The 72089-nt window shown below is 47.7% G+C and overlaps 1 pseudogene across 1 annotated transcript; it reads right to left on the bottom strand.

The window, feature by feature from the left end:
• Positions 1–47999: 47999 nt before the first annotated feature.
• LOC311428705 (E3 ubiquitin-protein ligase RNF114-like) lies at positions 48000–48935 on the bottom strand (annotated as a pseudogene). The gene is made up of 2 exons: positions 48306–48935; positions 48000–48091 (listed from the first exon to the last, which is right to left on the bottom strand). The product of its transcript is annotated as an E3 ubiquitin-protein ligase RNF114-like (transcript).
• Positions 48936–72089: the final 23154 nt, after the last annotated feature.

The raw sequence follows: 72089 nt of genomic DNA, 5'->3' as shown, positions 1-72089 counted from the left end.
ATACAGGCACTGCCCTGCAGACACACAAATGGTCTCATAAAAAGCATGTCAGACAAGCAAGTCTATATAAGGTTCTTTATTTTGTTTATATTCACAAAGATTCCTCCTGCAGTGTAACCTCTGGGCTACTCTAGAAAGGTACGTACTGAAATGGGAGTGGGATGGTAATGACATTTTTTTGGGCAACATTAGCAGCACTGAAAGAACATTTAAATTCAAACAAACACACAAACAATCCTAACCTAAGCAAAATGAAACAGAGGGAATACAACAACAAAAGAACCACAAAAGCAACAGAAGACTGGTAGTCCTGTAATAAACCAGGTTACAAGTCATATGCAGAAGAGGTTGAGCAGATTGTCGTTTTTGAAACACGTCATCATCAATTTCCTGAGAGCCTCTTTAAGCTCCTGGTTCCTCATGCTGTAGATGAGGGGGTTCAATGCTGGAGGCACCACCGCGTATAGAACTGCCACCACCAGGTCCAGGAATGGGGAGGAGATGGAGGGGGGCTTCAGGTGGGCAAACATGATTGTGCAGAGAAACAGGGAGATAACAGTCAAGTGAGGGAGGCACGTGGAAGAGGCTTTGTGCCGTCCCTGCAGCAAGGGGATCTTCAGCACGACCCTGAAGATCTGCACATAGGACAGAGCAATGAAAACAAAACATCCAGAAGATAAACAGCCAGTGAGAACAAGAAGACCTACTTCCCTTAGGTAGGCATATGAGCAGGGGAGCTTGAGGATCTGAGCAAGTTCACAGAAGAACTGGTCCAGGGCATTGCCCTGGCAGAGAGGCAGTGAAAATGTATTGGCAGTGTGCAGTACAGCGTTGAGAAAGCCACTGCCCCAGGCAGCTGCTGCCATGGTGGCACAAGCTCTGCTGCCTAGGAGGGTCCCGTAGCGCAGGGGCTGGCAGTGGCAACATAGCGGTCATAGGACATGACGGTGAAGAGATAAAACTCAGCTCCAATGAAGAAGAAAAAGAGAAAGACCTGAGCAGCACATCCTGCGTAGGAAATGGCCCTGGTGTCCCAGAGGAAATTGGCCATAGCTTTGGGGAGGGTAGCGGAGATGTCACCCAGGTCGAGGAGGGCGAGGTTGAGGAGGAAGAAGTACATGGGGGTGTGGAGGCGGTGGTCGCAGGCTACGGCTGTGATGATGAGGCCGTTGCCCAGGAGGGCAGCCAGGTAGATACCCAGGAAGAGTGCAAAGTGCAGGAGCTGCAGCTCCCGTGTGTCTGTGAATGCCAGCAGCAGGAACTCGGTGATGGAGCTGCTGTCATTGGACATTTGGTGCCATTGGGCACAGGGACCTGTTCAAGGACAAAAAGGCAATGAGTACTTCCAATAGATTTCTCTGGGAAAAAAAGAAGCCTACTCCATCTTGTATCTAGCCCCCCAAAATCCTTGCCCTCTTTATGGAAGGGTTTTGGCAGATCCCTTTTGTAAGCTTTGGTCAATGCTGGCTGAAGGGGACACTGGGAATATGGGACTGCTATGGGAATGGAAGGAGTCCGTCCTGCCCTACATCAACAAGCAAATATGAACGTGTGTTCAGTTTTGGGCCCCTCGCTACAAGAAGGACATCGAGGTGCTTGAGCGGGTGCAGAGAAGGGCGACGAAGCTGGTGAGGGGCCTGGAGAACAAGTCCTACGAGGAGCGGCTGAGGGAGCTGGGCTTGTTCAGCCTGGAGAAGAGGAGGCTCAGGGGCGACCTTATTGCTCTTTACAGATACCTTAAAGGAGGCTGTAGAGAGGTGGGGGTTGGCCTGTTCTCCCACGTGCCTGGTGACAGGACGAGGGGGAATGGGCTTAAGTTGAGCCAGGGGAGTTTTAGGTTAGATGTTAGGAAGAACTTTTTTACAGAAAGGGTTGTGAGGCATTGGAACAGGCTGCCCAGGGAAGTGGTGGAGTCACCATCCCTGGAAGTCTTCAAAAGACGCTTAGATGTAGAGCTTAGGGATATGGTTTAGTGGAGGGCTGTTAGCGTTAGGTTGGAGGTTGGACTCGATGACCTTGAGGTCTCTTCCAACCTAGAAAATTCTGTGATTCTGTGATTCTGTGATTCTGTGATCCCAGACAAAATCCACTCATGATACCGACAAGCTCTTTAGCATTGTCCATCCCAATTCACCCAATTACAGAGCAGGGCTATAGGAATTTTATATATTTTCTTTTGTGCTCTTTGCCCCACCACAACAGAGGAGTTTTTAAATGGCAGAAATCCTTGGTAGTTCTGCTAAACTCCAAAAGAAAGGTGCTGAGAGGCCAAGGGACTGTCCCTCAGAGCAGAGAGAGGACAGCCACATTGTCCATCACTCCTGGTCGTAGCTGCCCTGTGCTGGCACTACTTTGAGCAGGAGGACGATTGCTCTCAGGTGTTCCCCTGAGGTGAACCTGCACTGCTGAGAGCAGAGGAATCCAGTTTCAAAATGCAGATCGACAAACTCCTCACCCTGTCTCGTTTGACCTGAGGACAAACTCAGCTCTGCTTTCCTAGGCAAGGACACAGAGGGCTCACAGAAAATGCCCACATAGAGCCATATACATCTTTAGCACCAAGGTGTCTTCTCCACGGAACTTTAGATGGCATAGAGATACTATGGGAGAGCTCTGTCCTCCTGGAGGGAAGGCTGCAAGCCAGCAGGAACCCCAGGAAGCAGCTCAAATGCCCTAGACAATGGGTACTGTGAGGGAAGGGTCATCTCCCTGTCAGCCCCACACACTGCAGTGCCCAGAGCCCCAAAGTTTAGGAGGGGACATGGATGTTGTTCCTCCAGGGCATATCTGCATGACAGGACCTGGAGCACTGGCTGTTGAGCCGCAGGTGAATCCTCACCCGACCCCTCCACAGGGAGACCAGTGGCAAGGACAGGGAAAACAAGAACCAGAGGGGACATTGGCCAGGTAACGGGCAGGACAGGCAGACACAGCTGGGCACTCAAAGGTTTCTCCTGCTGGAGGGGATTTGGGGTGGAGGGCTCTGCTGTGAGGGAGGGGAGACTGAGGGATGTTCCAGGGAAGGCGCCCGCACTGCAGGGGCTGGCAGGGAGGTGCCAATTTCCCCCTCCCAGCCTTCGCTCTCAGCACTTTCCTCTCATCCCCTTCTCCTGTCTCTGCTGCCTGCAGCTGCCCCTGCTGGGAGCTGTTTCTCTGCCCCGACCTCTTCTCCCTGTCCATGCTCACACAGCCCATCCCACACGCCGTGTGCTCAGCTGTGCCCTGAAGACACCTCCTAGGATAGGGAAAGGTCTGGGGACATTGTTCTGTTTGTAGGTCCTAATGAGCAGCTTTGAAATGCCCTGAGGACAGCACAAAGCTGATGTTAGTGCCATTCTTAAGCAGAGATGAGTGAAGGGATTTTCAGAGGCTCCTCAACAACCTCTGTGTCAGTTTAATGCTCTATGAGCCTCAGTCTCCTAGACATGTCTCCCCACGCCATTACCACACAAAACTCTTCATCGCAGCTGGAAAATGAAGGCAGAGACTCCTCAAGGGCCTTCCCTTCAAGGCAGCCTGTGCCTTGACCTTCCTATAGAAAAGTCCCCTGTGCAGTGCCCTGGGAGGTGTGGGGCTGTGAGCAGCCTTCCCCAGGCGGCAGACTCTAGGCAGCAGCAGGACCCTGCCCTGCCATGCCGGGGGAGCTCCTTCCACCCGCAGCTTCTCCCCGCAGCCCCTGGGCAGCTCCCTGGCCAGGCTGAGTGCTGAGCCTGGCAGGCAGCAGAGGCCCTGCCCTGGCACACAGCCCCTGGGGCACAGCAGGGACCCTGCTCTGCACCACAGCCCTGGGCACCCCTGCCTGCACCCCTGGCTGCACAGCCTGCAGCCAGCCTCAAGAGAAGGGAGCCCTCGGGCCCTGCACGCTGACCCTGTGTAGTGGGCTTACGTGGCAAGGTTTTGGTAGCAGGGGGCCATAGGGGTGGTTTCTGTGAGAAAGATCTAGAAGCTGCCCCATGTTTGGGAACGGCCCCATTGTTTTCCAGAGCTGAGCCAATAAGCGATGTTGTTTTGCACCCCTGTTGAGAGCATATTTAAGACAGGGAAAAAAACACTGCGCCACACAGCAGCTGGGAGAGTGACGGGAGTGAGGAATGGCACCAAGGTCAGTGTAGAAGGAGGGGGAGAGGTGCTCCAGGCACCGGAGCAGAAGTCCCCTGCAGCCTGTGGTGAGGACCATGGTGAAGCAGGATGTCCCCCTGCAGCCCATGGAGTACCACGGTGGAGCAGGGTTCCTCGCTGCAGCCCGTGGAGGAGACCACGGTGGAGCAGGTGGACCTGCACTGACAGAGGCTGCCGCCTGTGGAAGACCCCTGCCGGAGCAGATTCCAGGCCGGACCTGTAGCTCGTGGAGAGGAGACCACGCAGGAGCTGCTGCCCATACGGGAGCCAGGTTGGAGCAGTTTTCTCCTGAGGGATGGACCCCGTGGTACGGACCCATATCTGGAGCAGTTCTGGAAGAGCTGCTGCCTGTGGGAAGCCCACGCCGGATCAGTTCATCAAGGACTGTATCCCGTGGGTGGGACCCCACAGCACAGGGGACGAGAGTGACCGAGAAGGAGCAGTAGAGAAGAAGTGCTGTAGACTGACCATAACCCCCATTCCCCCGTTCCCCTGCGCCGCTCGGGGGGAGGAGGTGGACGGGGGGGGAAAGTGCTTTTGGTTTCTTTCCTTTGTTTCTCACTTCTCTAGCTTGTTAGTAATGAGCAATAAATCTTATTATCTTCTTATGCTGAGTCTGTTTTGCCCGTTACAATAATTATTGCGTGATTTTCTTGTCCTTATCTCAATCCTTGAGCCCTTTTCACATATTTTCTCCCCCTTCCTCTTTGAGGAGGGGGAGTGAGAGAGCGGCTGTGGTGGAGCTCGGCTGCCCACTCGAGCAGAACCACGACACCCTGAAGCACACAAGCCCTGTCCTGGAGCACATCCTCCTCCTCTGCACCAACGAAGCTGTGACAGTCCTTCCTGCAGGTTCCACACACTGTGGCATGTGCTCCATTGAGGAGATCCCTCCAGGAAACACAGCTCTATTGCCCTACACACAGAGACTTACTTTGTCATGGTCTCTGAAGGTTTCTGCCTCTCTCTGATCTCCTTTGTGCACCTACTCCAGGCTGCCTTCTACTTCCCTCTGTTTCTCTCCCTCTGCAGTGCTGCCGGCTTGCTCCCTCCCTCCCAGGAGCCTGGCCCCACTCAGCACAATCCCAGCGCAAGGCATCACTTTCACCACCCTCCCCTCTCTACCCTGAATTCCCTTCAGACATTCCTGCAGCTTCCCAGAAACCGCCTGGGAAAGAGACAGAAGTCATCACTGACATTGTCTCTGCCCATTCAGCAGGGACATTTCTGTCCAGCACTGACATTTCTTCTCTCAGAAGCTGACCTAGGCATGGGAACCACCATTGTTTGTCCCATCATTAGGCAGGAGACCCAGACAGGGCCTAGGAGGGATCTCCTTTACCACTACGTAGGGAAAGGGTAAATCTGAGTCAATTGAGGCAATTCACCATCAAGGGTAGATTAACATACATCATCTATCTGGACTTCCATAAGGTCTTTGACGTGGTTCCACATAACATCCTGATCTGTAAAGTAGCTGCATGGCCTCAGCCTGAGAGTTGCTGTCACTGGCTGTATGACCAGGGTGGAGGCCTAGTGGCATCCCTCAGGAGTCCATTTTGGACCAACCCTTTGGACCAACCCTTAATATCCTTATAAATGAAAGACTCCGGGATCAAGTGCACCCTCAGCAGGTCTGCAGGTGACACTAAGCTGAGCGGTGCAGTTGATATGACAGAAGAAAGGGACCTGAACAAGCTTGTAAAGTGTCCCCGCAAGAACCTAATGATTTTTCAAGAAGTCCAAGTGCAAGTTGCTGCACCTAGGTCACGGCAACCCCTCTTGAGGACAGACTGAGTGAAGAACTCACTGAGAGCAGCCGTTTGGAGAAGAACCTGGAGGTTCTGGTGGACGTAACGCTCAATACGAGCCAGCAGTGTGCACCTGCAGCTCGGAAGGCCAAGTATGTCCTACAATGCATCAGCAGAGGAATGGCCTCTGGGTCGAGGGAGGTGATGGGTTGTTAGGCATTGGAATGGACTGCCCAGGGAAGTGGTGGAGTCACCATCCCTGGAGGTCTTTAAAAGACGTTTAGATGTAGAGCTTAGTGATATGGTTTAGTGGAGGACTAGTTAGTGTTAGGTCAGAGGTTAGACTCAATGATCTTGAGGTCTCTTCCAACCTAGAAATTCTGTGATTCTGTGATTCTGTGATTGTCCCCTATATGCTGCCCTTATGAGGCCCCACATGGAGTGCTGCATCCGGGTGTGGGGCCCCTATCACAAGAAGGATGTGGACCTGTTAGAGAGGGTCCAGGGGTGTGCCACGAGGATGTTGAGAGGGCTGGAGCACCTCTCTTATGAAGAAAGGATGAGAGAGCTGGGGATGTTCAGCCAGATGAGGAAAAGGCTTGGGGAAGACCTAATTACAGCTTTTCAGTACGTATAAAGAGTTCATATGAAAGATGGCAAGAGACTAATAGCATGGACAGATAGTGATAGGATAAGGGGGAATGACCTTAAGCTAGTGGAATGGAGATTTAGGTTAGATGTTCGGAGGAGATTCTTCATTCAGAGGGTGGTGAGGCTCTGGAACAGGTTGCCCAGAGAGGCTGTGGATGCCCCATCCCTGGAGGTGTTCAACACCAGGCTAGATGAGGCCCTGAGCAACCTGTTACAGTGGGTGGCATCCCTGCCTGTGGCGACTAAATGCATGGACTCTTGTTGGGATCGAGTAAGAGTCGTCATTGCAGTTTGGCTATGCTCCTTTTATACACTTTCCTTCCAGAGGTTTTCCTTCCAAAAAGCCCTCTGGTCCCCCTTTACAGTCCTTTGATCCTTGTATTTCTCAGGCTACTAGGCACCTTATCGCAAACTCCTTTCCCGTGCAAGGTTTTGGTCAACGCTTTGTTACTTTCCTCTTTCCTGGGATTTGTAACAGTCTTTGCACTTATCTTCTCTTGTTATTTATGTATGCCTTAGGTTCCACGGTGACTCTCATCCTCCACATTTCTCTTGTCTTCCAGAACTCCCTTCCTGGATACTCAAGAGTCATCCACATTTCTAATTAAACCTACTTTTTCTACATTTCCCACAATTTATCCTTGCTAATTAAGTCTATTAGCAATTATCATTTCTAATTAAGTCTACGTTTTCTATAAGATTACACATCCCACACCTGCATATGGCAGGGGCAATGGAACGACATAATCTTGAAGGTCTCTTCCAACCCAATCAATTCTATGATTCTGTGATTTCTTTTTGCAGGACTCCTGAAATGACTCCCAGTTTTCCCATGAGATTTCTGTCACCACCCTTGTACAGGTTCACTGCTATGTGTTGCAACCCTGCCTTTCTGGATCGCTGGTGACAGCCAGCTGGTGGCTGTTGGTGATAGATTCACTTAGGGCAGATTTTGCCTGACAAATCTGGTGGCCTTCTATGATGGCGTTACTGCTGGACAGTGGAAGAGCAACTCACCTCATATACCTTGTCTTGTGCAAAGCATTTGACAGTGTCCCACATCACATCCTTATCTCTCACTTGGAGAGACATGGATGTGATGGATGGACCACTTGGCTAGTAAAGATTTGGTTCGATGGTCACACTCGGAGAGCTGCGATCAGCAGCTCAGTGTCTCAGTGGAGATCATTAATGAGTAGTTAATTAATGGAGAAGGACCCAGGGTGTTGGTGGATGAGAAACTCAACCTGTGCTGGCAATTTGAGTTTGCAGCCCAGAAAGCCAGTATTCTGCATTGAAGGAAGTTTGTCTAGCAGGTTGAGGGAGGTGATTCTCCCCCCGAACTCTGCTCTTATGAGACCCCACCTGGAGTTCTGCATTCAGCTCTGGGGCCCCAAGCTCAAAAAGGACATAGAAGTATTAGAACAATTCTAGAAGACGCCAAAAGGATGATAGAAAGGCCATGGCACCTTTTCAATGAACACAGGCTGAGAAAGCTGGATCTTCTTTGGGTGGATGAGGGAAAGGCTGTGGATGGAAGGCTGGATCTTTTTTGGGTGGATGAGGGAAAGGCTGTGGATGTGGTCTACCTTGACTTCAGCAAGGCTTTTGACACCGTTTCCCACAGCATTCTCCTCAAGAAACTGGCTGCTCTTGGCTTGGACTGGCGCACGCTTCGTTGGGTTAGAAACTGGCTGGATAGCCGAGCCCAAAGAGTCGTGGTAAATGGAGTCAAGTCCAGTTGGAGGCCGGTCACTAGTGGTGTTCCCCATGGCTCGGTGCTGGGGCCGGTCCTCTTTAATATCTTCATTGATGATCTGGATGAGGGCATTGAGTGCACCCTCAGTAAGTTTGCAGATGACACCAAGTTAGGTGCGTGTGTCAATCTGCTCAAGGGTAGGAAAGCTCTGCAGGAGGATCTGGATAGGCTGCACCGATGGGCTGAGGTCAACTGCATGAAGTTTAACAAGGCCAAGTGCCGGGTCCTGCACCTGGGGCACAATAACCCCAAGCAGAGCTACAGGCTGGGAGATGAGTGGTTGGAGAGCTGCCTGGCAGAGAAGGACCTGGGAGTGATGGTGGATAGTCGGCTGAATATGAGCCAGCAGTTGCTCAGGTGGCCAAAAAAGGCCGACAGCATCCTGGCTTGCATAAGAAACAGTGTGGCCAGCAGGGCTAAGGAGGTGATCGTCCCCCTGGACTCGGCTCTGGTGACGCCGCACCTCGAGTACTGTGTTCAGTTTTGGGCCCCTCGCTACAAGAAGGACATCGAGGTGCTTGAGCGGGTGCAGAGAAGGGCGACGAAGCTGGTGAGGGGCCTGGAGAACAAGTCCTACAAGGAGCGGCTGAGGGAGCTGGGCTTGTTCAGCCTGGAGAAAAGGAGGCTCAGGGGCGACCTTATTGCTCTCTACAGATACCTTAAAGGAGGCTGTAGCGAGGTGGGGGTTGGCCTGTTCTCCCACGTGCCTGGTGACAGGACGAGGGGGAATGGGCTTAAGTTGTGCCAGGGAGTTTTAGGCTGGATCTTAGGAAGAACTTCTTTACCGAAAGGGTTGTGAGGCATTGGAACAGGCTGCCCAGGGAGGTGGTGGAGTCACCATCCCTGGAAGTCTTTAAAAGACGTTTAGATGTAGAGCTTAGGGATATGGTTTAGTGGGGACTGTTAGCGTTAGGTCAGAAGTTGGACTCGATGATCTTGAGGTCTCTTCCAACCTAGAAATTCTGTGATTCTGTGATTCTGTGATTTTCAGCCTGGAGAGACCCTATAGCAGACTTCCAGTACCCAAAGGGGACCTAAAGGTACTTCCAGTACCTCAAGGGGGTAATGTTTTAAAACTAAAGGAGGGTACTTTTAAATTAGTTATAAGGAAGAAATTCTTTCCTTTGAGGGTGGTGGTCACTAGAACAGTGTGCCCAGAGAAGTTGTGGCTGACCCATCCCTTGCCGCTTCGTGGCCAGAAACCTTCCGTGACAAACCATGATGCAGACCCCGGCTGCAAAGTTGCTGTTTAACCTCATCTTTTCTGCATGGGGCCTCCTCCATAGCACAGAGCCCAGTCTCAGCTCCCACTTTGCCACAAGCGTTCTGAATGGGCGCTACAGGGCCTAACTCTACCATGTCCTGCCCTGGCTCTGCCATCCCACTGGGCAGAGGAGAGGGTGGTGACACCAAAGGGATGCATTTGGGTGTGGAACGTGGGGCCCAGCAGAGACGAGGAGTTGAGGGAGAGGTCAGGGGCAAGGCAGCAAAGGTGGCACGAGTGGTGGTGTTGATGCAGGGGCCATGTTTGTGCCAGGAGCCTAAGTGGGCAGCAGCTGGCAGCAGGCGAGGGTGATACTGAAAAAGCCAGTCAAAGTAACTCTCCAAGACCCAATCTGGAGTTTTAGAAAGCATTCATTCTTTTACTGCTGTGCTGGACACACACTGAGGATCACCCTGCCTAGTGTGCATACAGAACTGTTCAAGTTATAGGGGTTATACACAATCAAAACATTGGTGTGGCCCTAACTGGAAGAGGGATTCTCAGTGTGGGACTGCTTTTCTGAAGAAACAAGGAGGAATGGAGAGGGTTCAGAGCAGGTGTGCCAAGACAGGGCTAGGGGTCATGTGTCTGGAGGCTAAGAGACCTGTGCTTCCTAGGCCTGGTGAAGCGCAGGCTCAGGGCACTCTTGTAGGAGCTCCTGAGAGCTGGAAATCTGCTTTCAGAGATGATGGCCCATTTTGGGTAGGGGGAAAGAACATGAGAAAGGAAAACCGCCACAGTCTTCTGTTTTGGAGGTCCAGCATGGTGATGAAGAGAAAGAAATGCCACTCCAAGGGCAGTGCTGTGGTGACTCAGAGGGAGTCTGGATCAGCCCATGGCTTGTGTTTCAAGTGAGAGGCAGTGAGCACAAGTATAGGTAGGGAGATGCTATGGTGGGGAAGCAGGTTGAAAGTCTCCAGGCTTCAGGGAAAATGGTTCTGGCATAGAACAACCTGTGGGGAGATGTCCAAGGGCACTGACAGGGCTGGAAGGCCCTGACAGAGCAGAGGTCTTTGTCTCCTTATCTATGGCTGTTGTCTCTGCTGCTGGGGCCTATGAGACGACACATTGTGCTCCTGGCACTGGAACCATGTGGCCTCCTTGCAGCCCTGTCCAGTGGTGTTGTACTGTTGTCCTTTAGTTGCCATCACGCACCCCATATCCCACTACCCTTTAAAGAGCAGTGTGAGGGACAGAAGCTCTCTTCGCAGAGGCTGGGTGTCAGGCCTTTGTGTTTTCTTTAATAAAACACATCAAGATTTCCTCAGCATCAGGGCCACCTTTACTCTGCCTTTGCCTGCCTTTTATCACTGCCTCCCATCTTCTTCACTAACAAGTCCACGGGGAAGTAGTGGTGGTAATGTCCCCCAGTGGGACAAATTAACACTCCCAGAAACTTCAGCGTTTCTTCTGGCCTTCCCTTCTTGAGCAGCTTGTGTAATCTCAGCATCAGAGGTCCATGGACTCAGCACCAAATACACCCTGGGGCTCAGTACAATGCAGAGAGCCCTCCTGTGCCCTCTTGCTGCCCAGCACTTCCCTTCAGGCTTCCCTTCAGGGCTTCAGGGCTTGTACATCTAATTGGGGAGATTTCCAGGGGGTAGTGAATGAGGCAGATTTTAATGAGCAGTTGATAATAAGTGAGTTTTCCCTTCAAGTTGCATTCTTTATTGATTTATTTCAATTCCCTGACCTCTCCCATTGCTATTGATCCAGAGGGTCTCCTAAGGAGGCCTGGTCAGCTTGGAAAAGCAGTCCCTTGAGGCCAGGCACTCTGTGGGCAACCTTGCTCCTCACCTCCCCAGCCCCACCATTTCTCTCAGGAGCCACCTGGAACTTGCAGCACTTCTCCTCCCATCAGACTTCTCCCGTCAGGGCTGCAGCTGCATGTTACAGCTCCTTTGCACCAGCTCCCAGCCCTTTTCCCCACAGAACTGCCTGCACACAGGCACTGAGAGTAATGGAGAGGGACAGGCTTCCCATGGAAAGCAATGGGGAGGGAGTCTTCAAAAAAGTACAAATAATAATAAAAAATTAAACATGGTCATTTAATCAGGAGAGATGGGAACACATGCAAGGCGGGGGTGACAGGACTCACATCAGAACAGACACAGGAGACAGTAGTGGTAGTGCAAGGAGAGGGGAAGATTGATATTTCTCCTATGATTCATGAACTTCTGTGTAATTTCCCATCTGGCGTAGTGAGAAAATACTGCCTTTTCTTAAACAGAGCTCAAGCGTTTCAAGTGATGAACATGTGATTTTTTTTTTTTATTTATTTTTATTTTTATTTATTTTCCTATGTTGGACAAATTTGTTTGCCTTTCCAGGCAGAACTTGGTCTGTCTGCAAACATCCAGTGCCACGTTCAGAGGCCTCAGTGTACTGCAGGTGTTTGCCTGGGGCTGAGAGCTGTCAAAAGCACCTGTGGGAGACTGGAGGCCCTCAGGAGCTGCAGGTAGAGGCTGGGCAGTGTCTCAAAGCATCAACACTGCTCATTATTAAGTATTAGAGTGAAAGAAAACAAAATCAGCAAAAATTGTAAAAGCTGAAATACGCAAGTACCAATGCTTTAGAACTTTGCCTTTCTTTCTTTTTTGTTTTGTTTTAATTTTTATTGACATTTTCTAAACATTTATAGTATTGTTAGGCCAACACTCTTAAATAAGATTATTTTGTGTCCTGTACAAAGCTATGTGGCCCCCCAAAACCCTATCTGCCCAGCAAGGTCCATGACAATTCACAGTGTTTGCAAAAAAGTAGATCACACTAAGATGTTGACCTCTCTGCACAGATGGAGGGAAGTATGGCTATGAACATCCATGCAATGTTCAGCTTTCCTGGCAAAGAGTGCAGGAGATTTGGACATGCGAGGGAAGTAGAAAAGGTGCTCAGCTGTCCTTTATGGCCAGGACAGAGTATGCATTTCCCTTCAGGTAGGAAAGAAGGTGAGAAATGACACCGTCTTGGAGAGGAGCAGAATGCAGAGGGAGAGAATTAACACCCCAGAAAAGCCCAGATCTCTTCTCACACCTCAGAGTACATCCAGGAGAAGACAGGACCTTGAGGTGTCATACAGAGATGGTTGAGGCAGTGCTTGCCAGGCTTCACTTAAAGCCAAGGGAGAAGAGAAGGAGTTCACCTGCCTGGCTTTAGATGGTCCCCTACAGCACAGGAGGATTCAGGCCCCACAGCATCTCCTCTGTCGTCACCAGAAATTGGGCCTGAGGTCAAAGGAGCATAAGGCATGTTGGCAGGGAGCTCAGGAGGCCTCCAGCCCAAGTTGTCACAAGCACAGGATCAGAACAGGCTGTTCAAGGCCTGATTCTGTTGCATTTTGCAAAACCAGCAAAAACGGGGACCACACAGCCTCTGGGTGATACCCAGCTGAGCTCATGGTGAAAAGGCCTTTTGCCTTCTCTCCAGCCTGAAGCTCTCCTCTTTCACTTTAACAGCTGTTGTCTTTTGTCCTCCCACCATGAACCCAGCTGAAGATCCTGGCTCTGCACCCTCCACAACCCCCTCAGAGATACAGCCTGGGGAGGTCCCCCTCATCCTGCCCTTCTCCAGGCTGGACAAGCCCAGCACCCTCAGCCTCTCCTCACAGGCAGAGTGCTGCAGAGCATCCTGGGGCCCAGTGCTAACCCCGCTGCAGCTTGCTGACATCCCTCCTGTCCTGGGGACCTGAAATCTCGATGCCGTCTTCTGGATCATCCCTTCCCTGCATTCCATGGCCATTCCTGGCTCACACAGCCCAGGACGCTGCTGGCTGTCCTTGCTGCCAGGGCACTTGGCTGCCTCCTGCCCAACTCCCTGCCCACCAAGACCTTTCCCATGGGGCTGCTTCCAACCAGAAATCCCCCAGCCTGTGCCATAGCTAGGGGTGGTCCCCTCAGGGCCACAAACTGGCACCTGCCCTCGTGGGATGTCCAGGTTTGGGCTGGGATAATTTTCTTTCTGGTGACTGGTATTGTGCTCTTTTTTGCACTGAAGAATTTCCAGTGTGAACCCATCACCTGCTGATGAGCTAAGACATTGCACAAAGGCATAGGAGCATTACTTTGAAGAACCCAGGCACCTGTACACAGAACCCAAGCACCATCTCGGAAGAACGAAACACCTACCTGGGGAGTAGTAGAATAAACTTACGGGTGCCCAATCATCTGCATAGGTCACCCAAGAATATCTATCAAGCAGCCAGGAATGTCCCTCTAACAATGAGGCACCTCTCTGGAGAAAGCATACATCACCCTGGGTCAAACAATCATCTCCCTGGGTACACAAGCATCTCCCTGGATAATGAAAGCACCTTCCTGGAAGACCCAAGGAGTTTCTCAGGGTATGTAAGCATTTTCCCATAGCACACAAGCACCTCCCGGGGCACACAAGCACCTCTCTGGGGACAACCAGAACCTTCCTGTGGTTCACAAGCACCTCTCTGGAGCACCCAAGCATCTCACAGGGACAGACAAGCACCTCCCTAAGGCATTAAACACAATTCAAAACTTGGTGCACTCCAGCACGTCCCCGGAGGTGCACAAACCACCCTCTGCAGTACTCAGGCATCTCCTGGGCAATCCAAGTGACCAAGTGGAATTGAGCATCTTCCAAGAAACCCTAGATACTCCCAGGGAACACAAGCTTCTTCTTCTCAGGGCATACAAGTATATTCCTGGGGCACAAGCAAAAGCCTCCCTGGAGCACACAGATAATAAGAATAAGAAAATTTTCTGCCCCTGTCACCCAAGCATTTCCCTGCAGCACAGAAGCACCTCCCTGGAACATTCAAGCACCTCACTGGAGCACCAAAGAATCTCCCCGCCGCACTCCTACATCTAAGTGGAGAACCCAAGCATCTCCCAGGCCTCCAGAACACCACCTGGGGCACACAACCATCTCACTGGAGATGGGAAGCACCTCGCTTGGCACCCAAGAGCTTCCATGGGGTGCACAAGCACCTGCCATGGTCATTCAAGTATGTCCCTGTGGGCACGCAGGCATCTCCCCAGGGGACACAAACACCAACTTGGAGGAACCAAGCATCTCCTCACAGCACTCCAGCATCTCCATGAAGCCAAGCATCACACAAAAAGCACCCAACCATTTCCCTGGACTACCCAAAATCCAAAAGCTTTACCCTGGATCAAACAAGTGCCCTCCTTGGGTACACAAGCACATCTCCTGGGTACCCAGGTGTCTCCAAATAGTACTCAAGCATTTCTCTGCAGCCACCAAGGAACTTTCAGGATCACCAATCCACCTTCCTGGGACATCCAATAAACTTCCTGCATCACCCAGGTGTCTTCTTGGAGAAACCAAGCATCTCCCTGTGCACCAAGGGAGCATCCGTACAGAGCAGCCAAGAAGCCTGGGGAGCACCCAGATTGTTCTTGGGGTAGCCAAGAACCTCCATGGAGCAAGAAAGCATCTCCTGAGGCACCCTGGCATCTCAGGGGAGCACACAAGCATCTCCTCTGCACACACCAGCACATCCTCTGAGTTTCCTGGACCACTCAGGCTCACACTGCGTTTCAGCCCCTGCTCCATCGCGCACTCACCTCCCTGTCCTGCCCTGCTCTGCCCTCTGCTGCCTGCTGCCAGGGGCTTCCATCCCGACTGGGGCCTGCCCACACCCCTGGCCCTTTCTCCCAGCCTGGCTGCCGTGTCACAGCCCCACTGTGACACCTGGGTTACACATCCACCACTGCCCCCTGCCCACTGTGACACCTGGGTGGCACAGCCACCGCTGTCCCCCTGCCTACTCTGACACCTGGGTCACAGCCACCGCTAACCTCCTGCTCACTGGGACTCCACGCAGTATGTCTTTCTTTGGACTCGCATATTTGTCAGTGATACTTACATTTAAAAGAATTTGTCAGATTCACCCCCACAAAAAAAAAAAAAAAAAAAAAAAAGTATTTTGGGCAACTTCCATAAAGCTCACCAGTAATGAATACCAAATAATTCTTGGAGTTTTAGTCTAAAGTGTTGATGTTTTTATTTCTTTTCTTTTTTTTTTTTCTTTTTTTTTTTTTTCTTTTTTTTGTCCGTATTTAGCAGGTTTTTCCTTTTCTCAGAGTTTAAACTTACACACATACATGGCTTTCCTCTTTCTCTAGCTTGGAAAGTTCTCTTGTAAAGAAATCCTTTATTTCCAGCTGCTTTCTCTACTCTTCTATAAAGCAGAATCCACATGGTTTGTCTTTTCCTTGTCTCTACTTGTCTCAAATGACCAGGTCTGGCTCCCATCACGGCCTCCCTTATAAGCATCTCTTGGTGCACTGGAAAAGGTTCTTCACCAGATAACCTGGAAGGAGCAGACCCTCTGCTTCTGCATACCCTTACAGAAACCCCCCAGGAGGTTTCGGGAGCTCCTTGATGACATCTGGCTGACACAGATGACTGAGGAGCCAGTGGGGTGAGGTGACCTGCAGAACCTCATCCTTAGAATACAACATGCAGTGCTCAGGGATTTGAAAGAGGTGAGAAGATAGAGTTGAGAATGTTGCGGGAGGGGAACAAGGCAAAGGAGGGGACTTGAGGTGATCAGACTTGGGCCTGTTGAGGCACCTGCCCAGAGGATTCCTTTGGGATATGGCCCTGCTGAGAGGAGGGCTGCAGGGCCGTGGTTGATGTTTGAGCATTGACTGATAGAATGGACTGGGTTGGAAGGGACCTTCAAGGTCATCTAATTCCATCCCTCCTGCCATGGGCAGGGACACCTTCCACCAGATCAGCTTGGTCAAAGCCCCATCCAACCTGACCTTGAACACTTTCTGGGATGGGGCATCCACAGTTTCTCTGGGCAACCTCTTTGTAGGACTCACCACCCTGATAAGAAAAGAATTTCTTCCTCATATCTAATCGAAATATACCCTTCTTTAAGATTCAAACTGTTGCTCCTTATTCTATCATCTTTTCAAGCTCCTGAATGGTCCACCCTGACACACAGAGGGACAATCCCTTCCCTAGTCCTGCTGGCCACACTGTTTCTTACACAAGCCAGGATGGCCTTCTTGGCCTTTGTGGCCACCTGAGCGCACTGCTGGCTCATATTCAGTCCTTCTCTTCCCGACTCCCAGGTCCTTCTCTGCCAGGCAGCTTTCTAACCCACTCATCTCCCAGCCTGGAGTGCTGCTTGGGGATGTTGTGCCCCAAGCGCAAGACCCGGTACTTGGCCTTGTTGAACTTCATACAGTTGACCTCAGCCCATCGGTGCAGCCTATCCAGATCCTCCTGCAGAGCCTTCCTATCCTCGAGCAGATCGACACACACACCTAACTTGGTGTCATCTGCAAACTTACTGAGGGTGCACTCGATCCCCTCATCCAGATCATCGCTAAAGATATTAAAGAGGACTGGCCCCCATACTGAGCCCTGGGGAGCGCCACTAGTGACCGGCCTCCAACTGGATTTTACTCCATTCACCACAACTCTTTGGACTCGGCTATCCAGCCAGTTTTTAACCCAACGAAGCGTACGCCAGTCCAAGCCAAGAACAGCCAGTTTCTTGAGAATGCTGTGGGAGACGGTGTCAAAAGCCTTACTGAAGTCGAGGTAGACCACATCCACAGCCTTCCCCTCATCCACCAAGCGCGTCACTTTGTCATAGAAGGAGATCAGGTTTGTCAAGCAGGACCTTCCTTTCATAAACCCATGTTGACTGGGCCTGATCGCCTGCTTGCCCTGCAAGTGCTGCGTGATGACTCTCAAGAGAATCTGCTCCATGAGCTTCCCTGGCACTGGAGTCAAACTAACAGGCGGATACTTTCCCAGGTCTCTGACACATGCTTGAAACAGTCCCCATACTGGGCTGACCCAGGAAGAGCCCTAAACCCACTGGAGGGACAGGATCTCCCTTCCCAGAGGCTGGGGTCAGCGCCCAACTGTTGGACTTCATGGAACGCATCAAGGTTTCCTCAGCATCAGGGCCACCTTTACTGGGCCTCGTTCTCCTTGTTATCACTGCCTGCACTTTCCTGCTCTAACAAGTCCATGGGGAGGCTTTGTCACTAATGTCCCTCAGTTGGACTGTTAACACTGTGAGAGGCTTTGGAGTTTGCATCTGCGTTGTCTACTTGAGAAAGGTCTTCCATATCCTCTGAGTGCCTGAGGCTCCTGGGCTCTGCCCCAACCTACCGGGGGGGGTCAGTAAAAAGGTTTTGGCTGGGCCTGTGCTGCTGAGCTGGAACGGCTCAGGGGATGGAGGGAGGGAGCTCCTGGCAAGCAGGCAGCACTGCAGAGAGACAGGTCTGCCCATGAACAGTTCCTCTGCCAGGCACAGCAGAGCTGGGGACACTGCCTACAACTGGCATAGGGGAAGGAGAGAGAAGTGGGAGAGAGGTTCAGGGCAGCCTGGGGGGAAAGGCAGAGAAGAGCTGGCAGGGAGAGAAATCATCAGAGCCACCTCCCCACGGTAGGTCTCTGGGTGCAGGGCAATGCTTCGGCATGCCCTGCCAGGCTCTCCTGGAGCTGGCACAGCCCTCAGCCAATGGGAGCTGTCAGGAGTACAGTCAGTGTTGGAGTTGAAGGGCATGCAGGGCTTGTGTGCTGCAGGGTCAGCGTGCAGGGCCCGAGGGCTCCCTTCTCTTGGGGCTGGCTGCAGGCTGTGCAGCCGGGGGTGCAGGCAGGGGTGCCCAGGGCTGTGGTGCAGAGCAGGGTCCCTGCTGTGCCCCAGGGGCTGTGTGCCAGGGCAGGGCCTCTGCTGCCTGCCAGGCTCAGCACTCAGCCTGGCCAGGGAGCTGCCCAGGGGCTGCGGGGAGAAGCTGCGGGTGGAAGGAGCTCCCCCGGCATGGCAGGGCAGGGTCCTGCTGCTGCCCAGAGCCTGCTGCCAGGGACAGGCTGCTCACAGCCCCACACCTCCCCAGGGCACTGCACAGCAGAACTGCAAGGCAAGATCTACCTGAAAGCAATACACTTTTCTCTGCCTTCGTTTTCCCACCTGTGTGGTGATTCATAGGGATAGTAATGGAGTAGTAGTACTAAAGACTAAGGCTCCTTGATCATTGCTGTAGATATGAGGCACCTCACACACTTCAGTGTACAGACAGTACCAACATTACCTTTGTTTTTTCTTAGGGAATTGTTTGACCTTCTCATGACCTGCAAACGGGGAGATGTCCCTGGCCAGCAGACTTCTCAGACCACTCCAGGTTCCCTTCTAAGTGTTGCTGCAGACCAGGACTGACTGCCGAAGAGCGCACAGAAGAGCCCCACGCTTGTTGTGGCACCCTCAGAGCAACAATCAGACATAAGCTAAGGAGCTGCAGAAAGCTCTTCCTGAAAAGAACGTGGCACAGATTATTGTGTGGGAAGGTGTTCTGTGAGACTTGCAATGGGTTTTGGTCAGAGAAGTAATTAAATTTTACGCTGTCATTTTTTCTTTTTGACAGGCTCCCTTGCTCAGAGGCGATAAATGCGTAATGGCAGCTCCATCACCGAGTTCCTCCTCCTGGCATTCACAGACACACGGGAGCTGCAGCTCCTGACTTTCGGGCTCTTTCTGGGCATCTACCTGGCTGCCCTCCTGGGCAATGGCCTCATCATCACAGCCATAGCCTGCGACCACTGCCTCCACACCCCCATGTACTTCTTCCTCCTCAACCTTGCCCTCCTCGACCTTGGCCTCATCTCCACCACTCTCCCCAAAGCCATGGCAAATTTCCTCTGGAACATGAGGACCATTTCCTATGCAGGATGTGCTGCACAGGTCTTTCTGTTAGTCTTTTTGTTTTCAGCAGAATTTTCCCTTCTCACTGTTATGTCCTATGACCGCTACGTCGCCATCTGCAGGCCTCTGCACTATGGCACCCTCCTGGGCAGCAGAGCCTGTGCCACCATGGCAGCAGCTGCTTGGGGCAGTGGCTTTCTCCACGCTGTACTGCACACTGCCAATGTATTTTCTTTACCTCTCAGCCATGGCAATGCCCTGGACCAATTTTTCTGTCAGATCCCCCAGATCATCAGGCTCTCCTGCTCAGAATCTTACCTATGGGAAATTCGAATTACTATGGCTAGTTTTTTTCTACTGAGTTGCTGTTTTGTTTTGATTGCTATGTCCTATGTGCAGATCTTCAGGGTTGTGCTGAGGATGCCCTCACAGCAGGGATGACACAAAGCCTTTTCCACATGCATCCCTCACTTGACTGTGGTCTCTCTGAATTTCAGCACAGCCATGTTTTCCCACCTGAAGTCCCCCTACATCTCATTCCATACCCTGGACCTTGTAGTGGCAGTTCTGTACTTGCTGGTGCCTCCAGCATTGAACCCCCTCATCTACAGCATGAGGAACCAGGAACTTAAGAATGCTGTGTGGAAACTGAAGACCAACTGTATTTCATAAACAATAAGCTGCCTGCCCTGTTCTGCAAATCACTCTTAAAGGTACGCGTAATAAACAAAGCCTGTCTTATGTTCTTGTGCTGATTGTTTTTCCCCCAGTTTTATTACAAAAGTTGTCCAAAAAGAAATATAATTCTGCATTTTATTGTGCTTTTTATTCAATTAAAGTTGTTTTTCGTTTTTTGTTTGTTTGTTTGCTTGTTTTTTTGCTGCTCCTGTGGCTTGGTTCCAGTGCTGTGGGGCTGTGCTGGGACTGCAGGCAGGAACAGGCAGTGGGCACTGCAGTGACACACCTGGCCTACAGAGAATCATCTCTCTCCTAAAAGGGCTGTGCCTGAAGGCTCACTTCTGCTTTCAGAGCTGCTGTCAGATCCGAAGGTGCCCAAGGAAGAGAGTCCAAAGAGGCTCCTCACTCTGCCAGGCTGGGCACCTCTGAGCACCCCATGGCCACAGTTGGGGGATGTGGTCAGTGGCAGGGCCCCCACTAGCTGGCTCTGACACCCAGCCTGACCAGCACGGCCCTGCAAAGTGCCCCCGTGCCCCGGGCACCACAGCCCCCTGGCTCTGCAGAGCAGCACCACCAGCTGGGGCTGTGGGGAGCATGGCCAGGGGCTGCAGCAGTGGCCGGCGAGGCCAGCACAGACGGGCTCACCTGGGAGAGGCTCCCTGGGAGATGGGGTGGCTTAGGAGAAGAGCAGGGCCTGTCCATGTACAGGGGAGATACGGGACCTGAAATCCCTTGCTGCTGCTGCTACCTGGAGGCACATGGTATGCACAGGAACACGAGTGAGCACAAAGGCCATCAGCTATCCCTAGGGGTGTCATGAAGGTCAGTGGGGCAGAGAGCGTCTTCAGATCCCGTCATTCTAGCATAATAGCCACGGGGCATCTGCCTGAATAACACAGAATAGTTCAGTTGGAAGGCACCTTCAGAGACCGTCTAGTTCAAAGTGCAAGAGCTGAATGCAGCTCTGAGATTTGCTTCCTTGAAACTGCAAGGTCCCTATGCTCAATACTCATGTCTTGGGGCATCCCAGAAGAGGCAAGAGCAGGGCGATGCACCCACCACAGGGCTGAGGTGCCTCCCAGCCTCTGGCAGTGGTTGCAGGAGCCAGAGAGACCCTGCAAGTGCTGAAGTGCACTGCCAATGTGAGTGCAAGGCAAGGACTCGTGTCTCTGAACAGCCCTGTGTGTATGAGCAGTGCACAAGACCAGTTCAGAAGTGGGTGTTGCAGGAAGAAAGGCCAAAAACACAACAGACACCAGCATGGTCAGATCATGCTCTCTCTTTATTACCCGAATAGCCTGACTTTTATAGCAAATTTAACAGGGGCGGATAGTGTCTCACACAAGATTAATGGTCAAAAGCACTCAGATAAACAACTGCAAGAAAACAACCCCACCTGCAAGAAAACAACCCCCTTGGGATTAGCAGTCACATAGATCTCGTCCTTGAAGCCATCTGCTGGCAACAATATTTTTCTAAATTCTCAGTCGGGCTATGTGGGAACACTGTCATGGGAACTTCTCATAGTTGCCCTAGTAGCTAGGTTTGCTCAGCTGCAGCAAGTCACGGCCTCCTTCCTGTTTCAAAAATCCCTCAACAATTCCCCTTTTTTCTTTTTGAGCAAACCAAGCCCGATGTAACAGTTCTGCAAGTAACCCTTTAACCACATTTATTACAATACAACACGCAATGATGATTAACAACACAATAAACAGACTCCTTAATCCCTCTTTGATTAATCCCAGTAACCATCTATGCATTGTTCCAAACAAATCAGTGAGCCATTGATTGAAAGGATTGATATCATACTGAATCTTTCTCATGTGCTCTTTCAGGAAAGTAATGGATTTGTGAATTGACTCATTATGATTAGAAAGGTTTAAACAGCACATTCCCTCAAAGTCCTCACACCCATGCCCTTGAGCCAAAAGCAAGAAGTCAATAGCAGCTCGATCCTGTAAGAGCGCATGTCGCAGACTATTTTGAACATGTCCTCAAGCATCTCTGTCGTGGCAGGGGCTTACAGCATACCAATTTTTCTAAATCATTAAGTGCGGCCTCAGATGCCACTCTAGTCATAACACCAAGCAACTCAACATTATCATTGCAATCCAGTGTGAGCAATGCCCATTTATGTCTGGTGATTTATGCAAGTGTGACAAGCTAGGAGCAAATATAGTGAGTTTATCTAAGTAACAGGACCTCCAATAGCATTTGCAGGGATACCTTACCAGGCCCTATCTCCGCAAATCAGAAAAACATCAGGAGGTAAGGCCATAGCTGTACGATTGTTCCAAACGCTATAGTTGTTACCCCTTGTCCCCGTGACATAAGCCCCTAAACCCTGCTTAGCAGCGTCATTGTAATCACAGGTGTTATTTGTATTTCTGTACCCGTATGGCCCTTTCCAAGTTCCTGTAGCAGGATCTCAGGTAATTCACTCTTATTTGTGGTAACACATTTGGTGCTGCTCTATTTACTGTTTGAAAATGAATACTCGCAGGAGGGTCTTCTCGGTCACTAGTCAAACATAAGTGGTTCAAGACAACCAATGCCTTGGACAATCGCTCATCGATGTCCTTGATTTCTTTTAATCTCGCTAATTGTTCCTTTAAAACCTGATGTTATTGCTTGACAATCGCTTGGCCCGTGGGAGAATATGGAACACCTGCGATATGCTTTACTCCCCACATTTTCATAAATTTTCTAACCCTTTTCCTGACATACGCTGGACCATCGTCCATCTTGATCTGCTGTAGCACTCTCATAATGGCAACACACACTGTCAGACGTCTACATACATGGTGTGCTTTTTCTCCCCCCTGCGCCGTTGCCCATATGAATCTTGAAAAAGTATCAATACTCACATGAACATATCTTTTAGTACCAAATTCCAGTACATGCGTTACATCCATTTGCAATACCTAAAGTGCCTTAACACCCCGTAGATTAATACCCAAACCTAGCCCTGGTCCATGATGACTACAGGAAGAGCACGCTCTTACTATTCCTTTTGCCTCTGTCCAAGTAAATCCAAGCATTCTCCGAAGACCCTTTGCATTCTGATGGAAAATTTTGTGCGACACTCGCACACGTGCAAAATCACTCTCAGGCCCCTCTGTGACTATACTCACCAACTTGTCTGCTTGTGAATTACCTTCTGCTAACCCGATCGAGAACTGATGACTATGTGTATGGATAACACAGTAAGGTGCAGTTCTCCCCTGAATGGCATCTCGCAGCTGCAGAAATAATCTGTCCCTCTTAGTTGGCCTTATCAAGGCATCCTCTATCTGGTTTACCACGCTGACAACATACACAGAGTCTGAGACGATATTAATCGGCTCATGCATCCAGCATTGACAAGCCCAAACAACTGCAGACAATGCCAATGTTTGTAATGAATCCCCTGCCTCCTCCGGAATTATGTACTTCTCCCAACTTCTGTTCTCGTACCACACACACACAGCCTTTCTACTTGCCACACCTGCATCAGTGTATACAGTGCGACCCACCACTGGTCGGGACGAAAGCCATGGTACTACATGCCATTTATATGATCTTATAACTTGCCAGAGAGGCCCCTTTGGAGTTTGGGAATGTACCAATCCTGGGTAATCTAACACAGCTTCTTGTAACGGTATGGATTGCTGTAAACACCATTCCAAATGATCCTGAGTCATCGGCAGACTAATGTCTCCTGGTTCCTGCCCGCTGATCTCAATATTCTGAGAGCGACCCTTAAGTACTAACTCTGCGATAGCTTCCGCCCGTGTCTGAACATGCATTTTTTGCTGAATCGGTAGAAAAATCCATTCCAGAACTCAAAAATGCTGCCCTATCATTCCACCCTTGCTATCACCTGTTTCGTTTATGCCATTCCTATTCCCAGTGCTGTTAGTGTCAGTGGTATCCTCCTGATACCGTTTCTGTCTTTGTTGCCCCTGACTCTCCCCCTTTTCTTTTTGCCACTGACCAAGCACCGCAAATGGATGAGACACACGATTGCTTACCAGTAAGGAGAGTGCAGCTTCTGCTATACGTCTACAAACAGCTCCAGCTGCAACCTGAGAAGCTATTTGTGAAAGAGCCTGCTGTTGGTCATTTGTTAGTGTAATCTGGTGCTTTGCACTCCTGCACCGCAATAAAGGTAGTAATATAGCTAAGTCATCATTAGTAATCTGTACAATGTGGCAACCCCACTGAATATTATCCAGGAACATTTGTGCATTTATCAAATTATGTAACACCGTAGTTATATCAGCTTTCTGGGGACGAATAGTAGAGTCTGATATTTTCCAACCCAAATATAGCCATGGCTGTTCCCATTGAACCTTCTCTGGGGCTATCTTCAACCCTTTTGCTTCCAAAGTATCACAAATAAACTTTAAATCTGAATCCTGGAAGCATTCTGGCCTACCAAACCGAATGTTATCCATATAATGGTAAATAATTACGTCACACCACGCTGTCTGAATTGGTTGTAATGCCCAGGCCACATATAATTGACATAATGTAGGGGAATTCCTCATCCTCTGCAGAAGCGCTAGCCATTCATAGAGCTTTGCCAGGTCCTGTTTGTTAATGGAGGGTGAGATGGGGAAGATGTTAAATAAACTATCTGAATTAGTATCTAGCTACATTACGTATATGGTAAAATATCTTAAGTATTGGGGATGTGGATGAGAACCTAAAAATATCCTAATTACAGGGATGTAGATTAGAAGGAGATGTAAAAAGAAGACATCGTTCAAGGCTAATGGATGAGGGAAGAATGAACATCTTGTTAAGAAAGAATGAACAACTTGGTGGCAGGAAACAAGGCAAAGATAAGCAAAAAAGGCTTAAACTGTCCAACAGAATGTCAAAGTCCACAAAGGCAAAGAGAGCTTAACCCCCTCTTCCTCGGTGCCTTCATCCTGAAAGACCCCTGCCCACAACCACCAGGATACATTGCGCAGGCGCAACCGAAAGGAGCTAAGGGCGGGGAGTATGGAAATGAGTACTTGGAAGAGGTCTGCCTTTTCCGGAAATTAATGAATATGTATTAGAGCTCATGTAATATGTAACAGTGTTTGTGCATAAAATTGTGAGAGATGACCGGGCAGGTGAGCACTTTTTGAGGGAAGCTATTCCCAGTGCGCCCGGTGCACTATAATAAAGTATACCTACGTTACAACCCAATGGTTGTGGAGTCTTTTCCACACGTCAGTTTGGCAAGCCAGGCAGGAGGACTCTGTTTGGTTGTGGGATCGACTGTAGAATGGACCTCCTGGGTGCACCCCAAGCCCCTTTTTTTCTCTCTCAGAGTAGCTCCTTTCCCTGCCGCTCACTACGGGGATAGAGGAAGATCCTGTGGTTGCGGACAAATGGTATATGTTAATAAAGTTAAGCCAATTTGCCGGGGAGGTCGATAAGTCTTATAGAGACGTCTAGCACGTGACATGAACCCTGAGGGTGTCCTGGGAGGTGGCCGGTAGAGCAGCCAAAAGGGTTTTTGGGGGCTGATAGAATGGCCAAAAGGGGTTTTGAGTATAAGCCATTATACCCTGGTTCCAAGAACCACAAGGAACCTCCTAAAAGATTGTGAAAAGAGACAGAAGGGGGGGTAAGTGAGCCTTAATGATAACTGTTACAGTGTTTGCAGCTGCTGGGGGAATAATTCTAATTGGAATAATAATTGTATGTTGTATTTATAAAGGCCTGGGCATTTGTTGTTAAAGTATTCTTTTAAACATCGGTAAATACAGTGTAATATAAGGACTGCTATTGGGGTGTATGCCAAAGGGAACTAAATTTGCTCTGGTGTATTATCGGTCTTTCAGGCTCAGCTGTCCTTGGTGTAATCGTTTACAGGCAGTTGGTTTACGGTTGCCTGATTTTAATTGCATATACTGTGGATTTTGGAGGGATTGGGATAAATTAGTAAACAGCTCCTTAGAGGACAGTGGAACGTTAACTGCTATAGATTAGAATGGGACAAAGTCAAAGCAAAGAAATCTCACAGAAAAGCCCCTTAGGATGTACACTTACATATTGGAGGGATATAGTGGGGCAAGGGGGAACAGAGAGTAAAAGAACTCTTATCAAATATTGTGTTAGGAATGTTTTAACAATTTGTGTCAATAAAGAACAGTCCTGTCTGCCTCTGGGTCCTGCACTGGCAATTTAATTCTTGAACCATAGATGCAGTGTGTCCCAGTCTCCCCCTCATTCTAGTCAATTTATCAAGTCTTCAGCAAATACTCCTCAAATTTATGAACCTGTTTGCTTTTGTTATTCCGAACTTCTATTTCTAATAGTTACAGCCTTTTGTTTTTTGTCTTCTTTGAGATTAATTTAACACGGCTATAGGTGTGACTGTCCCTGTGAACGGCTGGTGAGGAATGTTTTAATTACTCATGAAGTGTCAATAAGAAAGCTATTTGTGTTTGTATGAAGTCTTTGATGTCTGGGGGTTTCAGAACAACTGATAACAACTAGTGACTGTTATGGGATACTATGCAGTCCTCTGATATCTGGCCAGGTGGCCAAGAGATTAAGAAGAAGAAAAAAAAGAAGCTGAAGGACAGCTAGGAGACAAGACCTGCAGGGGATGCTGTATAAACTTGACATGGTGCCAAGGAGTACAAAGGGGAAGGACAAGAAAAAAACTTGGAGAGGAAGACTACGAGCCTTCAGCATGAAAGACCCCTAGAGACACCCAGAGGGACCACCGGAGACTGATGCGCATGCTCCAGTAGGAGGGACTGGACCCTGGAAGCTAATTATAATAACCTATTTTTTTTAGAAGTAGTAACGAATATGTATTAGTCTAGGAGCATAAAAATCAGATACTTGATGTAACTGGTGTGCGTCCTGGTGGAGCGGAGACTCCTGGTGCACCCAGCACTGTTTGCTTACCTCTATTCTTTTAAAAAATCCTATTTTTTTTTATTTAATCCTATTTTGAAGACTGAGCCATTTCTAGCATTTCAATCAGTGGTGGCCACTTTATAAATTAGAGGATGGAGAGAAGTGGCCCCTCAATGGTACTATTAATTATAACACTATATTACAGTTGATGCTGTTTCTGAGAAGAGAAAGTAAATGGGATGAGGCTGCATATGCAGACATGTTTTTCACTCTCCGCAATCACCCAGAGTGGCAGAGGGACTGTGGAATTGTGCCTCCACAGGACCCCATAGTGTTAGCCCTTGAGCGAGGAAACAGTAAGGGACTTAAAGGCAAGTTGAGATGGTGTTGTTCAGCGTGCAGCATTGGGCAGAGGTGTACTAAGATAAGTAAAATTCATCAGGGACCAAAACAAGACCTGATAGATGTATTTAAGCCTCCCCCTCGACCACAGGAACAGGGTGATGACTCAGATGAGACTGTGACTCCTCCAGATAGTCATGTATCCTCCCGTACTAGTGTCCTGTTTTCACTTAGAACAGAGTTAATTTTCTTCCTAGTAGCTGGTAGAATGCTATGTTTTGGCTTAGGATGAGAAGAGTGCTGATAACACCCCGATGTTTTAATTGTTGCAGAGCAGTGCTTATACTAAGCCAAGGACATCTCAGCTTCTTGCTCTGTCCTGCCAATGGGCAGGCTGGGGGTGTAGCAAGAGCTGGGAGGGGACAGACCCAGGACAGGTGACTCAAACTGGCCAAAGGGGTATTCCATACCATCTGACGTCATGATAAACAATATATAGGGGTGGCTAGCCGGGGGAGGGGGGCCGGACTGCTCGGGGTTAGGCTGGGCATCGGTCAGCGGGTGGTGAGCAATTGCATTGTGCATCACTTGTTTGTACACATTATTAGTAGTAGTACTATTATCATCACTGTATATTATTATTATTGTTATTGTTATTATTATTATTGTTGTTGTTGTTATTATTATTATTTTCCTGTCTTATTAAACTGTCTTTATCTCAACTCACGGGCTTCACTTTCCATTTCTCTCCCCCATCCCAGAGAGGGAGGGGGGAGGGGGAGCGAACGGCTGCGTGGTGTTTAGCTGCCGGCCAGGTTAAACCACGACAGTCTTTTTGGCGCCCAACGTGGGGCCCGAAAGGTTGAGATAACGGCAGATCTGACCAGAGGGTGTTAAACTAAAATTGGTATAAGTGTTAGACCTGCTTAATAGTCACTTGTCATAATGCTGATTGCTTTAATCTCAAGTCTTCTGCGCCTGTTTTCCAAACTGAGTATTATAGCATATTATTTTCCGTATGTGCTCTCTGTCATGTTGTTTATCCTCTCTGGGCCCTGGTTTCAGATCATTATGGTACTGTGTGCTGTAACAGTGGCTTATGAGACGATGAAATATCTGGTCATGACTCTAACTTGGTATTTGTACTCAGTAACATCGTCGACTCTATACTCTGGAAACTGTATCTTGGAAACTATTAGCAATTATACCTGTTGCCTTTTTTCATTAGGGAGTCAATCTGTGGAGGGGAAAGGGGAAGATATTTTTTCTTACTTGATCACTCTCCCTTTCTCCTTCACCACCCTCTTATCCTCCAAGCTTGTTACAATAGCTCTCCAAGATACTGAATATCCTTGGGATAGTCAGACCAGCATGGTCTTGTTGTTATGCCTCCTGAATGTGCTTCAGGTTTTGCTCAAAGTTAAACAACTACTTAGGAAGCTCATCCGGAGATCTGCCCGGAGGCAGTATAGTTGTGGGTGGCAGGGAGTATGGGAGGATATGGGCAGGCATCTAGAGCAGTTGGCACCCCCAGTGTTTTGGAAATTCACCCCTGAACAACTGCAAAATCCTAAAAATCTGGCAGAATGCTTGAAAAAAAGGTGTCACGACTCTGACAGTTCCAAAGTAACACAAATCATTGTAACGTGCTGGGGCCTGGCTTATGCCTATCGAGCTGCCATTGATACTGCTATCAACTTAGTGACAGACCCTGCGGCCACTCCAAGTCCTGTGACAGATCCAACGGCCACTGCGACCCCTACGGTGGACTCTGCAGCCACCCCAGTTCCAGTTCCTGCAGCCGCTCCAGCTCCTGTGGCTGGGTCAGAGAAATGAGCGGTAGTCGTGCAAGTTGACCCTGCAGAGGGTATTCCAACCCCTGTGGCAGACCCTGTAACGGGGTCAGAGAAACGAGCTGTAGCAGTGCAAGTTGACCCTGTAGAGAAGGTGAAAAAATGGTATAGAGATTCAGATCATTTCGAACGCAGAGAGTCTTCTGCCAAATCTAGGTATAGAGATGACGACGACGCTGGGCCATCAGGGATTCAGAAGGAGGAAGATGAGGATGCCGAAAAATCAACAGTAACTACCCGAAACCTATACGAGCGTGAGCTACGAGATGTGCGAAAAGATTTTGGTCGTTGTATAGGTGAGCAGCTTGTCACCTGGCTGCTCCGGTGCTGGGACACTGGAGCCAATTGTGTGGAATTAGACGGCAGGGAAGCCAAGCGGCTGGGATCCCTTGCTAGAGATGCAGGCATTGACAAAGCAATTGCAGATGGAGCACAATCTCACAGCCTCTGGAGGCGTCTCCTCTCAGCTGTGAGGGAAAGGTATCCCTTCAAGGAAGAACTTGAATGTCTACCAGGCAACTGGACCACTATGGAGAAGGGAATCCAGTACCTGAGGGAATTAGCCATACGGGAAGTGATTTATGAGGATCCAGACCTCAGACAAACATCCACAGATCCAGATGAAGTCAGGTGTACGCGACCCATGTGGCGGAAGTTTGTACGGAGTGCACCATCATCATATGCCAGCTCATTGGCAATAATGGCCTGGAAAGAGGATGAGGAACCCACAGTGGATGAAGTGGCTAAACAACTCTGGCAGTACAAAGAAAGTCTCTCCTCTTCCTTACAGGCCTGCATCTCAGCTGTGGAGAAACTTTCTAAAGAGTTCCACCAACTTAAAGAGAATCTATCTTCCTCCCCACCTGAACCAACCAGTGTCCACCGACCAAAAGAGAACACTTGGGAGAAACTTTCTGAAAAGGTTCACCAACTTGAAGAGAGATTATTTTCCTCCCCACCTGTGCAAAGCAGTTTCTTAGCTATCGGGGTAAGCGTTCATCCGCACAAGGAAGATGATATGGTGGGTACTCACCCTGTGCCACACTGTGGTTTTACTTACGAGACCATGGAGAGGACATGAGAAAATGGGATGGAAAATCTACCGCGACCCTAGAGGCACGGGTACGTGAGTTGCAAAAGAAAACAATTGGGAAAAAGGAATTCTCTGAAAAGTTTGCTGCTCCAACGTCCAGCAGACAGTCCTTCAAACACAGAAATGAAGAAGATTCTGACCAGGATTAGGTGGGCCCTGCCTCCAGCCAGGGGGAGGAAAGGGACAATCAAGTTTATTGGACTGTGTGGATTCGATGGCCTGGCACGTCAGACGCATAGAAGTATAAGGCTTTAGTAGACACCGCTGCACAAGGTACTGTAATGCCATCGAGCTATAAAGGGCCAGAGCCCATCTGTATTTGTGGAGTGACAGGGGGATCTCAGCAGTTGACTGTATTGGAGGCTGAAGTGAGTCTGACTGGGAATGAGTGGGAAAAGCACCGCATTGTGACTGGCCCGGATGCTCCATGTATCCTTGGCATAGACTATCTTAGAAGAGGATATTTCAAGGACCCAAAAAGGTTCCGGTGGGCTTTTGGTATAGCTGCCTTAGAGACAGAGGGCATTAAACAATTCTCTACCTCGCCTGGTCTCTCAGAGGACCCCTCTGTTGTGGGGTTGCTGAGGGTCAAAGAACACCAAGTGCCAATTGCTACCACAACTGTGCACCGGCGGCAATATCGCACTACCCGAGACTCCCTGATTCCCATCCATAAGCTAATTCGTCAATTGGAGAGCCAAGAAGTGATCAGAAAGACTCATTCACCTTTCAATAGTCAAGGTCGACGCCTGGGGTTTTGGAATTGGGAATACAGAGGATCTGAGGCCCACTACACTCCAACTGGAAAGAAGATATTGGCAGCATATGAAGGAGTTCGATCTGCTTCGGAGGTGGTCGGTACTGAAGCGCAGCTCCTCCTAACACCCCGATTGCCAGTACCAGGCTGGATGTTCAAAGGAAGGGTCCCCTCTACACATCATGCAACTGATGCTACATGGAGTGAGTGGGTTGCACTGATTACTCAGCGGGCTCGAATAGGAAACCCCAGTCACCCAGGAATTTTGGAAGTGATTATGGACTGGCCAGAAGGCAAATACTTTGGGATATCATCAGAGGAGGAGGTGGGTCGTGCTGAAGAAGCCCCACTGTACAACCAGTTACCAGAGAATGAGAAGAAATATGCCCCGTTCACTGATGGGTCCTGTCGTATTGTGGGGAAGCATCAGAGATGGAAGGCTGCTGTATGGAGTCCTACACAGTGAGTTGCAGAAGCTGCTGAGGGAGAAGGTGAATCGAGCCAGTTTGCAGAAGCGAAGGCCATTCAGCTGGCTTTAGACATTGCTGAACGAGAAAAACGGCCAGTTCTCTATCTCTACACCGATTCATGGATGGTAGCAAATGCCCTGTGGGGATGGTTACAGCAATGGAAGCAAAACAACTGGCAGCGCAGGGGCAAACCCATCTGGGCTGCTGCATTGTGGCAAGATATTGCTGCTCGGGTAGAGAACCTGGCTGTAAAGGTACGCCATGTAGATGCTCATGTGCCCAAGAATCAGGCTACTGAAGAACATCAAAACAACCAGCAGGTGGATCAGGCTGCTAAGATTGAAGTAGCTCAGGTGGACCTGGATTGGCAGCATAAAGGTGAATTATTTATAGCCCGATGGGCCCATGACACCTCAGGCCATCAAGGTAGAGATGCAACATACAGTTGGGCTCGTGATCGAGGGGTGGACCTGACCGTGGACGCTATAGCACAGGTTATTCATGACTGTGAAACATGTGCTGCAATCAAGCAAGCCAAACGGTCAAAGCCTCTTTGGTATGGAGGACGATGGCTGAAAGATAAATATGGAGAGGCCTGGCAGATTGATCACATCACACTCCCTCAAACCTGCAACGGCAAGTGCCACGTACTTACAATGGTGGAAGCAACCACCGGGTGGCTGGAAACATATCCTGTGCCTCACGCCACCGCCTGGAACACTGTCCTGGGCCTTGAAAAGCAAGTCCTGTGGCAACATGGCACCCCAGAAAGAACAGAGTCAGACAATGGGACTCATTTCCGAAACAACTTTACAGACGCTTCAGCCAAAGAGCATGGTATTGAGTGGGTGTATCACACCCCCTATCATGCACCAGCCTCCGGGAAAGTTGAACGATACAATGGACTGTTAAAGACTACATTGAAAGCAATGGGCGCTGGGACATTCAAAAATTGGGATACGCATTTAGCAAAGGCCACCTGGTTAGTCAATACTAGGGGATCTGCCAACCAAGCTAGACCTGCCCAATCAACCTGTTACGTACTGTAGAAGGGGATAAAGTTCCTGTAGTGCACGTAAGAAACAGTCTGGGCTACTCCTGCCTCAGGAAAAGGCAAACCCATTCAGGGAATTGCTTTTGCTCAGGGACCTGGATGCACTTGGTGGGTAATGCAAAAGAACGGAGAGATCCGGTGTGTACCTCAAGGGGATTTAATACTGGGTGAGAATAGCCCATGAATTGAATTGTATCATGTTAATTACTATATAATACTGTATGTCATCACTACCATGATTACTATATACCCTAGACGAAAATAGCGATTAATTAGAATGTATGCAAAAGAGTGTAACCTGAGCATGACATAAATGGTATGGAATAAGGGGTGGATAGATGTCCTGGTTTCAGTTAAGACAAAGTTAATTTTCTTCCTAGTAGCTGGTAGAATGCTATGTTTTGGCTTAGGATGAGAAGAGTGCTGATAACACCCCGATGTTTTAATTGTTGCAGAGCAGTGCTTATACTAAGCCAAGGACATCTCAGCTTCTTGCTCTGTCCTGCCAATGGGCAGGCTGGGGGTGTAGCAAGAGCTGGGAGGGGACAGACCCAGGACAGGTGACCCAAACTGGCCAAAGGGGTATTCCATACCATCTGCTGTCATGCTAAACAATATATAGGGGTGGCTAGTTGGGGGAGGGGGGCCGGACTGCTCAGGGTTAGGCTGGGCATCGGTCAGCGGGTGGTGAGCAATTGCATTGTGCATCACTTGTTTGTACACATTATTAGTAGTAGTACTATTATCATCATTATTGTTATTATTATTACATGTATTGTTATTATTATTTTCCTGTCTTAATAAACTGTCTTTATCTCAACTCACGGGCTTCGCTTTCCCGTTTCTCTCCCATCCCAGACAGGGAGGGGGGAGGGTGAGCAAACAGCTGTGTGGTGTTTAGCTGCCGGCCAGGTTAAACCACTACAAGTCCACAAATGCCAACAGGACATGAATGCACAGCAGCCCCAGCAGGGCTAATTGCAGACTTATCCTTCACAGATGAAAAAGGTGACCCTGCTCAGTCTCTTGATAATACTGCGCCTATCTTCTGAAGAGGATTCACAAAGAATGGCTTGATATATCTAGAGATTAAAATATAGCCCAAAAAGGTTAAAAATATTATATTTGTAGATTCATTTATAACCCCAAAACAGAAGCATATGCCACTACATCCCAAAACCAAGTTAGCCAGCAACTGATACTAAATATCCCCCTATTAAGAGAATTCCAAGCACTTAAAATCCAGAAGGTTACAAGGCTCTACAGCCAGCAAAAGAGCAGGAAAAAGCTCCAAAAACAAAAGAAACTGTCTCCAACCCTGAAAAAGGCTACATCTTACATGCCTACTGCTGTTGTTTTCAGATACACCCTGGCACAGGGAACTTGGATGAAACATTTCCCCTAAACCCTGCTCCATCACTTTACCACCAATGTTGCAACTTTGATAATATTTGAAATACAGGTGAAGGCATAAGGTCACAATTGCAGTAAGCCCCGTAATTCTGCAAAAATCATAAGGGACCTAGAACCACAGAGAAAACACGCAAAATAACATCATTTGTTAACGACGACGTAAGAAGTTGTTAACAAAACAACAACTATCCATAAGCACGCTGTAAAAATTACTCACTTGAAGAAGAGCTGCATGCAGGAAAGGCACCTACTACTGCAAAGATTGCTTTACTCTCAAAGATCCTACGAGTTGTTACCTCAAAAAGACGTGCTTCTCTCTCTCAACTTGGAAACGCATCAGCCCATACACTCTGACCCACCTAAAGAACCCTGCACGCTGGCAGGATGCAGCGGTGCTGCGGGATGGGGACATTTTCTGCCTCTGCAAGTGAATTCTGAAGCCTGCTGCACGCACTCAGGGATTTCCCCACAACACTGCGCTCATGGCATTAATGCATGCCATTACCAATGCTGCATGCATTAGTAGAGATGCACTTCACTTGGGCCATTGCCTTCTCTCCCAGCCTTGCCATTGTCCCACCGGCACAGCTCTAACAAGCTTTGTTTCAGCCCCGTCCCCCATCTTACCTAGTTTAAAGCCCTCTCAATGAGCCCCACCAGCTCCTGGCCTAGGATCTGTTTCCCCCTTAGAGATAGGGAGATACGATTATGTAAGGGGCAATATCTGGGTAAATATGACAACCCTCACCCCTCCCCATCTACCCCCAAATGTACAGCTCCTCCAGGACGTACATGCAGGAGGAGCAGGCAAAAAAAGGCTAATTCAATTAAGGCTAATTTAATGGGCACCGTGTTTCTTCTTCAGCCTTGATTTTGTGGCTAGAACTGAGTCTTATATACAAAAGCAAGGCGCGATACAAAAGCAAGGCCGATACAAAACTAAGGCCGATACAACAATTTATCAAGTTCAGCAATCCCTTCAGCTTGCTATGTTACATCTTTTCTGTTTTATCCTCGCTGTTTCAAAGAGAAGAGAGAAGCCACAAAAGGCACTATGTCCCTTAAGGTGGAGTCAATCTTCAACATTGACCCTTGCGGAAGGGGACAGGCAGGGCTCCACAGTGTGCTGAAGGGTGTTCCCCGGGGTATGGGACACGCTGGATGGCAAGAGACACGAGAGCAAACGGGGGCCTCAGCAGACCCTGAGAGGAGCCCGGTGCCCACAGGCAAGCTGACTTGAGGAAAAAGGACTCCACAATCAGTAAGACTGAAAAGCAGGTATGTTTATTCAGCGCTGGGCAGAACAGGGGGTAGTCCTACCAAAGATGTGCGCACCCGACGTGGCAACTTGCCTTGCTTATCTACAGCGAAGAGTTACATAGGCCTGAAGCTTCACATACTCATCACCTGTCCCCGTTTCGTCTTAAAATGAGTCCCAAGCAGTCATTGCTGGAAACTCTTCCCATCTGCGCTTGCGCAGTGTGTCTTGGTGGTGGTCGTCGGGGGTTGTGGGGATGAAGGTTGGTGACTCTTCCTCGTCTCCGCTCCTTGACCTCTTGTCTCTGCGCAGACTCAGTTGCTCCTTGGCTCTTGTCCATCCGCAGGACCAGTTTCTGCCAGTTTCTTAAGACAGGCTCCCAGTCTTCATAGGAGACTGACCTTGGGAAGGGGCCCACGGCTTCTTGCTTTAGGTAATTTGCACAATGCACCACGGTTAGCAAAGACACTGAGTAGCATCCTAGCTTAATGCCGTCAGCGCTCTATCTCGACTCGATGAGATTCCCCCACCTCCCTCTCTCCAAGCTGCCCCTGTGCCCCTGCAGGGGACACCCGGCCCTCCCCGAGTCGGCAGCGGGTCACAGAAGGGCCCTTTGTGACGTCATCGGGGCACTCCCCACTGCTGCCTATAAAAGCCAGAGCAGCCAGCCCCGGCCACCCAGTGTCCGGCACGGCTGTGACGGGACAGGGCAGGAGCACGAGGCTGCGGAGCAGTCCCCGAGCGTAGCCCGCGTCTTCACACAGCGCCGAGCCATTTCTGTGAGATTGCCTCTTCTCTACCCTCAGCCCGCAGGATGGGGGAGAGACGACCACCCAGTAGGCCCATGCTGGCCTGGGTGGAGCCCGAGGCTCGTCAGGAGAACACAGCTCCCACTGAACACCATGGGCCGCTGTTGAATGGTGAGCGAGGGCCCCCATCAGGGGGAGCAGGGCTGGGGCTAGGGAGCGGGGGGGCCAGCAAGAGCACCCTGCTCAGCGTCAGGACCAGCATGGCAGCCCAGCCCCCAGACACCCCCAGGGAGGTTGTGCCAAGGGAGCAAGCACGGGGCTGGAGGGAGGCCAGAGCTCCTTCCTCTCCTCCCTCCTGCCTTTGGCCACCCTCTACAACCCTCCTTCTTCTCCTGCCTTCTTAGAAGCTGACAAGTTAGCTGTCTACAAGAAAGAAGCGGAGAGCTTGCACAGCATTATGTCCTTCATCAGCAGCACACAACAGGTAGGTGTGGCCTTGCCATGGTGGCTGTGCCTGTGTCTCCTGAGGGTCGCGCAGCTCTGCTGCCAGGATGCTGGCGGGCTGCTGGCGAGGCAGAGCTGCCGCCCTCCAGGAGCCCCGCACAGCCCTGAGCCCCTCGAGGCTTTGGTCCTGCTGCCGGCCATGGGTCTCCCCTCTCACGCTCCCCGTTGTTCTCTCTGCCACCCGGCTGCCAGGATAAAAGCCAGAAGATGAAGTTCCTAAGGAGCGTCATCAGAGTGTTCAGAACTGCCAGAAGGCGCGGCCTGTGGAGCGGCCTCGATGCCTTCTGCAGCAAATACCAGCTGGCAGAGCATATTAAGGTGAGGGGACACCCCCTGGTGGCTCTGGGAGGGGTGCAAGGGCAGGCTGTGGGGACGGGACTCTCGAGGGCTTTGGCGGGGGCAAGCGCTGCGTGGACACTCAGCTGCCGCTGACGGCCTTGGGGCCATTGAGAAGCCCCGTCAGCAGCAGGGAGGTGGCAGGGCGGCCCTCTGGTGCCACAGCTGGCTGGGGGCACTGGGGCTCCACCGGCCCTTCTGACCTGGACCAGCTCTGCTGGCGCTGCCAAGCTGTGCTGCCCGATGCCTGGTGCCATCCCGGTTGTGCTCTGCAGGTGCTGCTGGAAGACGAGCCCTTGGACGTTCTGAACACAGCGGTGCAGCAGCAAGCCATGCTTGCACTTGGCCACTTGAGGTACGTGCCCAGCCCCTGCTCTGGCCCTGGGCCTGGCTTCCAGGCTTCCCCTGTCTAGGCAGCAGCCTGGCAGTGCCGGCCGCGGGGCCGCTGCTCGCCAAGCCTCGGGGCTTCTGGAAGGTGGAAGGCAGCCCCCATGGCAGGGACCGAGGCCCCGCAGTGCTGCGTTCTCCTCCCTGAGGCCCTGAGGCCCTGCTCCATGACAATGTGACAATGAGGCCCCTTGCTTTCTTTGCAGCTATGTCAAGTCAGCACTGGAGGGCAGGAAGAAGAGCATCCTGCTCGCCTCTTTCAACAGTGTATTCCTGCTGCCCTCACACGAGCATTTGGAGGGCCCAAGCCGCATCAACTACTTGGAGGTATGTTCTGGGAGAGCTCTTGGAACACCCATCCCTCTGGGTTGATCCCTGGCTGCTCTGTGCTGAGATCTGTGCAGATCCTGGCAGAGGGAGAGGGACTGGAGATCCACTGCCACCCCTTTGTTGTCCTTGCAGACCCTGGACGCCATGGACCGCATGCTGGGCCTATTCATCAGAAATTCTCCTGTCTCCGGCTTCTGGGAGCTGCAGGACATCTTGCAGGTCTGCCACTTGCCAAGAGCGGGGTTCCCAGGGGCGCTTCCTCACCCGGAGGGAATTCAGCATCCACTCCGGAACGGACAGGCCCTACTGCAGTGCCACGCACAGGCAGCACAGGGCAGGAAGGGTGCCCGCCTCCCTTGGGGGAACCGGGGGCTGCCCACTCAGGTCTTCTGGCAGCCCCGTATCCCCTGGCTGCAGACCTTTCCCCTCCACAGACTCCTCCTGTGTCGGAGAAAAGCCTTGCCCATGGCGCTCCTGGGCTTCCTTTGCGTCAACGCAGCGGCAGGAATTGGACCCCTCTTCCGAGGCACTGCACTGGTCACCACTGGTGCTGCTGCTGTCCACCTGCCTCCCTGTCCGCGGCGCTTTCCTCCCGAGATCGGAGGGCTGCGGGAGCCCAGCACTGATGCTCCTGCTTTAGCAGGCATCAGCTCCCAGGGCAGACCAGCACTTTCTCCCCTCACAGATTCTGCTGCCCTTTGCCAGCTCCCACAGCGAAGCTATTTGCGAGAGGGCCGTGGGGAGGGCCGTGAAGCTGACCAGATGGCTACCCACAAGATTCTCACCGGAGGTAAGGAGCCACGCACCCCTCCAGCCAGCCCACCTCCCCTTCCCCGCAGACCACATCAGCCTGCAGCTCAGGGGTGCTGCCGAGGCAAGCCCGGCTACAGACCCTCAGCTAGGGCTCAGCCCTGAAGCAAGGGCCTTCAGCCCTCCTTTGCCCATGGACCCCGATCCTGGGGGATGTTCGCAGTCCCTGAGAGCACTCTCAGGCGCCAGCTCTGCCCCCCGTCCTGTGCAGGCCTCAAGCGCCCAGGGAGCACGGTGGGAGAGCAGGCATGGCCGAGGCTGCTGACTCACCTGGGACCCAGCCCTGGGCACACTCTTGGCTCCAGGACTTCGGCCCCAGCTGCCTCCCACAGCACTTCCCTCCTTGTCTCCCTCGCCCAGGACCACAGCGCCGATGGAGGACCCACGAACGGATGCACAGAGTGCAATGTGCCGCTCCTGGGACAGTTGGTGGGATGGCTCCTCCTTTGCCACACTTGCAAGAACTGGCAGCTACGATGGGAGGCTTTGGATGCCCTTCACTACCTCTTCCGATTCCTCCAGACAAACAGTAAGAGAAGCTGTGTTGGGCTTCCTTCCCCTCCAGACACAGGCACTGCCTGAGGCACTTGCTTCTTTTCCTAAGTAGTGCCAAGGAGCGCTCTTGTGGAGACCTCTAGAGCGGTCTTCCTAGAGAGAGGATCCCTGTATGTACCCCTCGTATCCCTGCACTACAGCGCTCCAGCCCTTCGAGCCACCCCCCACACCTCAGTTAGGCCAAGAGCGTTTTAGTTGTGCGATTGCACGCAGGGCTCTCGTTCCTTTGCGTGTCCCAGGCTGGGAGCATTTGCATGCGTACCCCTGAGGCACACGTCACCCCTTGCTCTCTTGCCATCTCCGTTGCTCCCATCAGCTGTCTGCCTTTGCTTTCCATCTCTGTCCAACACTGCCTCCCATTCCTGGTGGTGAAATGTTCTCACATCTAAGAAGAATTGGAAGGTTTAGTGAACCACATGCACGGTTTTATGCAGCTCAGATAGTGCTAACATAGTGCTAACATAGGGCTCTGCAGCATCTCCGCCCTCCTCAGCCATTCCTACTCAAAAGCTCTTTTCGCCACTTGGTAAGCCTCCTAACAAAAGTGGCTTGTCCTTGTGAATCTTCTTCTTTTTGTCCCCCTCCGCTGCCGTGTTTAGGAAGAACAGCACCAGAAGCTAGTCAACAGCCTCAAGGGAAAGCCAAGGCCGTACCGTGGCTTCCTTCGCCCACTACCACGGACATTGCCACGGTAATGAGTTCCTCCCTTCCTGGCACACTTGTCCCAGCAGCAGCAGGAGACTTGTGGGAACACAGGGCTCCGGCATCAGTGCGGCTGGTGTGGCCTCGCTGTTCTGGCCCGCGCGGTCCTGCTGTCCCTGAGTAGGACCTCTCCATAGGCGGTACTCCAGCCTCACAGCAGCAGCTCCTCCTGGCCCTCCTGGCCACCGGCAAGCCCCACATATCTGCAGGGCCAGCACCCTGGGCCCGTGCCTCCAACCCTGGTCCCTCACCCCGAGGGCTCTTCTCAGCCCCCACCACGCAGGGACTGCAGCCCCTGCTTCCTGCTTTCCCGTGGGCGCTGCTGCCAGCACGGCCAGGCATCTGTCTCCAGAGCTGCTCTCACCGCTCAGTTCTGCAGCACCATCAGGGCACTTGCTGCAACGTGTCTTACGTCCCTTCCTCCTTGCAGAACTTTGGAAAATACCTCCAGCAGTCTCAGAGGACAGACGTCATCCTCCAGGTCATTGAAGCCCTGAGAGACTCCAACATATACGACAAGCAGGAGGCCGGCATTGTTCTGGATATGGCCATCGAAGACCCTGCCTCCTGGCTGACCGACGTAAGTGGCCTGTAGTTGGATTGCCCTGCCCGTTAGCCCATGTCAGGCCCCGCTTCCTCCCTGCCACGTCCAGCCCTCTCAGGCACCTCAGGCAATCCCTGGAAGCCATCCCAGAGCGATGGGAAGGGCAGTTGTGTGAGTAGTGGCTGAAAATACGTCTGCACTCCACTTTTGCCTCTCCAGGTGCCAGAGATCGTGAGGTGCATCTACAGACACGTGGAGTGCATCAACACGGCATCAGCCCGGCGCAGCCTGGACATCCTCATCCTCTGGCTGGCCAACCAGCGGCCAAGGGAGGTGGCCAGCACCCTGCTGCAGATCTCGCCATCATCTGACAGGCATGCCAACCTTCAGGGCTTCTTGTATGGGAGGGGAGGGGACAGGACACATCCGCCTGACACATCCACAGCAAACTGCACGCTGCGTTTCCAGAGCAGGGCCCTCCACGCCGCCATGCTTGCCAGCCGTGGTTCCTTGGCCACAGCCAGGGCAGCCAGAGCTGAGCAAGCCAGCCAGGATCCCTGCCACCACAGGGAACGTCATCTCTGCCCTCTCCTGCTTGCCTGGACAAGGCTCCCAGGGCACCCCAAGGGAGGGGGGCGGCAGGGCCAGGGCTGCAGGACAGCCTGGGGCCTGCGGGGCCTGTGCAGGCCACGGCGCTGGGGCGGAGTGTGCCCTGCTGACTGAGTGCTTCGTCCTTGCAGCGCTGCCCTGGCCATGTGGGAAACCATGTTCTCCCAGCACCAGACGATGGAGAATGTCCTGAGGGAGACACTTAGCGTGCTCCAGGAGCAGAAGCTGCGCAGGCTCCCGGGCTTCATCTCAGAGGACAACTGCATCCCTCACTTGGCGGTGAGTTACTGGACGAGGCCTTGCTCCTCTTCAGGGCCGTGTGTGTGCCTCTGCCCATCTACCCCCAAACTGGCAGCTCCTCCAGGACGTCCGTGCGGGAGCAGCAAGCAAAGAAAGGCTGCTGGGTGCTGCCAGGCACAGGGCACTCAGCGGCCCTGCGGCCCTCCACAGCCACAGCTGCCCCAGGACAGGCTGCCTGGCCCCGGGGCCCCTGGCCTGAGGCGCCGGGAGAGCCGGGAGCTGCCTGCAGCCTCTGACAGTCTCTCAATGCTGTGTTCCTTTCAGCTGCTGGCCCACCCAGATGTTGGAGAAGACGACTCGGGGGCCCTGCACCATCTCCAGAGGCTCTTGAAGCATCCCAACCGAGTGACGCACTCGCTGGTGCTCAGCGCTCTCCTCCGAGCGTCAGAGACACCTGTCATGGTGAGTAGGGCACACTACTGTGAAGGCCGGTGGGCCTTTGTCCTGAAGGTATCATGGCCTGCTCCCGGCCAGCTGGGAGAGCTCTGCTCTGCCCGCAGCTCTGTGGCGCAGAAGAAATGGCCAAGAAATGAGCTGGCCATGGAGGGGCCCAGCGGCTCTCTGGGGAGCTTTCCATGCATGCCATGTACCTTTTGGGGCGGGTCCGAAAGGGGGCACAGAGTCTTTGCTCAGCTGCCCTCCTTTTCGTCGTGCTGCCTCTGCGCGAGCAAGATGGCAGCCTGGTGCTCTGGCACCACAGGCTTCTGCCCAGGGTGGCCTTTCATCGTTTCACCAAACGGAAACTCTGTCCTTCCTCCAGGCAAGAAAACTTCCCGTGCTGCTGCCAGGCATCATTCAGGGCCTGCAGGTTGCCAGGGCTGACACCAAGATGAAGGCCCTGCTTCTCATCGGAAACGTGATGGACCACGTGAAGAGGAAGCAGGCCAGCTCCATCGCTCTGCAAGTGGCTGGGGACATCCTGCCACTGTTTAACGATGTAAGGCTGCTGCGGGACCTGAGCCCACAAATGGGCACTCTCATGACAGCTGCCCCCCGTGAAGGAGGCCTCTTACGTTCCCTCTAGTGGGGCTGCGTCCTTTCACTGTGGCTACAGATCTGGCCACAGCTCCTTTGAGCACACTCTGATTCTGTAGCACCTCCGTTCACGTCAGCCACCCTAACGCCCCTGCTCACCGCGGGCAGGGAGCAGCTCTTGCTGAAGTCTTCCTCTCTTCCTCCTACCAGGAGTGCAGCCAGCTGCAAGAGCTCTCCATCTGCCTCTACAACAAAGTGATGCAGGCTGCGTTGTGGCGCCACAAGAGGCAGCTGAAGAAGGTCGTGCAGAGGAGCCTGCTCCCACTCTTTTTTCACCTGAGTGACCAGACCCAGAGCGTGGCCAAGGTGCGTATGGCATACCTGACTAGAGGGACTAGCAGACTGACACCACAGGGGTTGCCTGGGTGTCCGGGGCCAGGGCTGAAGGTAATTGGGCACTTGGCATGTGTGTCCCTTCGGGGTGCAGCCGCCTGCGTCATGGAGAATGGGGGCACAGCTCCCCTCCTTCCTTATGCCAAACGCAGTTCACACTCACCCCCCACTGCATTATCCCACCGTGGGCTGGGAAAGGCCTGCAGCCCTGCCAAGAGGTGGGGGCTGCCAGGTCCCCTTCCCTGGGCTCTGGTGCCATCTCAGCCTCTGCTGCTCTGCAGGCCTCCCTGGAAGCCCTTGTCACCGCTGCAAACTTCCTGAAGCAGGAAAAACTCAAGCACCTGGCGCAGACAGAGCAGACCTGGAGGATCGCAGAGTGCTTGGTAAAGACAACAGCTCTCTCCATACCTCAAAACCCCAGCCCCACAGGGCTCGTGGCTGGGAGATGGGAATGGCCTGAGGGGAAGGGGGGGTGTTGGCAGGAGGGAGTGGTCTGTCCAGCTGGGCAGGGTCTGCAAGCCCCGTAACCTTGCGCTCTCTCCAGCTCATGCAGGACAAGAGAAAGGTGGAGAAATACCTGCAGCAGAGCCTGCCGTACCTGCAGCACACTCAGGTCGCCTTGCGGGAGGCAGCCATCAGATTCATCGGTGAGCCACAGCCCCCAGGGTCCCTCTTTTGTCAGCCTTTGCCAGCCCCAGTGTCCCTAGAGTCCCCCCCGGGACTGGGTCCCCATGCGAGTGGGCCTGGGGGGCGCCTTGCAGGCTTCTGACAGCAGCTTTGTGCCTAGGTCTTGCCGCACAGCACTGCAAGGACCAGAGCGAGAGGAAGATCCATGAAATCTGCAGCAGTGAGTGAAGGCAGCGGGGTGTGGGTCCACGACCAATGGGGCAGGGGGCATTCACCTTTTTCAGAGGGAAGGGAGAAAGTTTGTATGGCCAAAAGCTCGGCTGGGGTTGAAGCTGGCCAGTACCGGGGTGGCTAAGAGAAAGGGCTTTTCTGGAGTATGTTAACAGCAAAACACGTCTGTCTACAACTTCCTTGTGACGGGGAGCAGACAGGGAGGCACCGAGCTCTCCTCTCAGGCGACCGGTGATAGGAGGCGAGGGAGTGGCTTAAAGCCGGGTCAGGGGATGTTCAGATCAGATTTTGGGGAAAAGTTCCTCCCTGAGAGGGTGGTTGGGCACTGAAGCAGGCTCCCCAGGCAAGCAGGCATGGTGCCCGAGCTTGTGGGTGTTCAAGAAGCATTTGGACAAAGCTGTTGGATATGTGGTGTTAAGTCCTGTGCCGTCCAGTGTGCAGTCAGGAGTTGGGCTCAGTGATCCCTTCCAACACAGGATAGTTAATGATTCTCTGACTCTAACCCCTTGGTCCCTCTGTGTCTTTGCGGGAAGTGACGGGTGGAGGGGTGGCAGGCTCTGCCCGCAGTCTCTGCAGACAGGTGGGTTTCATTTCTGCTCTGTTGCTCTCCATTGCAGTCCTCCAGCCCTTGCAGAATGACGAGGAGGAAAGTGTTGTGTCTCTGGCCACTCAGACCATCTTCATCCTGACACGTCCAAGGGAGCAGCTGACATCGAGCTGGTGCCGGCGGGCACTGTGCTGCTGCCTCTCCTAAGCCAGGGAGAGGCACAAAACCTTCAAACGCCTGCATTCCATTAAAACTCCAACAACACGTGCAGGGCCGGGGAATCCTTTGCATGGTGTGCTGAGCATTCCAGCCTCTACCATAGTAGGCAGCTGTAAGGGTTTTAGGTGGTGTGGTGGGGAATGGCTTAGGAGAGGTGGCTTGTGGAAAACGGACTCCACAATCCATAAGATTGTAAAGTAGGTGTGTTTATTCAGCGCTGGGCGGCACGGGGGTAGTCCCCCTGTGAGAAACAAAGTTGCTCACAAATACCAAAAACAAATATCAGCTGGTATTTGTTGCAGAAGGCATCGAGGCCGCACCACAGGCCACAGTTTCTGGCAGTTCTGCAGACGCTGATGATGCTCCTTAGGAACTTCATCTTCAGGTCTTTATCCTGGCAGCCGGGTGGCAGAGAGACCAACGGGGAGTGTGAGAGGGGAGACCCATGGCCGGCAGCAGGACCAAAGCCTCAAGGGGCTCAGGGCTGTGCGGGGCTCCTGGAGGGCGGCAGCTCTGCCTCGCCAGCAGCCCGCCAGCATCCTGGCAGCAGAGCTGCGCGACCCGCAGGAGACACAGGCACAGCCACCATGGCAAGGCCACACCTACCTGTTGCGTGCTGCTGACGAAGGACAGAATGCTGTGCAAGCTCTCCGCTTCTTTCTTGTAGACAGCTAAGCTGTCAGCTTCTAAGAAGGCAGGAGAAGAAGGAGGGTTGTAGAAGTTGCCCCCTTAATTAATTTTCAGAGAGCATTGCATTAATAATAGAAAGGAATTTATTGAGTAAGCAACAGCAAGCAAAACAGCGCTGGGCGGCCGGGGAGTCTCAGCTCTGCCAACGGCGCGCACCTCACCCCCGCCAGGGTCCCTTTTTATATTTTGGTAATTCCGGGATTACGCAGCACATCTGGTATATTCTGCGACTGCGCGCACTGTTGGTAGGGGGTCGTCTCTGTCCCTCTGGTGGTTGTGAAGATGAAGGCCATAGTCTTCCTCGGCGTTGTGGTTCAACTTGTTTTTTGTTTTTTTTTGGTCATGTTGGGCCAGCGTGAGACAGGAAGGCAGGATGTTGATACACTAGTTTAGCAACTTATCAGGAGGTGGTTACATGAGCTTTGCAACAGTGTCTTTGAACAAAAGAGGCAGCTGAGATGCAGAAGGAGAGAAGGGGAGGGGCCTTCTCTTTTTTGTTACATTAAGCAAAAGAATTTTCATAGTGTCTAGCCAAGTATTATACAGCTCCTTACTTCAGCAGGGAGCTTTCGCAACTCCCGCTCCTCAAACGGAACTCCTTGTTTTTGTAATACAAAAGACAATGAACAAACATTTATTGTGTATTACATAAGCTGTCAGCTTCTAAGAAGGCAGGAGAAGAAGGAGGGTTGTAGAGGGTGGCCAAAGGCAGGAGGGAGGAGAGGAAGGAGCTCTGGCCTCCCTCCAGCCCCGTGCTTGCTCCCTTGGCACAACCTCCCTGGGGGTGTCCGGGGGCTGGGCTGCCATGCTGGTCCTGATGCTGAGCAGGGTGCTCTTGCTGGCCCCCCCGCTCCCTAGCCCCAGCCCTGCTCCCCCTGACGGGGGCCCTCGCTCACCATTCAACAGCGGCCCATGGTGTTCAGTGGGAGCTGTGTTCTCCTGACGAGCCTCGGGCTCCACCCAGGCCAGCATGGGGCTACTGGGTGGTCGTCTCTCCCCCATCCTGCGGGCTGAGGGTAGAGAATTAAGTAAACAGGTACAACTTTGGGAATGAAAGGTTTGGTTATAGAACTAACTACTTGGTGGTATCATCCTGACCATATATATCCAGTACCAGATTTGCCCTCCATGGAACAAGGCAGTGTCTCCACATATCACTCTTTTGTTCAAGTTGTCATTTTTTTTTTCCCTATAAAGTTGGACTTTGCCATGGTAGCACTAATGTTGAATTTAAGTTCTCACCTCTGTATTTAGCAATTTGAAGAGAAACTCTCTGTCAAAGCGTCCTGGTCTTCGTAAAGCAGGATCTATAGAATCCAGTCTGTTGGTAGCTCCGATTACCACAATCTCCCCTCTGTTATCTATGCTGTCCATAAGCGTCAGAAGAGTTGAAACAATGGAACTAATAGAAAAATATAGGTTTTACTTACCGGTTCAGTAAATTTTGTTCCATTCCACATGACTTTCTTCCATGAGTAGTCATAATGGACAAGCTTTTTAAGGACAAGACTCATTTTAAGACATAAAAAATAGGTAAGTTAACACAGACCACTTGCTGATATCAGGCTTAGTAAATTGGTTTCAACTATCGTTTAGAATCACCTGTTTTGGCATTGAGTTACAAGTTTTCAGGATAAATTAACGTGTTCACAGTAAATTAAACAGGTCATCATCCTTTTTTTTTTTTTTTTTTTCATTTTCCAAAGATCAAGCAGATTTTATGTAGGTGCAAAACTGTAATACCTATGAATGTCAGAATTGCATGGAAGTGCACTTAGAACAGTTGCAGAAATCTAGACTCAGGCCAATCTTTATCACAAAACTTTGTCATAGCCAGAACCTAGAAATCCCTACCCAACCACTAGCACATTGTAATCTCTTCACAGACCAAGCATTAGGAATCACCAACCCCATAACACAGTACTTTTCCCACACTGATGTATTTTTTCCCTAAGACTAAGATTGCAGTCACCAAGCAGATACCTCAGTGAGAATCTATACCAGCCTTACCACATTAGGGAAAGCACACCAAAACCAAGTTAAATATATTAGAAGCCACAAACTTGCTGGACACAAAGTTTAATCAAGATGTTTTAGCTGGGGTGCGTTTCATTTCTTAGGGGTAAGGTTATGCTGCAGTCTGCAGAGTGTGAAGTTTATTGGTCAAATAAATTGATTAGTACTCAGTTCTGTGGTGATGCAGGTCCACTGCTCCAATCAGGCATGCCAAGTTCAATGAGACCAGACATCTCAGCACTACTACTCCAATTTCCAAGCTCTGTTCGGGTCTCTGAGACTGCTTGATCTCAGCATATTGACCGTGCAATTAGTGTTAAACTAAAAATGAAACTCTACAATGAAAGTGTATAACTGAGTATCAAGTATCCATTGTCTATGAATTCAAACTTGTTTATATTTTACATTTTCTTTGAAAGCTAAACCTCCATCCTGTATGTATATGGAAAACAATCTAAGTACAGCTTCAGCTACCTTAGCGACGTTTAAGTAAAAACAGGAATTCAAAATACTTGTTAGAATCTGCAATGCAGAAGGCAGTGCTGTGCAAGTGCTACGGGTTATAAGTTTTGCTACCAGCTTGCCTCGAGGGATGGAACAACTAGGAATATATATATGAAATTTTTAGTTGACATAAGATACGGATATTGAAAAAGCTTCTGAATTCCCCTACAAGCATAAGGCTTAAGATTCCTAGAAAACCGATTTTTTAAACACCAATTTAATAAGGCCAACAAATGATTAATATTTGCTATAACAGTTGAAAGTTATGCATTTTAGCTAACACCAAAGTTCTGTTTTCCAGGCAGGCTAGAAATTATGGTCAAAGTATGGAACAAAATCGTAATCAGGTATAGAACTAAAGTGTTTTGAACTAGTTTCTTACTCAGCTTCAAACATTTTTGCTAAGGAATGTTGCAGTTTGAAGACATACTGGAGACACGTTTTCCATATAATTGAGAGGCTGCCTGTGAGAATTCTCACACTGGTAAACATCATGAAATCACAGGCATCATAGGCCAGTTGAAACAGGAACTAATCTGGTGAGTTAGCACCTAGGGGTCTCACTAAAGGAAAAGAGCCACAAAGACACCTCTCATACTATCATTTACGAAATGTAAACAAGATCAGGGGAAGAAGAGGTTTACCAGCTAGTTCATGCCAGTCAATTTGGAGTATTTCTGGCTTTAGTCAAACTAGCACAACTGGCAGAAAGCAATCAGAAAACAGGCAGATGTGAAGGAAAACAGAACTGTCTCCTCCACACTGACCTATAAATAAGCTTTGTGTGAAACAAAAAAGAAAATTAGCCTTACGTGGTTGAACAACATAGTCATATTAATAAAAAACAAGAATGATACCAAAAGATCAAATGGGGATTCAAAACTAAGATTAAAGTCTTCCATATTTCTGAATGCCTGAGTTCATCTTGGCATGGACAGGGAGAAGTGCAAGAATGCTGGCCATTTCCCTCTCATGGAAGCTTGGTTTGACAATTAGTCTTCTTTTTTATTTTATTTATCCCGCAAAGAACGCATCAAAACCTGTGCCATCATATCATCTTCATCAGCATCATAATCCTATGAACAAAGGGTACAGAAATTCTTTTACTGCCAGGGCCATATTGGTTAACACAACACAAAACCAGCTGTCTCCTCCTCTGACTTAACAGTAATTCAACTTCTCGCATTATACCATCTGCAAGGACTACATTTTACAGTAGTGGCTACATAAAAAAAGCTGGGTTTTAAGAGTCATCAGGCTCACGTATTCCAAGGATGAAGAAACACGTACCACAAAAGCATCGTATGAAAACCGGTGTCGTCTCTGAAGGTGTTCCATGAAGTTAGCACTCCTGTAATTTGGATCTCCCCACGGCATCGAGGCACAAATTGGGCAAACCACTTGTTTTGCATCCATGCTGTGCAATGTTTTTCAGTGCTCAACTAGTCCTTCTTGATCAAAGCTTTTCTTGCTGCAATATGGACAAGGAAAGGTGAAGCGATTGGGGAAGTTCCTGGTGTTGTGGAGTGGTTCTTTAGTCACAGCTTTCACACCTTCCATGATATAGTTCTGGTACTTTGAACAAGAAGCTGCGTGGCTGCGCATCTTTGAGAGAAACATCTTTTTGTTGCAGCCGTTACAAGTGGTTTCTGTCGCTTCGAACTGCTTTTCCAAGTCCAGAGCCCTGCTGCCAGGCGCCAGGGTGCTGCGGCAGACACCACAGACTGGCTTTTTGAGCTTGAGGCACTCCTGCAGGCATGGTGTGCAAAACACGTGTCCGCAGGGGACGCACATGGGGCTGTCGAACACCTCGAGGCACACGGGGCAGGTGAGGCGCGCCAGCGGGTCGGGCCGCTCGAGGCCGCGGGTGGAGGGTGCGCAGGATGCTGAGGATCCGCCACCGCCCCCTGCCACCGCCATCTCGCCGGCGGCCGCCGCACAGCCACGCCCCTGGCGCACGCTTCGTTGGGTTAGAAACTGGCTGGATAGCCGAGCCCAAAGAGTCGTGGTAAATGGAGTCAAGTCCAGTTGGAGGCCAGTCACTAGTGGCGTCCCCCAGGGCTCAGTGCTGGGGCTGGTCCTCTTTAATATCTTCATCAATGATCTGGATGAGGGCATTGAGTGCACCCTCAGTAAGTTTGCAGATGACACCAAGTTAGGTGCGTGTGTCGATCTGCTCGAGGGTAGGAAAGCTCTGCAGGAGGATCTGGATAGGCTGCACCGATGGGCTGAGGCCAACTGCATGAAGTTCAACAAGGCCAAGTGCCGGGTCCTGCACCTGGGGCGCAATAACCCCAAGCAGAGCTACAGGCTGAGAGATGAGTGGTTGGAGAGCTGCCTGGCAGAGAAGGACCTAGGAGTGATGGTGGATAGTCGGCTGAATATGAGCCAGCGGTGTGCTCAGGTGGCCAAGAAGGCCAACAGCATCCTGGCTTGTATCAGAAACAGTGTGACCAGCAGGGCTAGGGAGGTGATCGTCCCCCTGGACTCGGCTCTGGTGACACCGCACCTCGAGTACTGTGTTCAGTTTTGGGCTCCTCGCTACAAGAAGGACATCGAGGGACTTGAGCGGGTCCAGAGAAGGGCGACGAAGCTGGTGAAGGGCCTGGAGAACAAGTCCTACGAGGAGTGGCTGAAGGAGCTGGGCTTGTTCAGCCTGGAGAAGAGGAGGCTCAGGGGCGACCTTATTGCTCTCTACAGATACCTTAAAGGAGGCTGTAGTGAGGTGGGGGTTGGCCTGTTCTCCCACGTGACTGGTGACAGGACGAGGGGGAATGGGCTTAAGTTGCGCCAGGGGAGTTTTAGGTTAGATGTTAGGAAGAGCTTCTTTACTGAAAGGGTTGTTAGGCACTGGAACAGGCTGCCCAGGGAGGTGGTGGAGTCACCATCCCTGGAAGTCTTTAAAAGACGTTTAGATGTAGAGCTTAGGGATATGGTTTAGTGGGGACTGTTAGCGTTAGGTCAGAGGTTGGACTCGATGATCTTGAGGTCTCTTCCAACCTAGAAATTCTGTGATTCTGTGATTCTGTGAATGTGGTCTTGTTTACTGGAGTGCACAGGAGAGAGACCATCTATCTCGTCAAAGAAAATAGTTGAAGGTCGCATCTGATAGGCCTAGCACAAAAACACAGAGTAAAACAGCATTATTTAAAGGAAAAATGCACAAAAACATCATGGTTGGAATGTCATCTAAACTAGATCTTTCATTTTAGCCTCTGGGACCTCTACTGATAGAGCTACTGGAGTATCTGGCATGACTAACAGAAGACAGTCTGTGTCAACCCACTGTATCCGGCTGACAGGAAGCAAATCGTTCCAGTAGTTCTTACAGCTGACATTCACAGCAGAAACACTGGCATTTCCATTTCAGTGGGAAAAAAAAAAACTAACAAAATACAAAAAAAAGAGCAAGTTCTACTTAAAAACGTTGACCACAAAAAATAATGGTTTCAACTCTGACAGAATACACTGTGCATTTCAACCTTACCTGTTCAAATAACACACGAAGTTGGCATTCTGATTCCCCCATGTATTTTCTCATGCAGTCCCAAGCATTTCTCATAAAAAATGATATTTTCCTGTCACTTTGACTATATTCACTGGCAAGTGCACGAGCAACTAGTGTTTTCCCTGTTCCTGGGGGGCCATAAAATAGACAGCCTCTGCAATAAAAAAGATCCAGATAGGAAAAAAAACATCATGATGAGTACCTCCTACAACCATCGTCTCTAGAACAAACTCATCTTTTCTAACCAAAACACGTCATATACAAGACAGCAGTAATAGCTGAAGTGTGGGTAGAGGCAGAACAGATAGAAGTTCTGCGTTTTTACAACGTTTCACAAGAAAATTCATTTTTTTCACCCAAAGAAATGAATAAGGGGGTAACTCAAACGTATAAAACCTTCAAAAGAGAGCATACTGTCCCAGAAGGACACTTCCAAAACTGCTGACAAACAGGGTGATTACAGCAAACCGGAGCCAAACGGGCAAACTTCAGCACAGAATCTGAGAATGGGCTGAATGGTGAATCACCAGTTCATTCTGCAGCAATAAACTGCATATTCTTGCTTTCACAATATGCAGAATCTGTTAGTAAAGCATTTAATGCTCCTTTCAAAAGCATTAAGTTACTGGGTTTGGTCTCTCAGACCATCTATTGCTGATGGCAAGTGAGGAAGCCTAAAGCCGGAAGGAAAAGCGATGCCTTAGCACTCAGAGGAAAAAAAAAAAAAAAAAGAAAGCAAAAGTAGGCAGGAAAAACAACTGGGCTTCCAGGCAACATATTACAATTGGCTTCCACTAGATAATCCCTTCTTGCTTACAAACTAATCAAGCTGACTTGTACATAAAACTGAGAACAAAACCACTCCAACCCAACTAACCCAACTTTTTAAAAACACCAGATGGTAAAACTTAAAATTTTAAGACATTGCTTATATTTTTAACCTACAAATATTCTTGATTCTATCCGTTTTTAAGAAACCACTTTTTGCTACTACTAAAACAAATGTTCACCGCTGCCAAAAATGTTGAAGCATGGAAGCATATTGATACCTTAATTGAACTTTCTCCTGAAAACAGCTGACTTAAGATTTATCACTGTAATGAGTTACCTTGGGGGCTGAATATTGAACCGCTGAAAAACTTCTGGATACAGGAAGGGAAAAATCACCATCTCTTTCAAAGCTGCGATGTGTTCGGAAAGACCACCCACGTTCTCAAATCCAATCTAAAGAGAAATTCAACACAACAGAGTTTGTATGTTAAAGAAAGCAGCAATCTAGATCAAGGTTTCATCAGAAATTATCTCAGCACAATGGAAACATTCTGGGCAATTTTTGAAGTTGCTTTAGAGAAAACCATCAACAAAGGTAGTTGTAGATGGCACACTGAGATCTTTCATAATCACTGGAAACACTCGCTGACATGATGATTAGTTTACGACTTACCACACTATTTGCATTGCATCTCCCTGACTTCTTCCAACTTTCTTTTGATCCCTCTGAACTCTCTTTAGGTCCCATTTCTGACGTTTCACTCGAAAAGTCCTGATTTGAATTAAGGAGAAGTTATAGGGCTTCTTTTTCTTTAAGATGCAGCTCGAAGATTTGTTTTTCGTAATAATGCCAAGCAAATGTAGAAGACATTAATTAATATATAGAAGACCTAATTAATTGACATAAACTTACACAGTTACATTCAGATAAACTTAAACATGGCTAAATATTCATTGGAAGGAGGTTCATCCCTCCCCTATTCTCTAACGACAGCAACCTTCTTGGTTGCTCTCGCCATCCTCACTGCTCTCACCACCATCCTCCGTATCACACGTGCTAAGCAAGGGAGATGAGCAAGAGGGTGTAGAATCACTGATGTCATCTGCACGTCTCTGTCTGCAAGCAAGCATATAGACCAGAAAGTTAAAAAGAAAATAGAGCAGATACTAAGTAACACCAAAAATTAAGGGAATTCTATCTCAAAATTTACTCTGAGATCTATTTTCCAGTCCATTGTACTCCTTAGGAATCTGATTTCAAAGGCCATGACATGATTTTCCTCGTGACAACTGTCTGCTTTCAAGAATGCTCAACAAAATATCTGGCAATCAACAGCATTCTCTACGCACTAACTGCTTACAGAATCCAAAAAGCCTTTATCATTACTAAGGCAATTTATCATTTCATTTAGATCTTTTATTGTTTAAGGTTAACTTCATATAGAAACATTAGTTGATTCCAAACAGAAACTAGAGTCAGTATTTGAGTGATAACTTTTTCTTTTTTTTTTTTTTTTAAATCTAACAAAACTTCCATAAAGCCTCTCCCTCTAAATTGAATAAAATTATTTTCGGTTTTAAGAAAATCATTTGTATCCTTCAAGATTAAATAGTCTGACTAAGATTTTTAAGGGGGGATTCTGGCTTCAGTTCCAGAACCAAAGAATTTCAGTTACAGAAACTCAGACACTACCTCCATAATCATCTTATCAGTGACCCACAAATATTGGATTTAAAAAAGAAACCAACTTAAAAGTATCCACCTCCTCCCCTCCAAATATTTCTTTCCTCTCTACCTTAAGACTACCAAAGTACCGATCATAAACTTACTCTGTAATTACCACTAAACTGAAAACCCTTTGAAGCATTATGCAGTAAGGAGACTGACAGCTCTACGGATAAGTAAGAGCTATCACTAGCCATACACCAACCTGGCACGTCTTCTATATTTTTGTGACCCAGCATTTTCAAGTGACTCTTTCTGTCTGACAGAATGGGGCTGGCCCGAGTTAGTCCTCTCTCGATCTCTTTGTCTTACTGAAAGGAAAGAATTTAGAATAATGATACAGATACATTTAAGAGAGGAGGATATCAAAAGATAAAGAAAATGCCACGTGTTTCACTCATCCCTAATTCCAGAAGAATTTTTAACTGTTTTTGCTTTTCATCAGTGCATGGCACAAGTGGAAAACTACGCCCTGTTTAAAGGTGAACTGAAAATCACAAGAGCAAGACTGTTAAGTGTGATTAATTACTGTTATATCAAGGATACATAGCACTAAGCATGCCAAACAGCAAAGAAATACAATGTGCACAGGACACACGTGTCTGATAAAAACAGTGAAGTTCATGTGCAGAATGAAGGTACAGAACTGAAACAGAACTGTGTGTGCAAACACATGTATTTACATTCAAAAATTTTATCTCACTTATGTGCAAGAAATAAGGTTTTAAGAGAAACTGTGCGTTCAACCTACTTTCCATAGGAGCTTGGTAGCAGTCAACAGGTTTACTCTGTCGAAGGTTGTAACGCCTTGGAACATCTTCACCATCATTTTCTTTGTTCTCACTTCCTTTTGATGTTTGTAGTGTACCACAAAATGACACCGAATCGTTAAGTACTTTTGCAAATTATATGAAATCCAAAATGCATTACACAGATGCCTGTAAGTTTTATTACTATCGTTATTTTAATGACACAGTGGATCCTGCAAAACCTTAAGATGAATTTATGCAAGTCACGTTTCAGAAATCACAAATCCTAGCAGATGAGCATGCATCTAGACATTGTTCTGTCCTCTCTGAAACTGCTGATGGACTTGTCGTCAGCCTCAGTGTTTAACAACAGGCAAAATTCTGTCATATTGCTTAGCTAAGATGCAGATCTTCTGAAAACAGCTATTTCAGAAAGTCACTTCTTAGTTTGAGAAAGTATTTAATGGAAAGGGTTTTAATAATCTGTAGTGCTAAGACTAAGCGTAGTAATCTAAGTCCAAGTCTAGCTCTGCCACAAATTCTGGGAGCAATAATGGGCCAGACACAGGCTTGAAGCTCACCAATGAGAAAACAATGCCAAATGCACATAAGCTTAGGCCATTAGCTTCTGTCAAGTAACCTGAAGTTGTTTCATGAAAGATGGTAAAAAACACAAGAACCAGAGTGCAATTATCTACTGGGTTCTGGAGAATATCCTCTCACGTTAACAGCAGGACACCGAGGAAGGAACATACATACTCCGTTCACCTACCTGTTTGCCAAAAGGACTTATCTTTTTTTCTTGGAAAGCACTGCCCTCTTTGGTTTTTATTTTTTAACCCCAAAGGTTGCATTGCTTTCTGAATGCAAGGTAGGTGCCGTGGGGTATACAGACAGCACACAGAAAACTGAGCGATCAGTAAATGAGTTTGTGATCACTACCATCTCCAGTCCTTGGTGTTCCAACACTTCTATCACAAAAGCATGAATTTCTCTGCTTTAGTGCTCCTCTAACCCTTTCCTTTTTCCAATAACTTCCTTTATAACAACACTGACACTTTCCTCACTCTTTTCTGGCGTATTTTTCATTATAAAAGTATATTCTAGCTCTTTCCTGATTTAAAATTGTAGTTTGCATTTTGATCATCAATTGATTTCCCATTCAACATGCTATTTAAAATTCCTCTCTGCAAGTCTCTACTGCACAGCTCCCTGAAACCCACACACTTTAACCAAGCTTCTCCCTCTAGACTGGCCCCCTCCTTGTATTCAAGCTCCTCTTATTAAGACTTTGAGCTAATGTTTTCCTAACTAAACCTCCAAAGGAGTCAACTCTGCTTCTCCCTTACTAGTCCATGGCCCAGCCATTCTTCCTCTGAAGAACTTCCCTCGGGTTCCCACCTGCCACTGTGCATCTCTCTGCTCCTCTGGGCCTCTGAAGGGAGGAGCAAAGTATTTTCTGGGGCTCAGCCTCCTGTCACTGTCTCTCTGAGCTCCTTTGCAGGTGTGCAGCTGAGCTCTATCACATAATCTAACTCGTCAGCTCGTCTACTGCAACACCCTTTTCGGTCCTTAAGTACAGTCTTGCCCTGTTCTGATCTGTTTAGAAAGCTCCTACAAGGATGATCTAATTTACTGCCTTAATCACAACTAACGTTCTTCTCAAAAACTGTAAGTTTTCCCATCACTTCCAAGTTAATATGGGCTTTCGTGGCTTAACCTCATTCCACAAGTCACTGAGTACCCAGATGACAGCTCCTAATTACAGGCCCTGACAGCAGCTTACGGTGACTGCCTCCTAAACACAGAAATGCACAACGCTATCTTCCCTCCTGCTGAGCTTCACGCTTGGGAGGAGCTTTTCATACACTTCTGGCAGCCTATCTATCTTGCTTCCTGAAAATTCTTGCTGTGCTGCTCAAAACCATGAAAACTGTCACGCTCCTGCTGTAGCGGTATCGCCGTTTCACATGCTGAGTAATGCTGTCCATTTCTTTCCATTCCCACCTGTCTACAACCATCTGTTGCCTTTTATCTTGTAAGCAGTTTGGAAAAGCGCTGTATTTTTTTTTTCACCTGTTCTGAGCTCACTACAGTACAGCCCTAGAGCTCATACTAAGGCTTGTGAAGTCAATAGCAACACAGAATTGTTACAGAAGACAAATACCCAGTAGATTAGCTTGTTTCAATTGTTTAAGACAAGGCTTTTGGTTAGAACAGAGTAAAGAAAACTTAAAACCAGAACTCACCAATCTCATCTGGACTGCCAGGTCCAGTTCTTTCAAAGTCCGACTTCACACAGGTCAAGATATCAAGGTTCTCCTAATTCCAAGCAGCAAGAAAGATCGGTCACAAACGTGCAGAAAAACAGACGTGCATACATGTACATCCACTGACAGACACGTCTGTCTGTTGATGCTTACACAGTAACATTATCGAGGCACCCCGTATACACACAAAAAATAAATTATTGCACAAGAGGAGAGAATGGGAATATGATTGCGTGCACCCACAATCAGTAACAAGAATTTCTGCTCTAAACCAGCGCTCAGTACATGCAGTGGTTAAATACTTGCCCAGATACAAAACTGAGTGCATTAGTTAATCATAGGTTAATAACCTACAGTGTGACAGAACCAAGGAAAAAGAACTACCTTTCTAGCAGACATACCAAAAGAAATCATACAGGCGTGTGAGAGATGCTAATAAAAAGTACCGTGGACAATTCTGGATTCATTTCACAGCACTGGGCAACCAGCTCTAGGTGTCCCTGCTTGAGCAGGGGAGGGTTGGACCAGGTGACCTCCAGAGGCCTCTTCTAACCTCAACCATTCTGTGATTTGAGAGAAAAAGAAGGCAATTCAGAGCTAAACAAAAAGCTATGAAAGTAGGTTATCGGGAAGTTTTAAAACGATGTGCCTATCATTCATAAGAAACAGTAATTTAATAAAATAGTTTAATTTAATAGAGCAAAACTAAGACAGAGGAGTATGATTGCTGCATACAGCTTTAACAGGGGTTCCTCTAGAGACAGGGGTTTATTTAAGCTCTCAGGCAAGGCCAGCACACGAACAAATATACATAAAGTAGCCATCAGTTCATTCAGCTGGAAATTTGAAAGGCTTCAAGTTCCTGAAAACTCTGGGAGCAGTTTGCAACCAAGGAAGAATTCTAAAATGCAAGTTAGGTCAATTAAAGAAAACAGCTCCATTTGCCTGTAACAGATGATTAAAGCTACATGATACTGGAGATTCTTTGTGAGCTCTCGGGAAAAAAGACATTAACAGGAATCAAAATTCGAGCGAGTGACCAACACAGGAAGCCATGCACTGCCTTTTGTTAAGCTTTCCAAGTAAGTGCGTTCCTGAGCATGACGAGAAATATGATCTAGGAGTTACGGATAAAAAGCTAAACAGCTTAAACTGCCAAGCTGATGGAAAGCACCAGTCTTTTTGCATATTCAGTCCCCCAGGCAGAGCTTTTAGTAACATTTGGAGTAAAAACCCAAGTCCGAAACAGCTGTTTGTAAACAGCGTCTATTCAAAATGCAGAAGGCAATTCAGAAACTGGAGTGGAAGACATGCATTTCAGCATCTCCCCGTTATCCCACATCTTCTGCAGAAGATGCTTCCTCCACTCTTAAAAGATATCTGGAGCACAACCGTATCAGTAAGACATGAAGATATAACCAGAGAGCAAGACCAAATGGTAGTTTAGACCACACTATTCTTTGGAAGGAAGTTATTTCAGTTCAAATAAAAATTACAACTAAGTTACTTCCCTACGTGAAATACTCTACAAAAATGGCAAACTGACGGAGTATTTGCTCTGTCATTTGTACCTCAACATCTTCCCAACATCTTTGGCATCTACGCATCTGCTCCATTTCATCCATTTTTTGTAGCACAACTTCCGCAGTACTAAGATACAAAGTTGACATGTAAGAGCAAAGTTAGGCATGTATGAACAAAATAAAACAGCACGCATAATCAGTAAGAGATTTTAATGTAGTACGCACAAAGCAAAAGTCATTGACACTTAGCCAAGATTTTAGACATTACCAAAAAATTAGGTCAAATCTTTATTTTTGATAGAGATTTAAGAACAAGCTTTTGAGGATTTGCAAACATACGCTGTTTTCAGGTTTATTTTCCCCTCTTACTGAGCACATTTAAAATATATATATATTTAAATGCAGGAGGAAAATAAGAATTCTGACATCCTACTAAGATGTTATAAAAAAATTATGTCAACTTTTAATCCTTCTTAAGTTGCTCTGCACAGTAGCATTAAGTCATTTTTTGTTAACCGAGGAAAGGCTGTTTGTTCTTCTCTACATGGGAATCTAAGTTTCGTGTTGTAGAAAATGATGAAATGCAAGGAAAGCAAATTCTGAAGCAGAAAACAATTTTGGCTTCAGAAACAGAAATAAACCATGGACAGAAATGCAGAATCGCTAGGACTACTTTGCTTTGACTGTATCAAACCATCCTCAGTTTCTTAATCAAGCATTACATTCACTTTTGTGAGTATGGAACAAAAAGTTCATTAAAAATGAAGGCACTTCTGATGCTAAGAAAACTGCCAAATGGGGAAAACTCAACAAATTGAACTCTCAATGCCAGGAGCAGCCATACCTCTTTGCTGTCAAAATACAGAGCAAGTCGAGGCCAACATCATGCCATAGTGCAAAGGCTTGCTAAGAAAGATCATTTTAAGAGGTCTGCAAGAAAAGATGACTTACTTTGTTATAAGTTTGTCAAATAGAATGGACGAGTTAGTAGTAGAGTACCGACTGCGTCCGACTCTACAGCTGCGGCGCAGCTCCAAGTCCCTGTTTTCTCCGTGGACTCGTCTCACAGTTTTTGCACCAGCTCTACTCCTCAATGTTCTGGTGACTGAAACGCAGAAACAAAGTATTTTGAAACAGTGAAGATGGGATTCTCCTTATTTCACCGTTGCTCTTGTAAAATGGAAACAGACAAACAAAAAAGGCACCCTGAAGTGGATTGATTTTTCTTTACATTTCAGATCAGAAGTTGTTGTCACAACCACTGCATTCCACTTACTTATCGCTCTGCACGTTTACACCGTCTACTTAAAACTGTGACCTGTAGAGAAATTCTTAAAGAGACTGAAAGCTAGCCAGACAAAAAAAAAAGGTGCAACTTTTGTTCCATGCAGGAGGGAAATCTACTCCAGTTATTTCTGTCTTGGAAAAGTGAGAACAATCAACACCTTTCTCTAAGGTGTTTTCACTCCATTCATGTCAAACTGTATCTAACAGTGCTCAAAACAAACACTATTACATTACAAGCCTCTTCCTTAGAGGTGTATGTTTGATTACTCTGTTTATGCATGCAGCACTTTCATTTCCTGCATTATGATCTAACAGCTCAAGGAGGTAAGAATCGTTTCAAGAGAAACACCCAAACACCACATAACTCAAACTCGTGCTTTTTAGAAAAAAGCCTGCCCATTGTTTACTATACAGCACCCTTTGGCACAGGTTTGTTGCTTGCACTCTCATTAAAAGAGCCAAGAGGACAAGGGGAAGGGAAGAGCTACACCACTGTGCTGGTAGGATCACAGCTAAGGTTTACTTTTGTGGTTGCCAACTATAAAACTAAGTTTGAACTTACCAAGTATCAATTTACTTTGCACAATTAGAACAGTTTGCTTTGTGCCTACGAAGCTGCAATTCACACTGCTCCCTCCCCAAGGAATTCATAAAATCTCCTGTTTGCACCTACCTCTCTTCACAGAAAAGTCACTGAGGAGTGAATTCAGATGACTACAGAAGGCTTTGGGGCCAAATGAAAGCCATGGAGTGACCAAGTGCCATCCTCTTCAGTAACCAGCGTAAATAGGTATCCCGGGGACTTACAGCCACTTACCTGTGTTTTTCTCAACTGCCTACATTAAGAAAGAGGACAGGGGAGAGAAGGGAGGAAAGACTTGTTGTATTAGACCCATCAAGGATGGGAAATTTCACCATGTTTACAAGCCAGTGCTCCATGGTATACAAAGAGAAGCCTGTAGGCCTCACGCAGGATCCACATCCCAAGTCTGTTGCGTACCATATACACGCGGTTCTGTATGTACCCACATTTCCTAGCTTGCTCATGTTGAATTCTCAAAATTATGAGCAATAGCACCCAAGTGGAAAAGATACATGTCCTGGTTTCAGTTAGGACAGAGTTAGTTCTCCTCCTAGTGGCGGGTAGGTTGCTATGTTTTGGCTTAGGAAGTGTGAAAGGATGTTTAGAAGAGTGCTGATAGCACCCCGATGTTTCAGTTGCTGCAGAGCAGTACTTACAACAAGCCAAGGAACTTTCGGTGTCTCACTCTCCTACTAGCGATCAGAATCGGCGCACAGCAACAGCTGCGAGGGGACAGACTCAGGATGGCCGACCCCAACTGGCCAAAGAATTCTATGCCTTATGACAACATGCTGCACCATGGATAGGGCGGGGCAGCCGGGCTGCTAGGGGTTACGCTGGGCACTGGTCAGCGGGTAGTGAGCAACTGCATTGCACATCACTTGTTTTGTACACATTACTATTAGCAGTACTATTATCATCATCATCATCATCATCATTATTTTCCTGTCTTAATAAACTGTCTTTATCTCAACTCGCAGGCTTCACTTTCCCGTCTCCCTCCCCCATCCCAAAGAGGGAGGTGGGAGGGTTGGAGAAGGGCTGTGTGGTTTAACCCGGCCGGCAGCTAAACACCACAACAACACCTCAAAGGGGTTTGGGAAAAAAAAACACGTTTTTTTTAGAAAAGCAGAAGACTTCCACTGAGAAGAGGGATTCTAGTTTTAAGGTACTGGTATGCCATCAGCATGCTCATAGGCCTCTGCTGATTTTAGCCAGAGGTTTATCAGGCCACAACTCACTGCACATGCTTTCTCTCTTGCTTTTCAATCTACAGATCGAACAGAGATTGAACATACAGAAATACAGTACCTTGAAAAGCATCTTCTGTTGACATTTCCCCTCAGTATCGCCATACTTTCTTCAAAGCTGGAGACTGAACACCGCAGGATGCTTTTTCTCATTGATCTTAAACGGTGTCCGTTGAAACATTCAATACTGGTAGAAGAATAATCCTAGGGAAAGAAGGAAATAAGAATATATTTATGCAAACCACGTAGATTCAGATAAAGAAATTCTGCCTCACGCAAGTTTAATTAACCCTCCTGACTTGGTAGTGGGGCAACTAATGGCAGGCAGACACTTAAACGCTGCTGTGCTCAGGAAAAACCTGGGAAAAAAAAAAAAAAAAAAAGCTTTCAAAACTAAAGCTTCCCTCTCCCCACCATTTTCTTGTGGATAACTTAAGCTTAATATCCTTGGCAAAAAGATATTGCAGCAAAACCTTTCACATAAACTTAGTGTTTCGTGAAAAACAACAACAACAAAAAAACTTTAAATTCAATTGGATTTTTTTTCATAAATTCAATTGGAATTTAAATTCAAAACTTTAAATTCAATTGAATTTAAATTAAAAAAACTAAACTAATTAATTTAAATTAAAAAAATTTAAATTCAATTGACTGTTCAGAGGAACAGTCAAGCTTGACATTATACATCCTAGAATTAAAATCTAGTTTGAGTTTTTCTCCCATCTCCAGACCTTGCGAAAGATGCTGATTAGGAGCTCTGTCAAAAAAAGTGTAAGGCTTGTTATATCAAAGCTTTGAACCCTTCTTACTGCCCTTGACCTTCTTCACATTGCTGCTCCTACAAGGGTGAGTACTATCATTTTTAGTACGGGAGGGAAGCTGTGATATCCTTGAGTGAGGGGTCGTTCTGTTTACAAAATGAATTTCCAGTAAGAGTACATCAAACGAACCAACTTTCTTTGAACTTTAATTCATCACTATATTGAATGAATGACCTCTGGATTTCTCTCTCCCATTTGGAAGTCAATTTGAAAACAAAATACCTCTGGCATAAAGAGCCAGGCATCAGAGACACCTGTTGCGCCTCAAGAACAGAGAAGGTATGAATGACAAGAGCAGCTGAATAAAATGCAACTTGCCATTAGAAATGGGTGTACTGGCATCTACAGGTGCCGCTGGCATCTCCTCATTTTCATTACTCTCTTCCTCTGGTTTCTCGTCTTCAGTAGCAGGGTTCTGCCGTGGTGACTTGGAGTTGTCGCATGGAGCACACGCTGGAGAGGTGTGACCTTGCAATAAAGAATAGATACCAAAGATCTTTGCCGTGCATTTTCAGTTACAAATGCAGAGACAAGTCTTCAAATCCTTAGCGTTAAAGCATGTACCTCTTTTCTCACGAGATTCTTTAATTTGTTCACAAAGTCGTCCAAACTCTGTATCCATTTCGTTCCTCACCATTGAATATGCAGTGTCTTGCAAAACATAGGCGCTGTGACGATCTGAAATTTTACAGACTTTATCTGAATGTTGTCTACCAACCAATGAAACTGTTTTGATCACAGAAAAAATTGCTTTCTTCATAGGTCGGTTCCAAAAGGTTATCTCAGTGAATATTTTCAGCATAACAACATCGAAGTTAATTAAAACAAAAGCACTAGTTCCTTGGGAACACTTGTATCACAATTCCATACCCAAGTAGCAAAATGATAAAATATTTACAATGTGGTATGAGATGTTCTCTGTGGATGTCCAAAATCATCTAATCCATCCGAAGTCTATTGTCCACACACAGCATTTATCCATCTATACATCTGACAGATATTTTAAACTAGGGCTAAAAAGCACATCCTCACCTGTAGATCTTTGATCCGGGTAGTACTCTGAGGCATTGTTACAGATTAGATCGATGTCCTTCAGATAGTCTCCTGCAGCGAGGTACTGGCGCGAGTCAATTTGAGTCAGAACTGTTGAAAGATCCATCGGCTCTTTAATCCTTGTGGCATAGTCAGGTACCTGCAGATCAAATACAAGCATTCAGAGGTTTTCTTAACCTTGCACACTGTCTACCAAAATTATTCTGAAAACTTTAAATAAACGACTTCCTAAAAACTCTGAACATTTGCGATGCATCAGAAGATGCTGAAATTAACCAGTTTGCTTCTCAAAAATGGAAGGGCTCTTTCAACTGGCATTAGAGCTGCTAGGAGAGGACAACAAGAAGTAGGGAGGTCAGAAGCACGTGCATGGTAGAGAAGAAACACTGAGGGTGGGAGATTTATTTCACTTTGCTGCAGAAAATCACAACAGTGAAAGCTGAGCAAGCCATCCGACATTTTCTTTGTTGTCGACATTGAGGAAAAGGTGCATGAATTGCACCTGTGAAGTACCTATTGCAGGCATCTACTTTAGAATGAGATAACTGGGCCGAGAGGTGCTGATTTCTTCCCTCAGACCAGAAGAGGAGCCTAATGACTAGTTCAGATGAGGACATATGTATTTGTCGAGATTTTTCACAGCTCAAGAACCTAGGAGAAAAGGGGAAGAAAAGCCAGTGGATGCCCACATGAAGAGGACTTTTGCTGATCCGCAGGTATATTCAAGTTACATCTGTCTTTGAAATACACGCCCCTAGTTTAGGCTTATCTAATAAATTAAGGAGAAAAAGGGATCTAAGCAGCCAATTGGAGGAAAAAGAAAACACACTGCACTTATGATTGATTCCTATTGAGGAGTTCCAGATGAAACAGAGAACAGGACCTCAAAACTTATTTTTACAAACTGCTGCTCCTATTCCTGTTCCCACAGGAACTGACAGTCCAAGAAAGGGCTTTAGACTTCATTCAAGTAGTCCTGTAAATATTGTTTGTAATTATAAGGAAAGATCTCTGTGCTTTTCAGTGCTGTGACATGCCTACGTATCAAAGCCTTTTCATGAGCAAACTGTGTTGGCATTTGGACTGGCTTTTTAGAATGAAACCAGGGCTTTCAGCGAATAATCCCATAAGAGACATTTGAGAGTCAGCAAAATGACATATGACAAATTACTGACAGAAAATGACCACCAAAGCAAATCCCAAAGAGCTAGTAACTTTGATAGGAAAGTTTTAGATGTACTTCTTATATCCTCCTCACCTCTTTTCTTTACAGGAGGCTTAGTCACTTCATTTAGAATTAGGTCCTCAAAAAAAGCTGCTCTCTCTGCCCTACCAGACAATTCAATATTGCACACTTCTCCAAATTCCTTATTAAATAATTTTTGGATCTAAAGCAGAAGGAGGAAAGACATTTCAGATTTAAGGCCACAAAAACTCATATTCTATTCCAAAAAGACGAGTACCTTTTCAAATTAAGAATAACCTGAAGAACACAAACTGAAAAAAGTTATCTTCCTGGCCTTAAAAGGCTACATTTTCACAGGCTGGCACGGCAAATTCAAATATCGCCTTTAAGAATCACCTGTAGAATTAAAGCTCGCTGAAGGGATTGTACGCTACACTGATAAAGTAATGGCTTTCACCACATCCAACAGCGCCTCCTTTGTATTTACTTGCCTTGCTGCATCCTTTACTTAGAACCTTTATGGCTATAGAGGGAAGAGAAAGGCTTCAGCAGACAAGTGAGGGCTTTTTGCTGAGTTTTTATTTCTCTACCAAAAGGTGTCTGAAGTAGCTAGTACCTCTACGTCTTCCTCCATGTTCAAGTTCTAGTATTAAAAGGTAGGTAAGGAATTTCACTACTTATTTTAGAAGGAATTTACAACCTGTACAAAAACTTCTGTGGGAACTCAAGCACTTTCAAAGCAGTTGATAATTAACACCTCTAGGTTAGACCCGTTCTCTTCCCCCAATAACTGAGACAAAATAATCAGAATGAGAACAGTGTGGTCCTGTTTTGGGCACCTTCCCTTAATGTAAACTCTCAGAAGTCAATGAAGTCCTGCATGTACTTTTACTACAGTTTATTTAGGAATACAACTAGAATTCAATTCCAAAGTTACTTTAGCAGAAATTGGAACTCAGCTTTCCAGCTTGGAATGCTTTGGCCTATCTGAAGAAAGAAACTGATTTTTTATTTTTTTTAATCAAAGTGTTTCAATTCTCTACTAAATTGCATTATTAGCAGTTTACCCAACATAGCATGGAATGGCAGACTGTCAGAAGAAATCTCTTCAGTAAAGACATCCTCTTGTCATTTCAAGCACTGCATATTCTTGACTGAACCACTTTGTAGCCACCTGAATTATTGTATTAATTTATTATTTGCATGCATGAGAAAGGGGTGAAAGTCACTTGCTTGACTCAGAAAAAACCTTAAGCAGATGCTTTCACAGTATTCTTTTTCTCTAAGCAAATTTTAAGTGATTTGTTAGGGTGCCTGAGTAATAACAGCATGCATTTAACAAAGCACAGCATTTTGATGCTGAAAGCATTCATAAATTACAAGACACTGAAGAAATAGTAAGAAAAGTATTGACAAATACCTCTTCTGGGAGATCTGAGTGACATACATCAGACGTAGCAAGCAGCAAAACTGGCGAAAATGCTGGAATGTTATGTAGTAGAGTTAGAAAAGTAAGTTTCAAAGCAGGTCCAGCATTGTCCCACCATAAATGGATATCTGGGACATAAATTATGCTTGGTGCTGTCTTCTGAGCATTTCGGATCAGCTACTGAAAAGGAAAGCTTGGGTAAGAAAACTAAAACACGTAGAATAACCTGTTAATACATAGCTACATAGCCATTGGACTGCCCCATGAAATGAAACTACATGAACAGAGTGGCAAGCATCCTTTCACATAAGGAATTTCTCTGTGCACCCTTTCAGATTATCAGTATTCGGAGAACTCTAGTCAGAAGATGGGAAGGATATATTCAGGCAGTGGCTAGACACCGTAGCTGTATGGCCACAGCCACAATCATCGCATAACAAAGAAAGGAAATGTCCCTCTTATGGGACACATCAGTATTCAGTCATGTAACATGTCTGTCCTTACTTGTATGGCTCTCAAACGTTTCCACTAAAGGTAAAAATATTTTGAGGTAGTGATGCCAAACAAGAAAATGGATTTCCTGCCTAAACGTAAAAACACCAAATCTGTTCATTTTTTCTAGTTAAAACCACATCAGCGTGCAAATGAAGTGTTTTGTGAATGTTAATGCTTTTATTGCACATACTGCAACAGCACAAGTTGTGTATGTCCGTGCGAAAACAAAATAAACAGAAGCCCCAAACCTTGGTTGCCTTACTAATATAATTTAAAAGAAGGCTACAAAAAGTAGCCGACATGCAGTCTGGTACAGAGCCATCTACTGGGAGCACACAGTCTTAGGAGGCAATGAGAACTACTTTCTGGATCCCAGTGACATGAGCAGCATTTCTTTCCACAAAGAGATGCTTATTAGCAACACCGCCCAGCTTTCTGAGCTGCTAGCAACATCCTCACTGTGAAATTGAGTATGGAAAATGTGGACATGTACAACATTCAGATTGTTTGTGGTTTTGTCTAAAAGAAAAGGGGATTTTCAGACAGAAGCAAACATCCCGGCACATTAAAACAAGGCCACCTCCATTACCAATGAATTTTGCTCACCTTACTTGCAACTCGATTGATCCTTTACATACAGTCAGTGAATCCGATGAGAATAAAAAGGTACGTGTCCGCAGATTTCTTCTGGCAGTGCAACGTTTGTAAGCAGAACAGAAAGGTCCAGGGTGTGAACGGGAAACTTCTCCAAAGCGTGCAACACCGCGGGTGCCACGTAAGAAACCTGGCCGTACCCTTCTTTTCCTACTATTAGCAGACGGGGCCGGCATGATGTTGGTTCGCAGAAAGCACTCCTAGAACAAGAGTTAAGAAAACAAGTTTATAAATGAGGTGCTGAATAGACAGACACACAGATGTTCCAAGTACTTTTCCTATAGACTTTCTTTTCCCTCCCCAAATAATCCAAATGGCAGTGGTATATTAAATACATGTAAGATTTCCAGTTAAGTTATTCAGTCATCCCAAATGTTTCATCTTCTTCCCTTGTGTTTCCTATTCTTTACTAAACCAAGACTGCAAATTAATATCCCTGCAATCTTGCTTTACTACTAGGAAATAAATTTGCTAGGAGCATTTGTTTCCCCACTACAATCAGGCTGTACCTTTGCTGGCTTAAATCAAAGATGCTAGAGACTTAGCCTTGCTCTGAAGCACAGAAAATCTTCTAGACAGCACAGCAATAGAAACTGAGAAAAATAACTGATCCAGCTGCAACAACATGATCTAACTTTCCAACTGTGGGCTTGCATGACTTCCATACTAAAATACCAAAAGATTAACACAACTTGGTGGCTTAACAAATAAAGACACCGTTCAAATTTTTCTCAAGGTGTTTTAACAAGCCATTTCTCAGTTTTCTTTCTGCTACATAATTCACTACTGGTTTAACAATCCTGGAAAACACAAGGGCAAAAGGTGGCAACACAAACCCATAAAGTTGGCGTATTTTTAGCTAAAAGGACAGACAGCACATTTATGTGGTCTTGAGTCTTTCAAAGAACGCCATGGATTAAGTCAACGTGTTCTGGTAGTCTACGGATCACTTTGGCTTAGGAAGAGAAGCCTGCGCTTTTCAATTTAGTTATTCAGAGCAACTTCATTACAACTTTAGTCCCTTCACCCTTTCTTCTTGTGAATACCAAGCACCTCTTCAACACACAAACTTGATGTTACCCCTTCATCTACCACCCCTCGCACTTTGAACAGCTGGAACTGTTTAAAAGACTCAGCAGACCTGAGAATTTAAACGTAACAGGGATCTATCTTTCTTTACCTGCTGAAACAGAGGCGTTTTTTCTCTGGTCCGTCAGGCATTCCATCTTTTAATTCATCTCCAGAAACCAAGGATGCATCGTCATCACCGTCGAACATATCATCTTGTAAAATAGGATTGAAATGCTCTGAAAGGCAAAAGAGGTTTGTTAACTTTCCTGAATAGCCTTTGTCTCTTTCTCTTACATTAATACAGCTTCTAAATAAGTGCCAAAACCCTTTCTTCATTTGAGAGCACACACTGAAAGCTATTTCCTAGAGTTCATCCCACCACAGATTTAAGGAGATGGCACAAGGCCCTACAAAGCTGTACTAAGTCCCACTGATGTGTATGTATAAGGTATGCTACTCTTGGTGATTTTTTTCTCCCCCTTGGAATAAAGGAGATTACGAACAATTTCTGCAGTTGCTAAATAACTAAAAAAAAAAAAAAAAACAAGACCATTTCTTTCTGGAAGAGGTTCCCACAATGAAAGCACGGTGATAAAGGATGTGATGGTCACAGAATTCCATTCGTCTAGTAAGTATCAATGCTAATTGATCTCACGTGCACATGTATAGTATGATCCACAAACATTTAAATTAGGAGACTGGTTAAAAATGATGATAGCTAAAACAATATTTAGCTTAGACCAGTTATACTTGTATCCTGGTCCTGACATTCTTCAGAAAGGAATTAGAAACATTGACCTAGAAATGCTTCCCCTCCAAAGATCTGAGTTTTGATTTTTGAAAGAAAAATAGGTGCCTTATACTTCAAACCTCAAGTCAACCTCTACAAATGCTAATTATCTTAGCTGCCATCAGAAGCAGGATGCTTCAGTAGAGAACGCATCGTCCTTTACTGTGTATTGAGTCATTCAGAGCTTCCATTTGGCATTTCAGTTTTGAATCCAGAATAAAACCTATGCGTTATATTCCAGACATGCCCAAAAGAAAGACATGCACATGCAAAAAATAAAATTCTACCATCATTATGTCTGAAAGGTTTAAGTTGATTGCACAAACCACAAGTTTTTGCTTTAGCAGAATTATAAAGAAGTGGATGCTGTGGTTATATCTTGCTGTCGGTCCTCCTTTAGCGCAAGCTGTGCATACGGGAAGATCTTCTGCACAACTTGTAAAATATTCTCTACTGATCTTTTAAAAAGTGCCATGAAAATGGGTGATAGTGCTTGTCCGGGTGAAGCCAAGATCCTGTTTGATGCCAGAACAACCTTCTTCCTAGTGGTCATTCAAAACTGGGAAAAAAATAGTCTACCAAGTCGGCTTTTTTTGATTTGGTAATAAATCTGCAGACTGTTAAGTCATCAAGCACTTCAAGACTGTTTGAAATAATCTCTACATTAATATAAAAGGAATTCCTCAAACACACTGCGGCCGTTTACCTTTAATATACTCATTGGATGCCATGGAGCTGTATTTCTTGCTTTCGCCTGCACTGGAAGGCTTCCTTTCCTTGTAAGGTTGTTTACTGCCCTCGCTTCTGCATTGCTCACATGAAGAGCCATCTGGAGGATGGGATTCTTCTGTGAATCTTCTCCCTTCTTCTCCCACGTTATCTTCTGGAAACAATGATCTAAGTGTTCCAAGGAGCCTTTCACTTTCCTGGTGTTTCTCCTTTTTCTTCTTCTTTTACGCTTGCGATTGGCATTGTCAAAGTGGAGCGCACAGAAACACAAATCGTGAAGTCTGAAAGAAACATGCAAGTTAAAAAGAGAAAAAAAAGATGTGGCACTTGTTGCCTATATGAAACTTGATTTATTTTACCACAGGTGATGATTTGCAGCATGTCAGCTGTTTTGTGGTGCTATGTGCACACGCAACTTACTTTAGATGCAGCAAACTTAAGCCCTCAGATTGAAGGACCATAGGTCCTGGTTTGTACACAGATCATTAACAATGGCTAGCTCTGGAATAGGTGCAAGCAGAAAAAAACTTTTAACCTAATCCAGAATGATGTACAGATGTGATTCGAATTATGTGGTCCAAAGCTCTGACACAATTCAACAATAGCTTTCACGTCTTCACTGATCAACCTAACAACATGATCCACAGTCAGCTGATGCTATCTAAATAACTTAGAAACTACCAGAAAAAAAAAAAAAAAAAAAAAAAGAGACGAAAAAAAAGGAGAAAAAAAAAAAAAAAAGGAAGACATGAGAAGCACCCAGAAAAGAATTAGGATAAAATATGCGGAGCATGCTGGAATCCTTGCTTACTTGGAATCCTTCTCTCCATGTTTATCTTTAGACTTCTTTTTCTTCTAGAACTTGTGATATTTTTGCATTTTTTTCACCACCTAAAAGCTCCTTTTCTATCTTTCTGTCTTTCCTTTCTATTTCACTTTCACTACCTTCTGCACGGGTATATTTTCTTTTTCTGTTTCCTTCTGTTTCATTTTTCTGGCGACAGTTCTCCAAATGAGCTGACACAGGTGGAAGCGCATGTCTTTCACGAGAATGTCTTCCGGAATGTTGCTGAAGTACTGAGCAACGATGCAAGTCTGCTCGGGGTATGCTAAAGCGACGTACATCTTCCTCTCTCAAGAGGGAACCGTGAGGCCATCCGCTTTTGTAATGATAACGCTTATGTGACCTGCTGTAGTTAAGTTGCAGTCGATTTGTCAAGGGCTGCATCTCCGTGAGAGAATTTTCTCTCTCTACTGTCTCCTGTCGCATGAGGTGAATAGTAATCGTTCTAATAGCTACATCTTTCCCATCTCCGTGCTTCATCTCGATAGTATCTTTCTCTGCTCCAACTTCTTTCCCCTTTGGATCGGTAATATCTATTGCTACCTTGTTCTGATCTTCCTCCACTGCCAGATCTGTAGTTTGAATATTTGACTGCTCGTCTGCCATTCTCAGGGCTGTTTCTTTCAGCAGGGAAAGCTCTGCACCTGCTTCCCTCCCAGTACTCCTGCTTGTGACGCTTTTGCTCAACAACTTCCATGCTCTGAGAGCACCTCCTCTTGCTGGAAGGACCTGCTTTTTGACTCTCCTTCTCTTCAGTAGGAGCACGTTCCCTCTTGCTTTGGTAACGCCCTTTGTCAGTGTTTTTAGTCTTGTCCTTTGTATCTTGGCATCTCTCTGTAATAGCTGAGGAGGAAAGGTTTTTAGAGCTACATTCAGTGTCAGACTTGAGAGAGGAAGTTTGCCGCAATTTCTCACCAGGCTCACAAGACTCTTTGCCGGACAAAACGTTTTCTTTTGAAATGAGGTCACGTTCTTTTGATCGTCTTGGTTTCTCCTTCTCTCCACCGTCATCACATTGGTACTGTGCGAGGTATTCATCATTCCCAGCAGATTTCGGAGGGTCCGCGACACTGCACAAAATAAGATCACATTTCTCACTTCTGCTGAAGGACGTGAATATTAAGAGGAAAACCTTCCAAAGTCAAACAAACAAAAACCTCCGGACTACAGAACACTCGCAAAGATATACCATTTAGAAACCTCTCCGGTGATTAGGACACCTTCTCCAGCTCCCAGAGAAAGTGTTTTTTCCCCTCTTGCTTCTGAAGCCATTGCACTAAAAAAGCAAACGCATCTCTCTCCCTCCACATGCTGCTCTGAATAAGAGCCAGAATATTCAAAACCACCCTATTTGTTCTCCCCACAGAGCTGAAAAAAACACCAGTTGAAACAGAGTTTTCTACCTCTCTCCCAAGAATTTACATTCACATACCCTATGACTGAAAAAATACAAGGCGGGACTGAGGAGGAACAGCCAGTGTTGGAAATGAAAAAAAGCAGCCCGTTTCTTCAGAGTCTTAAGCCTATGCTACTAGGAAAAAAAAAAAAAAACAAACAAAACAAGAGGAGAGGAAAACAACAGCGGGAAATTTACCTATTCTCCACGTGTTCAATTGCAAAGCCTCCTCTGGAGGATCAACAGCTGTGAATTCAGCGTGCTTAGGAGAAATCAGATCTACATCTGAACCACAACTCTTTCAGTAGTATCACTAACTTATGTGTTGCCTTCAGGGGGCAGTGGCGACCTGGTTCAGGAACGGCACGGCGACCAACCCCAGGCCGCTCGGTCCATCGGCTCACAGACACCAACGTGCTGGATGGCAAATGGCGTTTATTGTCGAGTCACATGGGGTTCTATACCCGAGGCCCATAGCGCCTCTTCCGCTTGCTTACATCACAGCCCACACACTACTGTCCATCAAGGGAGGGGCTCCACCTTTCCGTATAGCGCGACATCTTCTGGCCGCCAGACCCTAACTACCCACATTTCCCCCCTCCCTATGCACAACCAAATTAGCTAAAATATAACATTCTTAAGACGTTGACATCATAACTTAAATAAAAAACATAAGGCACAATAACCAGGAGAAAACTAGGAGGTAACTGGTAACCCTGAGTAAATACACTCTTAAAGTAGTTGTTGGTGTTCTACCAACATAATGTAAACTTTCTCTAACCAGCTTTTAACAAACAACACAAGCTTATTTAGTATACAAGGTCCAAAGATAAGATCACACAACGGCATCGCAGCCCCCCACCCACGGAGGTCGCTTCGCTGTTGTCTGGATTCTGCCAGTGTGGAACTCTCAGGCTTAGACAGGACGCTTGCTGACTT

Source organism: Aythya ferina (assembly GCF_964211825.1).
Source record: "Aythya ferina genome assembly, contig: HAP1_SCAFFOLD_118, whole genome shotgun sequence".
NCBI lineage: Eukaryota > Metazoa > Chordata > Aves > Anseriformes > Anatidae > Aythya > Aythya ferina.
Note: the sequence above shows the minus strand (reverse complement) of the source record. Positions and strands in the feature narration are given on the sequence as shown.